The sequence below is a fragment of the Physcomitrium patens genome, chromosome 17 (genome assembly GCF_059467195.1).
Source record: "Physcomitrium patens ecotype Gransden chromosome 17, ASM5946719v1, whole genome shotgun sequence".
In the NCBI taxonomy this organism is placed as follows: domain Eukaryota; kingdom Viridiplantae; phylum Streptophyta; class Bryopsida; order Funariales; family Funariaceae; genus Physcomitrium; species Physcomitrium patens.
In genome coordinates, this window is record NC_143426.1 from 594747 (window position 1) to 666274 (window position 71528).

Sequence of the window (71528 nt, forward strand, 5' to 3'; positions counted from 1 at the left end):
GGAGGCTGGCCATTCAGGGAGCAATGAAGGGAGGACTGATGATCTTGCATCATCAGATGTACAGATAGAAGGAGAAACAGCTGATGACGAGTTTTCTGCTAAAGAGCTGGAAAGAGATGGGATAATTGATTGTCAGGAGGAGCTTATCAGCGGAAATCACAGGAATTCGAGTACTTTGATGACTCGACCTGGTGATTTTATTGCGAGCAGCATCAGCAGCATTTCTAATCTAACAGTTGGAACCTCAGCTGGGCGGATGAATGACGAGAGACTAGTGAGGATTGATGGATGCTCTTCCTCACCAATGGAGTTAAGCCCTGCACGTCTTCAATTCTTTGTTCGAACATATGGTCGTACGATTGTACTGCACGCTCATGCATCTGATCTGGTGGAGTCAGTTCATCAACAAATTTTCGCGAAGACTGGACTTCCTGTCTCAGAACAAAGACTTATTTTTGGTCGGCTGCAGCTCCAGCACGACCAGACATTGGAGTCTTGCCAATTTTACAATGATGCCACACTGACCCTAGTTGCTCGGATGAGGAGTACCGCTCTTCCTGCTTCGTGGCAGCTTATCAATGATCTTGTGGCCACTATTAGGCATATGTGTGATGTTGGTGACCAACAGCTTGGTCTGAAGCTGATGCATTCACAAGATTGTGTGCGAGCAAGCGTGCAGGAATTTTTGAAAATGGCTGTGAAATCTGTGCCTGTCTCTGAGCACATGCAGGTGAGACTTTTCTGTTCTTTAGTGTCTTTTAGTTTCTCTTTCTTTTGCTTTGGTTCTACTGTATTGTTTGCACTGATGATGAACGCAAAAAAATTCGGCAATAGTTTCAAGATGATCTGTGCCGTTGTATGTTAGTTGTACTTGCAGGTTGTTTTATGAAAGGATTGCTTTCTAATGAATGAGCAGCGATTCGTGAAAGACTACATGCTTAAATGTGTTATGTGATCTTTGATAGCAACGGGTAGATCGATTTAAAAATCAGCATGAGTTTTCATCCATTGTTTGCATTAGAAGTGCAGGTGATATCACGTATCAATCTGACACACTAGGATCATTAGCTCTGAACTTCTTTTGGACTTGATAATGACAGGTTTTCGAGCTGGCCGGAGCAACATCTGCCTTAGTCATGTTGCTCCTATCTCCTGTGGAGAGCAATAGAGAATGTGCTGAAGATGCCATTACCCTATTTCTATCTTCAAATGATGAGTATTTGCCCGCCAGCATCCACCGCCATTGCGCACCAGTGCTTCTAGATTTTTGCAAACTTCTAAACAAAAGTGCTCCTAATCATAATCTGTATGCATCCTGCCGACAAACATTGGCTCGACTGCTTGAAACTGTGGGAGTAGCCCATGGAAGTCCATACTTCAATGAAGCTAAAGCAGAAAAAATTGTGGAAGACTTTGCCCCTTTTGTGAACGAGCTCTCTGCTCGGTTGACTCAAAATTTGCGATGTACTGCTAAGGCTTACGCGAGCAAGGAATCACCTGTCAGCTTTTCTTCATATGTGAAGGAAGCTAAAGACTTCACTGCATTTGTGATACCGCTTTGTAAAGCTATTGAGGTTTGTAAGGGAATCGATACTTCTGGATCTGGAAGCATTGCAAAAGAATCTGCAGTTGTCCTTGCTGAGTGCCCTTGTAATACTGATAATGCTGTGGTTTCTGAAGGACTTCTGTCAGGTGAGATATTCCGTATCATTTCGGATAGGATGCTTTTTAAATATTAGCTACAGCCCTCGAAAGGATTAGGTCTGGCTAGGGACAGTGTTATGGACGGGTTATGGAGTCATCTTTACTGTGTTGCTCTTAGAGAGGTTTTAGAATGAATATGGACAATTTAGTCTCCAGTTAGTGATGCCAATGCCTTTTAAGGTCCTGCTGCAACTCTATTTTCAAAACAGATTTAAATTGAGTTGTTTAGTGTTCCTGTGGAAGCTGGTTTCGGAAGTCGCGTAGGTGCTTGTTTCGACCTTAAACTTTGACCTTCTCTTTGCCTCTTATTGATATTTCTGCAGCGTATGATTTTACAAGAAACATAGCAGCTGAAGTGGGAGCTGAAATTGGATCACACGGTTGGCTGCGGCAGTTGTTCAAAGATCTCCTGCTAGAGGTTGACAGCTGCCTGGAAGCTGTTGGGCTTGTCGCAGAACGACAAAATGAGTCGTATGGGCCAGATTCGATTGTATCTGAGGATCGTCCCTTTGGATTGGCTCCATTTCTTGTTGTTCTTAAGGGACTGCACGCCATTGCAAAGCTTTATGAGGGGGCGATGGCAGACCTTATGGAGATGCTACTGGTGCGGCGGGTTTCGCTTAATATTCTAATTAGGCAATCTCGGTGGCAGGTGATTACTCCACAAAAGCCTCAACCGTACTTCGAGAAGCAGTCAGTATTAGCCAGGAATGCAGTTAGGAATTTGTCATGACCTGTTTTATAGCCTTGAATTCCTAAAATGAGGAGATTGACCATGTGTTCCGTAGCAAGACACCAAATTATCCAACAGGTAGATGTTTGTTAATGGAGAGTGTTCTTCATTGGTGGTCGTGTGCCTGTACTAATATATTTCGTACTCTTTATCGTAGTGTCGTGAACTTCATCGGTACTTCACATACTTGGTAAGGACATGAATGTTTTTCTAAATTCATATTCTTTTTTCTGAAAACCCTTGTGGCTGCAGCAGGACGAAGATTTCTGGTTATTGGAACACAAATCATTATTAGATTTTGAATCAAAGAGACGTCTGGTGATGGCTATGCTTCCTGAACCTCAGGATGACCATGATGAGCGACAAGAAGTAGTCGTGAAGCGAGCAACGCTTTTGACGGAGTCTTTTGAGCAACTCGCGTACGTTGAGCCAGAAGTGCTTCAGGGAGGTATCTCTGTGGAGTTCGCGACCGAGGAAGCCACTGGACCAGGGGTATTACGTGAGTGGTTCTCAATGATATGCCGAGAGATTTTCAATCCGCAAAACGCCCTTTTCTTGGCCTGTCCCAACGATAGACGGAGGTTTTTCCCAAATCCTGGTATGTCGAGCTTTTCTCCACTCTTCCCTTAATGTATTTAGCTTCTGAAACCCGTGAAGCAGCTTCTGCTATCATTTGTTATTTCTATGCCAAGAGCTAGGTGACTGTCCAGTGTTCCATTTTATTTACGTAATTTCTGACTTGAATATCTTTGGAACTTTGCAGCATCTGGAGTGAACCCTGGACATCTTACATACTTTAGGTTTTGTGGGCGAGTAATTGCTCTAGCATTGATGCACCGTGTGCAAATGGATGTGGTGTTTGCTCTCTCTTTCTTCAAACAGCTGGCGGGGCTGCCAGTTCTGTGGGAAGATGCAAAGGATGCTGACCCAACACTGTACGAAAGCTGCAAGAAAATTTTGGAGTTGGATGCTGATTTGATTGATACCGATATCTTGGGCCTAACTTTTGTCAGTGAAGTTGAAGAATTGGGTTCCCACAAATCAATGGAACTCTGCCTGGGTGGAAAAGATATGGTGGTGACTAGTGAAAATCGCAGACACTTCGTTGAATTGCTGGTCCAGCGGCGATTAGTGTCTTCTGTTGCGGAACAGGTCAAATCATTTTCACAAGGTTTCTCAGATTTGCTTCTTAACAGCACCACCCATCAACAGTTTATACGAGCGCTGACACCTGAGGATCTTGATCTGATGCTATATGGAAAGGATAGGAATATTTGTCTTGAAGATTGGAAAGCACACACTGAATACCATGACTACTCTGCAACCGACGATTACATAATCTGGTTCTGGCAGGTGAAGATAGCTTGGCATTGATTTGGCATATTTTTAATGATTTCTCAAACTAAACTCTAGGTTTGGTATTGAGAATCGCCTTTCAGCGTAAAATGTTGTCATCTGTACATGTAACAGTACGCCTGGATTTAGAGTCATGTCATTGCTTGTACCTACATCAGGCTTGTTTCTGCTTTATGTTCTAGTTTTCATTAGGTTCCGAGATACTGGAGCACCTTGCTAGAGTTTTTTCTTTCTAATTAAGTTCTTTGTCTGGATGCTTATCCCGGAATTTTTTTTGGTAACGTGTGCGGGCATGTAATATCTAATAAAAGCGTGGATTGACAGATTGTGGAGAAGATGGCCCCAGACCAGCGTAGAAGGCTTCTCTTCTTCTCAACTTCAGTAGTACACTTGCCAGCAGAAGGTTTTGCGGGACTTTCATCAAAGTTCCATATCCATAGGGCTCATACGGATATAAGTTGGTTGCCGACTGCTCATACATGCTTCTATCAACTGGTTCTTCCAGCCTACCCAACTTATGAAATCATGTGTGCACGGTTACTGGCAATTACAGAGCGTCATGTCGCAGAAGGTTTTGGGTTTGCTTAGGCAAAATAACAGGGTAACGATTGTAAAGAGAAATACACATTCCCCTTTTGCTGTGAGTCAGGAGATTTCATTGGGAGAACGAGGTACGTTCATCCTTCGCCAGAAAAGCTACCTTCAATGCTCTGTGTTCAGCTTGGTGATGCACATTGCAGAGGATGGAAATAGATTTTTTGTTGTAAAATATATGAAAGACACATGAAAAGATGCTGCATCAAGGTGAGACAGGACTTCCTAGTTTGTTTGAAATATTCTTTAGTGGACCAGGGTGGAAGGTCTGATTCATCCACATGTGTTCCTTTCAGTCACTTCAAGGAAATAAATGTGTCAGTTCTTGTAGCAAGTATTCTCATTCTGGCAATGAAATAGTGTGTCTGTATGTCAGTCAATTGTTGCCCAAAATTGAGTCCATGTTTGAGACTTTTGTGTTCACATGATCATATGATTAAAAAGGACAAAATGTAAACTTATAAAAACACATGCCGGCATCCATCAATGATACCTCAACAATCGGTACCCTTTGTGCTCTTGAGATGTTCAAGAATTTTTAGTAGAGTATATATTGAGATATGTTAACTTGCTAGAATATGCATTCTTTCTTTTCTGAGACTAGGTCACAGAAATGCTGGAAACCTTCCTTTCTTCAGATTTTTCTTGAATGTTACTTATAATCTGCTGATGTCATGGCCTTGTGTGTGAAGTACATAATAAGCTAGTATATTTATATCTGATCATTCTGAATTAATAAAACAAAAAGGTTGGATATTAAAACTGGTGAAGAATAACTACATTTTGAACATTATAAATTTGAGAAGATCAATAACACATCTAGGATAAACAAAAACAAAAACCTCATTCTTCTATATGATTCCTATGTAATTATAATTACAAGGAAATGTTTAAGTGACCTAAGCTTTTATTAAATCGATCTATTGTCAATACCATCATTACACCTTCTTGACCCATGTCCCTTGTTCCTTGCCTTTGTCCTTATTCCTTGTCTTGATCTCTTTACTCTTTGAACTTGTTCCTCATTCCAAGTGTCCATCCTTCATCCAAAGGCCTCTTGCAAGGCAATCTAAGAAAACTAAATTTGATTCTATCATTTAAGCCTTTGAATCTTGCTCATGGCACCTCATAAGACCATAGATAATATTAGCAATTTATATGTTGGCTTGGAATATGCATCTTGCCGCAAACTTTGAGTTTAGTTTTTGCAAGTTGAATTGGTGCATCAATGGTATTAGGATCAATGCACCTACAACTTGATTGTTTTATGTTGATTTGTTATTGTTAGTAGTGAAAGAATAATAGGAATATGAAATCCCTATGTTTGCAACAGCACTGCCTCCATTTTAATAATCAAGATATCTATGCCTTGTTATTACATGAGCAAAGGTTGACACGATTTCATATTTTGTACATAAAACAACAATCAAACTTGCTATTAGGCAATTCATTTAACAAAGCTTGTATAAGCTTTATAATCATGTTGTTACAATAAGAGGAAATGATGCACCACTATTATGCTTCTCTACTCTTAAGTCTCAAATCAATCTTACATGGATGGAATTTATAGCCACAATCATTGTAATATCTCATAGTTGCTTTCTTCCACTTGTTTAAGAAATTCCAAAGTAAGTGTTTTGTTAATTAAAAAACCACTTGAAAACTATTAACTTAAATCAATTACAAGATGCCAAGACTTGAGAGAGAGTATAATTATAAAGAAATACATCAAGATTGCTTCTAATCTTTGGAGGCATGGATGAAGAGAAAAACATATGTTGGTTGTGGCCTATGACTTGACTTTTGTTTGGTATAGAAGAGCTAATGAGATGAAAGAGTCCAATAAGTCTACTATATGTATTGAATTTGTGGTTGTCTCTACTTTTGAATAGTGTATTTTGATCTTTTTGTTAATGTAATGGATCCTTAATTTTTCATCTGTAATGTCATGAGCAAAAATGCTATAATCTTCATTACCATAGGTAGTACAATGCAAATACCTTGCGGTGCTTTAGAAAAATCTAGCTTTTGAGCACAATTTGATGTCTACATACTAAAGGATTACGAATAAAGTTGCGAAAGGCTATAGCCATTACCATTTCTTCATCTCATTAGAAATATGATACATACTTTTCTATAATGAAAGATGTATCTTGACTCCAAACTAGATTGAAATATTGCAACAACCCTTGTATTCCATAAGGGACTCCTAGAAGGTAATAATCTTATTGATGATTGCCATCTTGGATTGTGGGATGGAGATAAAGATTTTGATGATTGCCATCTTGGATTGTGGGATGGAGATAAAGATTCTTATGCCACACAAATTGTGATCCATAAGAAGAATAAGCTTATAGATGTCTACATTGACTAGCAAATAAAAAAAATATGTATATGCTATTGTATATGTCTTAGAGGTACTTCCAAGTTATCATACTTATTATTTTGAATATTCAAGCTCTGCCCACCAAGTATACTACAATTTTGTGAGTGTCATTATATAGTAGTACAAATAAATTTTTAGATTTTTTACTCACATTTGGCTAAAAATAAGCTACAATGCATTGAATATTATTATAATTTCATGGAACTAAAAACTTAAAGTAGCCATATGCTGTCAAGACTAATATTGTCCATAGCATCTAATAGAGCAATCTCAAATCCTTCTCCTTATACCATACTATCAGTGATTCATATAACTTCATTGCTATAAGACTTTCTTAGAGTATGTTATTTGTAAAAACTAAATTCAAAGTTTGTAGCAAGAAGCATATTTTAATCTAACATACAATTTTTTAGTGTTATCCATGGTATTGCATGGTCTTATTAGCAAGACTTAGAAGCTCAAATGAGAGAATCAAGTTCAATTTTCTTCAGCTGTCCTACAAGAGATGTAGGGATATGAGATGAGCACTAAGAACAAAGACAAGGGGTTGAAAATGGAAAAAAAAGTAATAGGATATGAATAAGATATTTGTATTGTTGACACATAAAAGTAGATAATTAGAGCCACGTTTGAAAAGTTTTTAGAATTGAAGCTAGATTGATGGTTTATGTGGGATCCACCATGGAACATTCTAAAAAATATTTAAGGTGATTATTTAGATGGGACTTATCATTAGGAATATTTTAGAAAATTCTAAAATAATTGGACAAAATATAAATAGGACTAACCAAGGCCATTTGGATATCCAATCACATATGGCTTTGGTCCCTTTTTCTTAGTAAAATTTGGTTTTGTACTTTTGTGTTCAATTCTATTCTATTCTCTTTTGCTTTATTTTACCTTTCATATTCTATTCTATTTAGATTTGTTCAGTTTTGTTTTAATCTACGTTGTCCTACATTGTAATGAGATTTATATTGCTATAGATTGAAAGAGTCTTAGATCTTAGACATAGTCCTGTCCCATTTCATTGATATCAAGGCAAGTTTTAGTTTATTCTTTGATAGTGTATTGATAGCCACCGTCTAGTTGGAGGTCATTTGTTGTAGTCACATCAAATACTCTTTTGAGGCTACTATGAGCTACTTTTAAGATATCAACTAGAAGAAGAGAAGGTGTTACAATAGCAGAGTTGAATAAGAAAATTGTAGCATGGAAGTTATGGCAAAGCAATCTTAGATAGAGACTCAGATATAACACCTTATAGGCTAGATAGCTACTCTGCAAGGGCAAATGGAAGCCTCTAAGACAAGAGACTTGACATTTATTAGGCTAAAATTCAATAAGTTCAATACATACTCTGGGACTTTAAGACAAGAAGATGTATGTCAATGGCTCTTTAGTATGAAATAATACTTCCAGCTATTTGGAACAAATACCACCAAAGAAATTATATATGCCATCAGCTATTTGAAAGGTGTAATAGCCATTTGGTGGCAACATTGAGTTCAAAGTTATGGTACTCAAGGTGGATTTTGTAATTGGGAGGAGTTTGAGATCGAGTTTAAGAGTCAATTTTGGTCCATCAATGTAGACAAGATAATACACAATTAGTCAGCTAACTTTACACAATCCAAGTCAGTACAAGATTATGTCTTCCAATTCAAGTCTTTATATTTCTAAATTGGTAATATTTCAGAGGCAGAGATACTAGATCAGTTTGTTCAAGGATTAAAATTTGTGGTTCAGCAAGAGGTGGAAATAAGAGATTTATAAATATTTGAGGATGCAATAAGAATTACAGAGAAGGTTGATATTATAGATTTCAAAAAATATGGAACACAATCTATAGAACAAAGTCTTATGCTACTATTCAATACTATGGCACAACAACCAATGCCAATAGAGATTGATGCTCTGTAAGAATTACTGACACTACAGAGACAACAAATATTAGCGCAAAAGGGATTATATTTCTACTATTGAAAGCCAAACCATCAAATTGGAAGTTGTTCAAAACATCAAAATTTAGGCACCAACAAATCAAGGTGGATTTATAATCTCAAGATTTATCAAGTCAATAACAAAATGAAGCAGGGAAATAGAGCTTCCTAATAAAGGCACCAAAGGCTAATACTAGTAATAGCTATTGTTTTTTAGAGATAAATGGCATGGCTTCACACAACTATCAAAAAGATTGATTGGTGTATCTAATAGGTCGACTAATAAGTCTAATGGGTCAATCAAGAGGATAACAATGTCGAGTGCTTGTAGATTGCAGCTCCATAGAAAATTATGTCTCGATTAGAATTATCGACCGATTTGGGATTAAAACCAAGGTGATCAAAGAAAGGAGTATATACCTAATAGATGAGTGAGAGAACATATTGAATGAGACATGTAAAGAAGAAACCTTAAGGTTGAATGATATGTATGCTTTAAGAAAGAAGTTCAAAGTAACAAAGTTCAAATATGATGTTATCCTTAGTATGCCATGACTAGAAGTAGAAAATAAGCAAGTTTCTTTCAAAGATAGTAGATGTTGTTGAAGATCAACAAGTTCTTACTTAGTTATCATCGTATAAAGATTAAGCATAGTAAGTTACTAATAGTTGAAAGGGAGCAAAGGATTAAAAGAAGTTACTATGACGGCGGCTAGGATTTTAAGGTGGCAGCTAAATTAAGATGAATCTAGATCTAGATCTAGATTGAAAGGATGAACGTGACTTTGTATGAGATCTATGTACTTGGGATGTAAATTCTACCTATAAGTAAAGAATGTTAGAAGTAAGAGATATCTTTCTCCATATTTCTTTTAGACTACAACCCTTGCTGATGCTAAGTATTTGTAGCTTTTAGACTTCTTTTCTTCAATAGGATGTGGGTCGACTCACATTTACTTGAGTGTTTTTTTTTTAAGTTCTTTGAAGTGGTTTTTGTAAGTATGAAGTAGATCAAGTTGTTGTTGCTGATGTTAGGCTTTAGAAGAACCTAACTATCAGATTTAGATCTAGATCTAGATCTTGATTTGTTCTTACTTGTGGTTAAGAGCATTTTGGTGTTGGTGTTTTGTTTTTCTACCTAAGGATAAAGTTTGCATTGTACTATTGCTGAGATAGATCCTTGGTGATCTAACTTTATGATTTCATGTCCTAAAGTTGTTGATTTTGCTTAAAAGACCTTTTATAGTGTATAGAAGTGATTTGTGAGCATAAGAGAGATATTAGAGTGGCAAATCAGATTTGAGACACTAAGATAGGTCATCAGACTTGTGAGAAGTCTTAGAAGTGAAGTTGAGAGTGTTTTTGAGAGTAAAAATACTAGTTTGTTCACAAAGAAGGATTCTATGATTCTAAAGCAGCAAAACATTCTTCTTGATTTTGAGAGCATTAGGACTTCTTCTTACAATCTTTTTTGATACAACCCTTCCTTAGACATGGCTTCAAGTGAGAGTGAAGGATTGAGAGTTATTGAAAAGTTTAGAGGTGAGAACTTCTAGCATTGGAAGATAAAAATGGAGTTGTTGTTGGCGTCTTTGGATCTTTGGGATATTGTAGATAAAAGTGAAGAGGCTCCAAGCAAAGATGTTGATATGAAGGAGAAGAAGGAGTTTAAACATAGTGAAAAGAAGGCTTTTGGATTGATTGCAACCAATGTGGATGAGGCCAACTTCTCCCACATTATCTCTTGCAAAGGATCAACAGAAGCATGGAAGACTCTTTGCAACATCTATGAGAGTAAAAACTTATCCAACATCATTTATACAAGGACAAAGTTCTTCACTTATAAGATGGAAGAAGATGAAGACCTCATGGCTCATGTCAATAAAGTAAAGGCTCTTGCAAACCAACTAGCAATTGTTGACAAGCCTTAAGAAGAAAGTGATATTGTAATGACCTTGCTAATGAGCCTTCCCGAATCCTACAACTACCTTATTGTGGCATTGGAGTCCATTAAACTAAAAGAGCTTACAATGAAATATGTGACGGCAAAACTTGCCCATGAAGTAACCAAGAAAAAAGAAAAAGAGCCCCAAAGTGAAGATTCAATACTCTACTCATGTCAAGGCAAGGGCAATTATCCAAATCAACAAGGTAATGTCAAATCTTGCTTCATTTGTGGCAAAGTAGGCCATTTTGCGTGAAATTGCTACAAAGGCAAAAAGATGAAGAAGGAGAATGCAAATAATGTGCAAGATGAGTTTAAAGGACAAGATTATGCATTCACAGCAAGAAATGGGACCTCAATGGCTGCCATGTCAAGATAGATTGTGGATTCAGGTTGTTCCAAGCATATGACACCTTATAAGTGTTCATTTGACACTTATGAGGCTATTCCACTATCAAACGTCGTGTTGGCAGATAGTGATACATGTGAAGCCATTGGAATTAGCTCTATTATAGTAGAGATAGTTGTGAATGGACAAACCAATAAGATCAAACTCAAAAATGTCTTTCATGTGCCTAAGATGAAGCAAAACCTACTTTCGGTGAGTAAACTTATAATGAAAGGTTTTAAAGTTCAATTTGACATAAATGGATGTTTTGTAAGAACATTGAATAGAGACAAGGTCTTCAAAGGCTTGAAACAGGGAAATTTGTACTATCTCATTAGTAAAAAGGTGAATAGAGTGGAAGTAGCCGCATTTGCTGAATTTACATCAAACCAAGATAAGTTGAATATATGACATCATCGCCTTGGCCATTTAAATGTGAAGAGTATGAGAGAACTCAAGACTATGGTAAGTGGCTCACATCTTGGCAATATAAGCCAAAATACAAAACAACTTACATGTGAAGGATGCATACAAGGCAAACAACAAAAGGCCTCATTTCCAAGGAGTGTAGTAACACATGCTACCAAGTTGCTGGAGATTGTCCATTCGGATGTATGTGGACCTATGAAAAATACAAATATTGTAGTATCAAGGTATTTTCTCACTTTCATTGATAATTATTTAAGAAAGATTTGGATCTAGATTCTTAAAGCCAAGAGTGAATGCTTTTAGAGGTTTAAGGAGTTTCAAGTACTTGTTGAAAAACAAAGTGAATGCAAGATCAAGGTGCTACATACAGACAATAGAGGTGAGTACATGTCTAAGCAATTTGATGTTTATTTGAAGAATGAAGGAATTGCTAGACAAACCACAACTCCATACACTCTACAACAAAATGGTGTTGCAGAAAGGACAAATCAAACCATTATAGAGATGACAAGGAGCATGCTTAATGCTCAAAACCTTGGCTATGAGTTTTGGGTGGAAGCTGTGGTGAATGCAGTGTATACAAGAAATAGGTGTCCAACAAGTGTTCTTGCATCAATGACACTACAAGAAGCTTGAAGTGGGAGACAACCTTGCATTTCTCATATGAGGACCTTTGATTGCATTGCATATACCAGATTATATGAGGTCCAAACTTGATGCAAAAGGTACAAAGTGTGTGTTTCTTGGTTATTCAGAAGGTACTAAGGCATATAGGCTAATGTGCTTGGAAACCAAGAAGATCATCAAAAGTCATGATGTTGAGTTTTTGGAACACAAGAGTGCTTATGAACACTTGAAAGAGTATCCAAGTAGGAGTAATGGTGTGTTTGTAGACACATCTTTGAATTCAACAAAAAAACAAGAAGATGAAGACAATGAAGATAACAAAGATGAAAATTCGAAGAAGATTGAAAAGTTGAAGGCTCCTACATTTGATAGGACCAGCAATGAAAGAAATGAAGATGTTGAAGATTGGAATGATCATAATGAGGAAGAGTACCAACCATTGAGTGAGAAACAAGAAGGTTTTAGAGTTGAAAAAGAACATGGAGTGCAACAAGGTGAATATTATTCTACAAGTGAAAGGAGATATCTTTTGAGAGAAAAAAGGCAACGTGGCCAATGGTGGAAGGATCACATCTTCTCTCAAGTAAGTGAAGAACATGCAAATATTGCTCTTCTTGTTGATCCATTATCTTTGTGTGATGCTATGGAGTGTGAAGATGCAATCAAGTGGGAGAAGGCTATGGAAGAAGAGTACCAATCTCTTATGGACAATGGTACATAGAAATTGGCACCTCTTCCAGCAAATCAATCTAGTGTTGGTTGTAAGTGGATATTTAGGACTAAAAGAGATGCAATGGATGTGGTGGTGAGGCACAATGCAAGATTAGTTGCCAAAAGATACTCACATATTGTTGGAATTGATTTCAATGAGACTTATGTACTCATTGCCAAATTCACCACCATTAGGACCATTGTAGCAATTGGGTCAACAATGGATTTGAAAATACACCAAATAGATGTGAAGACAGCTTTTTTGAATGGAGAATTGCAAGAAGACATCTACATGGACCAACTTCAAGGATTTATACAACAAGGCAAAGAACATCTTGTGTACAAATTGAATAATTCCTTATATGGATTGAAACAATCACCAAGGGCATAGTACCAATGAATTGACACCTTCTTTGTCAATGAAGAGTTTGTGAGGTATTAGGCTGATCACTCATTGTATGTGATGCAATCTAGAGAGTTCTTGCTGATTGTAATCTTTTAAATTGATGATTTGATGATCTTGGCTAAAAATATGGAAAAGATGGATTGGATGAATGCCAAATTATAGAAGAAATATGAGATGAGTGATTTGAGAGAGTTGCACTATTGCTTGGGAGTGGAATTTGTAAGAGATTGTGGTAACAAGACCATTACAATGAGCCGAATCAAGTATATTAAAAAAGTGTTGAAATGATTTAACATGGAGGAATATAAGTCTATTGATATTGAAGAACAAGCACTTTGAAGACACAACACTTAGCATCAGCAAGGTTGCACACAAAGAGAGTATGGAATAAGATGTCTTTCACTTCCAATACCCATTACTTAAAGGTAGTGGTTGCTGCCCTAAAAGACAACTTCCATTCTTTGATTTTTACACATGTGGCCCTAAGATCCTTTTGGCATCTCACGAGCCTTGAGGGTATCCTATGACATATACTAATGACTCATACCTAGTCTTTGGATATTCTCTTGTTAATACTTTATTCTTTTGACTTTGACTCTTGGTCCATGACTTTGTCCTATATCCATTGGATGCCTTTACCATATACGAAGAGTCAAACCTTTGACCATTAGCAACTTACCTAAGTTAATATCCTCTATGAAGTAACTTATTTTACTTTTATTTTAAGAATTGGAACACCGTTAGAGGCAAATTTGAAGTTGATGAAGCTCACGGCTGAGGAGTTTGTACAAGTTGAAGGTGAGATGCAAAGTTTTCCATACAAGGCACCAGTAGGCTCATTTATGTATGCAATGGTGGCCACAAGAGTCGATCTTGCATATGCGATAAGTGTTATAAGCCAACACATGTCTAAGGCTGGACCAATACATTGAAAAATAGTAAAGAGAATATTAAGAAACTTAAAAGGTACTAAGGACTTCAAATTGTACCTTGGTGGTAAGAACATTGATTTGCAAGGTTATTGTTATGCGGATTGGACTAGAGATGCAAATGATAGAAGATCCACAATGGGATATGTATTCTTTTTTGGAATGGGAGCCATTTTATGGAATTGCAAGAGACAACCTATCATTGCAAGATCAACAATGGGGGCAGAGTACTTGGCAGTAAGTCATTGTGTAATAGAGGTGTGTTGGATAAAGCAACTCTTAGAAGATATTGGTCTAGTACAATTAAAAGCAACTCTAATTATATGTGACAATCAAGGATATCTTGCATTTGCGAAGAATCCAAAACACCATTCAAGGACCAAGCACATTGATGTTCAACATTATTTCATACGAGAGAAGATTGAAGATAGAATAATAAGTATGAAATATTATGCTACAAATGACATGCTTGCTGATGTGCTTACAAAGACGTTAGTGAAGGATAGACATCATGACTTGATTCAAAGAATAGGTTTAAAAGCCTTTTAAAAATTAGCAAAATGAGAGTGTTGAAGATCAACAAGTTCTTACTTAGTTACCACCATATAAAGATTAAGCATGGTAAGTTGCTAATAGTCAAAAGGCAGCAAAGGATTAAAAGAAGTTACTATGGAGGCGGCTAGGATTTTAAGGTGGCGGCTAAGTTAAGATGAATCTAGATCTAGATCTAGATTGAAAGGATGAATGTGACTCTGCATGAGATCTATGTACTTGGGATGTAAACTCCACCTATAAGTAAAGAGTGTTAGAAATAAGAGATATCTTTTGCCACACTTCTCTTAGACTACAATCCTTGCTGATGCTAAGTGTTTGTAGCTTTCAGACTTCTTTTCTTCGATAGATGTAAAGTGATTCTTTGTACCTTTGCATGAAGTGAAGTAGAAAAATAATCTATAGCTAAAGTTTTACTTATAAAGATGATCTCTATAAAGAAGCAAATATAGTGTAAGAAATCAATATATGAGGTGGTTTCAAATCTTGCCTCAATGGTAGGAAAGACAATCAAAAGAATAGAATAAGTAGAGCAATTTATACGTAAATTTTGACATGTCTTTCTAATCAACTTATCTAGTAGTATACTACTTGACTAAGGTGCCTCTTTTCAAATAAAATTATTGCATAAAATCAAATGAGCAAGTTAGCCAAATGAACTTAAAGAGCTACAGAAGATATTAGAAAAATTCTTGAAAATAGTCTTCATTCAAGAAAACATGTTATAATAGGAAGTACTTATACTCTTTGAATCTAAAAAGAATGGTGGACTTTAGTTTTGAATTAAGTATTGAGGCCATAAAAAATAAACTATTAAAAATGCATATCCCCTTTTTATACGCGATGATATTCTTGACCAATTTCAAGATAAAATCATCTTTAGCAAATTGGACCTTTGAAGTGGATTAATAGACATCTATTGCAAAAGAAGATATAAAAAAGATGGCATTTTGTATATGCTATAGATACTTTGAATGACTTGTTTTAGCTTTTGGTCTCATCAATGCTTTAGCTTCCTTCATGGATCACAAGAATAGATTATTTTTGGACCTTTTGAATAAGTATGTAATTGTCTTTATTAATGATATCTTAGTCTAAAGTAAAATTCCACAAAAGCATAAACAATATCTATAAGAAGTATTGTGCCAACTACAAAATAGTTGCTTCTATTGCAAGCAATCAAAGTGTGAACTTTAGAAGTTGGAGGTCATCTTTTTGAGGCATGTTATATCTTCTAAAGGCATATGCATGGAGCAAGATATAGTGAAAGTGATGGAAGATTGGCCAATTTCCAAGGATGCTTCTGAAGTCCACTCATTGATAGGCCTTGTTGGATATTATTGCCATTTTTTTTAGTAATTTGCACGCATTGATACCTCACTAATAAGCCTATTAGAGAAGGGTGCCGCATTTGAATGAAAACTGAAGCAAAAAAAGGTCTTTGATAAGTTAAAAGAGGTATTCATTACTGCTTCAATATTGTAATTGTATGATTCCATATTTTCCTATATACTTAACATTGATGCTTCTAACTTTACTATTGCCATAGTCCTTCAAGTAGATTTTGATAGGAGCCTTCAACTTGTAGCATATGAATCACGCAAACTTTGTGTGAATGTAAAATTCTCTCTTCAATCCAATTATAAAATAGCCTCAATTAAGATTTGCTTGTAATGGGTGGTATAATGTAGAAGTAGCAAGAACAAGAACAAAAGAAGTAAAACAGAAAATAAGTGAAACAAGTGCAATCAAGCAATTGTATACTACAAAACTAGTCATAGTCTGTTTACTAAGTTTTTATCCAATAAAAAGTAAAAAATAAAAGTAAAAATATATATTTTTAGAAATTTAATTTTTTTATCTTTCTAATGGTATAAAAAAAATATAAATCTAAGTTACTATAAGTAAGTTATGAAGGTTTGAAAAAAAACTAGTAAATAAATGAAAAAATTAAGTAAATAATTTTTATTTCAAGGATAACTTGCTTAAGAGATCAGGAGTTTGAGCCTCACCAAAGCTCACAAGTACTATACATGGATTTTTTAGATAGGCCACAAGGCCTTAGTCTTATCTTCCTAACTACCTTGAAGGTGCTACAACCCATATGGAACTTGTGTACTTCTCTTTTTACAAGGACTATACTAGCTACTAGTCTTCTTACTTTCTATTAGTAAAACCAATAATTTTGTATTTTTGACTCTTTAATGGTGTTTAAAAATATCCAATTAACCTAATAATTTAATGTGGTCTTCACATCTTATTCCATTTTTTCATAATGGCTTCTAAAATAGTAAAATTTATTTTTATCAAAGTCTTAGAAATTGCTCTACAAATTTTTTTAAATAAATTTTAAAATTCCTATAATGGTTCTATAATACTAATATCAGTTTAAGGCTATAATTTCCTATCTTTATGATTTTTATAGTAATAAAATCAATTTAAATCTACCATAAATCCTACTTTCTATATAACTAATTAAAAAGACATGAGGTTTCTTTCTCATGCTTCTTCTAATTACTAATTAAATTTTATTGTTTTTCTTATAAATAATATGTATAGATAGAAGGCCAATATAAATATTGACTTTAGTAAATATTCCTTAATATTCAATAATAAATAAAAAAATATTAAATCAACTAAGAAGATTGCCTCTAAGACTTATTAAGACTCCATTTTTTCTCTATTAATACTATTCTCCTTTATTTAACATCTTCTAAGGACATCTTTACCTAAAAATTGTAATTTTGGTACTTTACATACATTCTTTTGTCTTAAAATAATTAGTGAGTTAATTTGATGACTCACACTTTGAAAGGCAGAGCTCAATTACTTAACACATGATCAAGAACGACTAACAATTACTTAGCACATGATCAAGAACGACTAGCAATTGTACATGCCATAAAGGTGTGGCAATACTATTTGTTGAGGAAGTTAGTGATTGTTTGAACTAACCATTGTCTTTGCTACATAATTTACATCTAAAAAATATGGAATCATAATATTATTGTTGAAAAGAATAATTGCAGCATTTTGATATTTAACTTGAATATAAGCAAGGAGGATAATACATTGTGCTTAACATTTTATCATGCAAATCAAACTTGAAGCCTAAATCAAAAGACAAGGTAGAAGTTGCTACCATTAAATATATCATTTCAAACCTAACTAGACGAGCAAAATAAAAAGAAGCTATATATTGAAATACTTATTTTAAGATGATTATTGATTGGTTGAAGGTGGGTGATGTGCAATATCAAAATTACCATCTTAGTGATTTTTTTTTTATATCTAATAATGTTATATTTCAAATGCACATACTTCAAGAATGATATGACATTCCAATATCTAGACATCTAGGGCATGAAAAGATTGTAGAACAAATCTTAAGGGCATGGTTTTGAATAAGTTTGGATTGTGATATTCAAGCTTTTGTTTGCTTTTACAAATCATGCCAATATAACAAAGCATGCAATACAACATCTTCTAAATTATTACAATCAATTCCTCTATTTATGGCACATTGAGAGCAAGTGACTATAGATTTCATTATGCCTTTGTTGTGGATGCCTCCCAATCACATTGTGGTTGCTATCTTTATTCATTGATTCTGAAAGCAACTTCACTTGGTTGTGATATGCTCTAATATTAATATATCAGCACTTGCATGGATCTTCTTTAATACTGTCTTTTGTCACCATAGATTACCTTATATCATCATTTCAGATTAAAATCCATGCTTCATAATAAGCTTTTGGTAGGCTTTATTCAAGCTATTAGGCATATGACTTAACATATCTATAGCCTTCTATTGTTCAACAAATGGACAAATAGAGTTTGTAAATTAGACCTTGGAAGATATACTATGAGTATTTGTGGTGGTTTATCATAATGATTGGATGTTACAAACATACATATTTATTCTAATATTTATTTACATGATGAAATAAAAATAAATAAAAGCATATTTATAATATTTTCTACACAAACTTTCTAGAAGCTTCATGGACTCTATTTTTATTTTACATGTATTTGTAGTTGATTTGTAGATTAAAAACTTGATCAATAAGTTAATCATGACTTGATAGCTTATGAAACAAGTTAATTATATGGCACGTATATAGAAAACTTACCTTGCAAATTAAAATACGAGTCTTACAAAGTCAATATGTTTTGGAGGTCATATAGAATCTACCACATAACTCATAGTTAAGAATATATATGGAGGCAAGAGTGAAGCCTTCTTCACTCTTCTCAATATCTTCCTAGTCCATAGTCTTATTTTAAGACTTTTTAATCTTCTTGTCTTTGATAATAGCCATTCTAATATAATACTATATCATCTTTAAGTGATTTTCTAGTCTTTTTGAGTGACACAAGAGTATATTAAGATTTTCTTTCTTTGAGATTTATGTCCTTGACAATTTGATAAGAGTATTAACTCATTGTTTTTTTTTGTTTTAGAAGTGAGTGGATTATTTCACTTCTATTGTTGTATTTTGGAGGTTACAGATTAGCCACCTTTAAATAAAAAATTTAGTTTTTTAATACTAATATCTTATTTGAATAGAGCAGATTATTCTTTTTTGTCAAAATTTTTATTTGATATTAGAGATTGTGGATTATCTTCTTCTAATATGACTTGTGGATTTATTAAGTTATTTGAAAAAAAAGAAAATATTATAGATGCTACACTTGGCATAAGTAAGAATAGATTTGCAACTATTATTGATCTTCAAGAACTTATAAATATTCTTAGAATAGAAATTTCATACATTATGAGTGTCAACCATAGAAATACTAATCCTATGTTTATGAAAAAAGTTCAAAGTTTATATCAAGAAATTATATAATTGAATAAAAAAAGTAAATCAACCTCAAAACTAAATCTATGAAATTTTATTTTTATAAGTACGACACAGATAAGGATTAGTATGCTTAAGAAGTTTGATAGAACAAGATCAAAATTTTGAAAATTTTTGCAATAAATCAAGCTCTATTTAAGATTGCATTTCTTCCAATACCTTAATGGATTTTTTCAAGTTGGATTCATAGGTATATTTATATTTGAAAGTACTCTTTTTTGGTTTGTATCTTTGATAGAAAAGAATTCACAACTCTTTTATGATTTGAATTCATTCTAAAAAGTGTTTATGACCACATTTAAAGAAAATAATTAAAAAAAAATAACAAAGATCAAGCTCTTATCTTTATAATAACAATCACAATCACCCACCATATATGTTGCTGAATACCAAAACCTTGCTTGCTATATAGATTGGAATGACAAAACTCTCATTAATCAATTTTGATATGGATTGAAGGATAATGTCAAAGATTTCTTATCAACAATACCAAAAGTAAAATTTTTAGAACAATTTATTCCTCAAGCTATTGCATGTAATAATTAATTATTTGAAAGGTGTCAAGAATAAAAACTTGGTTGAAGAGGAACAAGCCAAGTAATGACAGCAACTCTCAAGTTTTTAAAAACTTATTTATCAAGGCTATAATCAATACAAATTGATATAATATATTTTAAATCTCTCATTGAGCAAAAAAGGACTTAATATTGTTAAGTGGATTTATGCTTATATTATGGAAAAGCTAAGTACATTGCTCAACATTGTCTAAACAAGCAATGCAATCACAAAATGAAGAGGATGATTGCCAAAGAAGATAATATATCAAAAAATAAGTTTTTCTAGCTACAATAGAGATTGTGGAACTAGAATCATGTGCAATATCTAATAAAGGTCTTATTCTCTCTTTAGATCATTCACCTTATTTTATAATAGATATGTATTTAGGAACTAAAAATTACAAAGTCTTTACATTATTAGATTTAAGAGCCTTAGCCTAATTTATAAACAAAGAATTTTTCAAAAAATAAGAAATATCTTTAGTCAAAAAAACTAAATCCATACATATAGAAGTCATAGATGGTTGTTTTTTTTATCTTTTGGAAATATTACTCATGAGACTATTTCTTTAGATGTAGCAATTAGAGATCATAATAGTGTAGTAATATTTAATGTAATAAGATCTTCTTCTAATCCAATTATTTTAGAATTACCATGATTAAAAAAATATAATCTTTTAATAAATTATATTTTTTATAATCTTAACTTTTTTTATAATTTAATCCAAAATTTTGATAGTAAAATAAAAATTAATAAGCCTAATACATCCAAATCCTTATTTGTAGGTGCAAGAGCTTTTATGCATATAGCAAAAGAAGGGCCATCTTTTTCTATATATGCTACACCCATTTTTGATGATAAAAAGATGTCAAATGGTATTTTTAGCTAATATCAAGATTTTCATGACGTTTTTAAAAAAAAAAAAAAAAACACAAATATTATTTTAGAACATTGATCTTATTATTATTCAATTGATATACAAGAAAGATCTCAACCACCATTCAAATCAATCTATAATTTATCATAAAATGAGTTGGTTGCACTAAAAGAGTACATTGATAAGAACTTGACTAAAAACTTCATATATCACTTGAAATCTTTGACAAGAGCTCCTATCTTCTTTGTAAAGAAAAAAGATAGATCTTTTTAGATGTGCATAAATTATTGATGACTTAATAAGATCATTTAATAAAATCTTTACCAATTCAATCAAGCAAAGACCTACACAAAAATAGATCTATGAGGAACATACAAATTGATTTGCATTAAAGAAAGAAATGAATAAAATATTACTTTTTGAGCTAGATATGGACATTTTAAATATGATATTATGCCTTTTGGACTCACAAATATATTAGTTGTATTTTAACATTTCATAAATAATGTCTTTTATGAATTTCTTGATGATTTTATTTTTTATTATTTAAATGATATTCTGATCTACCATAAGAACAAAAAAGAATATGAACTTTGTGTTGGTTGTGTGTTATAAAAACTTAAAGATGTAGGATTATATACAAATATGAAAAAGTATTTATTCCATATTACTGAAGTTGATTTTTTAGGATACATCATTTCCAACAAAGGATTAATGATGGATCCTAAGAAGGTCAAAACTATCATGGATTAAAAGGCCTCAAAAATAATAAAAAAATATGAAATATTTTTTGAGATTTGACAATCATTATCAAATTTTTATTAACAATTTTTCTCAAGTTACAGCTCATTTTACTTATTTGATATATAAAGACAAACTAGAGTGGAGTAAAGAAGAAAAAACATCTTTTGAAGCTTTGAAGTTAGCATTTATTTTTGTATTAATTTTGCATCACGTCAATTTTTTTAGGACATTCTTCATGGAAATAGATACATCAAACTTTACCATAGGTGATGTTTTATCACAAATAGAAGCAAATGATAAGCTCCATATGATTGCTTTTATTTCAAGAAATTTTCAATAATTGAGATTAACTATGAGATCTAGTATAAAAAGCTTCTTACAATTGTAGATTCATTTTAAAGAATGGTGTCATTATCTAGAAGATGCTTCTATTTGAGTTATTGTATATACAAATCATAAGAACCTCAAGTATTTTATATTGGCACATATTTTGAATCATTCTCAAGTCCATTGAAATATTTCTTTATTAAGATTTGATTTCAAGACCACCTATAGACTTGAAAAACAACAAGATTTATTAAATACTTTTTCTAAAAATTTTCATCTTCTACCAAAAGAAGAAGATGTAGCTTTCAATCAATAAAAAATGATTTTCTTAAAGTCAAAGCATTCTCATCTTTAAGTAATAAAATCAACATTGACTATTGATTCAACCTTTGTTAAGCAAATTCAATCAAGTGTGTCTTCTAATCGTCTTGTTCATCATATCAAAAATAATTCTTTTAAGTTTCATGATACTTCTAAGTTCAAATTTAAGAATAATCTACTCTACTTTGAAGAACAATTATATATTCTAAAAGATGAAGCACAATTACATATTCTTCAAGTTCATCATGACTTTTCAAAATTAGACATTTTGGATATAAAAAGACTTTCAAGCTAGTATCTACAAATTTTTGATGGCCTCAAATATAGATGGCAATTAAAGACTTTACAAAATCATTTGATATTTGTTCAAGTTCCAAAACTCCTTGTTATTGACCTTACAGACTTTTTCAGCCATTACCTATTTTAAAACTATGGATTTTATCATGGATCTTTCAATTTTAGATTCATATGATTTTATATTTGTAATAGTAGATTTTTTTACCAAAATAGCATATTTTGTATCATATATAAAATCTATCATAAGTGAAGAAATAACTAAGCTTTTTCTTGACAATATCTATTATTATTATGAATTACCTAAGGATATTATATTTGATAGGAGGATTCAATTTATATTAAAATTTTAGATAATCTTTTTTAAGATATTAAAGGTGGATATAAAACTCGCTTTGATTTTTCATCTTCATATTAATAAGCAAATAAAATAAGTGAATCAAATTTTGAAACAATATTTGAGGTTTATCATCAATTATTATGAAGATGATTGAATAATTCTTTTGCCATTGACAGAGTGTGTGTATAATAATTTGATATATTCTTCTACTCAACAAATATTTTTGTTTATCAATTATGGTTATCATCTCTAATTTGATACTTTTAATTTTTTAAAAGTTAATAATCCTACGAAAGAAGATTTGATAAATTATTTGTTAGAACTACATGCAATAATGAAGGCATAGTTAAAAAAGCTTAAGAATGACAAAAGATTAATATAGGTGTTTATTACAAGGAATAGCCATAATTCAATGTGGATGACAAGATATGATTATTTTGTTACAATATCAAGATTATTCATCCTTGTAACAAGTTGAACTATCATAGGCTTAGATATTTTTCTATTATTGAATAAGTCAATCCTATTACTTATAAATTAAATCTAACAAAGCCTGTGAAGATCCATTTTGTATTCCATATATCTTTTTTTGAGCCATATAAGACAATGAATATCTTGGGAAGAAGACAAAGGCCACCTCATCTTATAGAAGTGGATAATAATAAAAAATTTGAGATAGAAAAAGTCTTTAAAGAGAACAAAAATCAAAATATGTGGCAAATATAATTTGCCACGTCTTGGATTTCTCTAACATATGATGATTGCTCCTTGTGAAACTTGTCTCTAAAAAAGGAGGTAATATCATGGACATACATATTTATTCTAATATTTATTTATATGATTAAATAAAAGTAAGCAAATGTACATTTATAATATTTTCTATACAATCTTTTCAAAAACTTCATAGATGCTACTTTGACTTTACATGTATTTATAATTAATTAATAAATTAGAAACTTGGTTAATAATTTAATCACATATTGGTAGCTTACAAAACAAGCTAATTATGTGGTATATATATAAAAAAAACTTACTTTGCAAGTTAAGATATGTGTCTTACAAAGTCAACATATTTTAGAGGTAAGAATAAAGCCTTCTTTACTCTTGTCAATGCCTTTCTAGTCTTTAGTCTTGTTTTAAGACTTTTTAGTCTTCTTATCTTTAACAGTAGCTATTCTTGTTTAATATTATACCATCTTTGAGTGATTTTTTAGTTTTTTTCAGTGACATAAGAATATATTGAGATTTTCTTTCTTCAAGATTCATGTCATTAATACTAGAATGAATATTTGATGCCATTGGAGTTTGCTTACAATGATAGTATTCAAGTAAGTACTAGTCATTCACCATTCTTCTTTAACACTAATCAACATCTAAGTATATCAACAACTCTCTATCATCTTACTGACACCAATAACCCAATAAGGGAGAAGTTTATATAACGACTTAGAATGGCCTTGTAAGAGGCATGATACTTCTTTCTTTCTGCATAAAATTGATAGAAGCAATATATAGATAACCATTGACAACATAAGATCTTTTAAGAGGGTGATTAAGTATTACTCTCCAATGCCAACTTTCCACTTACTACATCAACTCAAGTCCATAAGTTGGCAACTTAGTGGCTTGGACCTTTTTGCATTTCTATAGTGATTTTGGATGTTGTATATTGCCTTGAGCTTTTGCCACATCTTTAGATCCATCCTGTCTTCTATATTTTACAATTCAAGAAGTTTTATATTAAGCTAAGGCACTTTTTGGACCGATACCAACTACTACGATTACCACTAGTTGTAATTGATGACCAACAAGAGTATGAAGTGGACAATATTTTGAAGCATCGTTACTTTTATTATGGCAATGGACGTCCACAATTTTAGTACAAAATCCTTTAGAAAGAATATTCTATTTATGATATAACATGAAAACTTATATAAAACTTCACTCATTATTAAGAAACAATTTGAAGATACCATTGAAAACAAAACAAATATATTTTATTTTAGTAGAAGGAGATTAATCATAATAGGGTATAGATAAGATATTTTTATTGTTAATATATAGAAATAGGTAATTAGAACTATATTTGAGAAGTTTCTAAAAGTTTCTAAAATTAAAGCTATGTTGGTGGTCTATATAGGATCCACCATAGAACATTCTAAATAGAACTCAAGATATTTATTTAAGTAGGATCCACCATTAGATACATTCTAGAAAATTCTAGGATGGTTGGACAAAGTATAAATAGGAGTAGCTAAGCCATTTAGATATCCAGTTAAGTATTGCTTTGCTCTCTTTTTCTTAATAAAGTTTGGTTTTGTATTTTTTAAGTTCAATTCTATTTTATTCTATTTTACTCTATTCTATCTTTCATCTTCTATTCTGTTTACATCAATTCAATTTTGTTATAATTTATGCTATCCTATATTATGACAAGATTTATATTGCTATGGATTGGAAGGATTTTAGTTCTTAGAGATAATCTAGTCTCGTTTCACAAAGGCTGAGAATAAAGAAAATAGAGATATGAAATAGGAGATGGAAAGATATAACGATGGTATTGACAATGGATCAATTTAGTAAAATCTTCAGTTACTTTTACATTTCTTATAATTATAATATATGTCACTTTTCAATATAACTTATAAATCAATCCACTAACAATTCTTTAGAGTTTAATATTTGATTTTTTTAATTAAAAAATATTAAAAATATAATATCTATTTAATTATTTTGATAGTCTATATATATAAATAAAATTATTATATATTTAAAGTATTATTTTTAATGGTGGTTGTTGAAATACCTTTTTAAACCAACTCAATTTGAACCAATAGTTAAAATTCAAATCTTTATATGACAAATTAAAACTAATAATAAAATTTTATACTTATATCAATAATTTTTATTTTTTAATTATTTTTTTATAAATGATATATTTTCTAAAATAATAATAAATAAGCTAAAATTAATAATATCTAAAAGATAAATAAATAATTATATTATTTAATTCATATAAATATGTTTTTAGATTTTAATAAATATACTAAATCTTCTTCCCTCTTATTAGTTTCTTAGAAAACATGATTTATAAAATTTATGGTTATATTTTGAACATATATGTCTTTATGAAAGGTGGGAGAGAAGAGAGAGGTTTTATATATATATATATATATATATATATATATATAATCTACAAGAGGTGAGATTAAAAGTTAATATGAAATTTTCAAGATATGAATTTTGATTGATTCATATCTTTTGTTAGCCAAGCATTGTATATATGTATATATACACACACATTTTATGAAACAATAAGAAATATTATATCATTTGACTTCTCAATCTAATTTTTCTTTAGAAAAATATAATTTTAAGGTCAGTAAAAATAAAGATTTTTAATAACTTGAGAAGAAAGATATTTAACAATAACATATTAAATATTACTAAATTATGAATCCAAAACTATTCTTAATTCAACAAAAGATGTCTTTCTATTATTCTAAAATATTTATTTAAAAAGATATATTATTGTTTTCAAAGCATTATTATTTATTTGTATCTTCAACCAATAAAAATTCATAACCTTAAAATTTCATGTTAACTTTTATTCTTATGTCTAAAGTTCCATTTAAGTTACAAAACAAATCTGCCATTACCAAAGGTTGTAATTTGAACCTACTATATTATTAAGAATAATAAAGTTTAAAATCATATAACTAGACATTTACTCTTTCATCTAAGAAATATTTATAAATTAATAAATATTATAAAAAATAATATTTAACTTTAATATTAAAAAACTATATTTTTAAAAAATACATAAAAAAGAATAATAATCAACATATATCCAAAGTAATACATAATTATAAGTTCAATAGAGGTCTAAATGCCCTAAACTATAATACAATTTAAAAGATTGAAACCTCTAATAATAAAATAAAACCTATTAATAATATATTGATAATAAATAATTTAATCAATTAAATATAACAATAAAATTAAATACTGAAAAAAATTATTTAAATTATAATTCATCCAAATCAAGTGATGTGACAATAAATTATAATTGTAACAACTTGATTAGAATTTGATCAATTGTCGAGTTATTTAAATACTTTTGAACCTATTTGTAAGTAGTAGAAACATTTTCATGCCACCAATTAATTAAGAATTATTGATAAAAAAAAAAAAAAAAAAAAAAAAAACAAATTATCCTTGCAAATCATCATAGAATAAAAATATTTGAACACTTTTGCAATACTTAGCAATAATGTGGAAGAACAATGGTATTTGTTGTAATACTTGAGTAAAAACAAATTTGAAATGTTCTATCATCTAAGTACATTTGCATTCTTTCATGGACTTCTATTTCTATTTCTTTAAGAGTATGTAGAAAATCACCCACTAAAACTTTAAAGTTTTTACAAACTTTTACAAAAGCCACAATTTTATTTGACCTTGCAATATTTTGTATGACACATGAATAGTTGTGTTTAGTGTTATGATACAAAGTAGACTAACAAAGAGGTGTCAAAGCCATGATTTCTTTGATCTTGCATTGTTTCATATGACACATGATAGTTGTATTTAGTGTTTTGATGCAAAGTAGACTAACAAAGAGGTGTGAAAGTAGGCATGCTACTACTACAACAAACAAAACAAAAAATAAATAAATAAATAAAATAAAAACATTTGGATTGAAAAAGAAAAAAATAACAAAATTGTGGTAAGTAACTTGAGTAGTATAGTGAGAACTTGGGTTGAAGGAAGGAAGGGTACGGGAGTTGAATGGTACAAATTGAATTAGGAAGATTAAAGTGTGGGAAAGGATGGATGAGAGTGAATGTGTGGAGGTGCTGGTGTGAGTGAGGGAGAGGGAGGGAGCATTGCATTGCAGCAGGTGGAATCAGTGCAGTGAAAACCAAGATGGGGCTGGTGCTTCTCCCGCCATGGGTTGAAGGATGAAGCATACAGAAGAGAAAGAGAGTATGATTGAAAGCAGCACGGAGACGGAGACAAAGTAAGAAACACGAAGAAGACGAGAGAGAGAGAGGCAAGAGAGAGCGAGAGGGGGGAGTGGGGCGGCCCCACGTTGGTTATGATGTCAACCGATGCCCCTCGTCGTCGACGACCAGCGACCCCCCCTTCCCCTTTCCTTCCCTTCGTTCCTTCCTTCGTGCCTGCCTGCCTGCCTGCCTTGGCCCCGTCCTTGTCTTTTGTTGTTACAGCCCCTCCCCTCCCACCGTTGGGGATTTCTTCCCCTCTCCTCCCTCCCACTCCGTCCCCTTCCTGTCTCCCCTACTCGCCCCCCTGCATCTCCATTGCCGCCAACTCCGCGCTGGATTGTCCGATTAGCCTGCTGGCGGCGTGCGACCCTGCTGCTCGTTTCCCCCTCCCTCCCGCGCTGTTTCGGCCGGCAGATGCGTATTTGTGGCGCAGTTTGTAGGGTTTCCGAGTGCGACGTCGGTGCTTTTTGGAGTGCAGAATTGAGGTGTAGCACCACGGGGGTCCGGATTATTTTGAGTCGGGGCCATTGAGAGGATGGTGGAAGAGAGAGGGGACGTTGAGGGACGGGACGGGCGTAATTTAGGGTGCCCCTGCGGGGTGGGTGCAAGGCGAGAGGTTTGAGAGCGAGTGGTTCGTGCACGTCGGGTTGCAAGGCAGCGAGAGGGAATAGAGTCACAGCCTGCTTGAGTGCGGGCGCGATGGCATGCCATTCGAGAGGAGAGTCGTTGGGAGGGAGCGTGCCGTCTGCCGATGCAGCCGCGTCGAAGCTGCATCCGATGATGGATCTACCTCCGGAATGGCGCTCGCGGGAGCAGCTGGAGCCCTCACCACCCTCGACATCGCCTGCCTATTGGGATACTGATGAGGATGACGATTCCAATTCGTCGTGCATGACTGGTACCCACCGAGCCGCCTCATTTTTTGGATACTGTGTGTTGTCGATGAAGGAGTTCTGTCATTTGGAATTGCGGCCGCGGTTCGTGACCGCGCATGGCCCAAGCATCGAGATGGCATATTAGGTCTAGGTTTCCACGCAGCAGAGCCCGCGTGCTCCTTGTAGGGTTTGGCGAATGTGCGGGTCGTTACAGCAGACGTTAGGGCAGGTGGCACGGTGTTCTCTTAAGGGAGGCGTGGTGAGAAGTGCCGTCGATGTTTTGACGGAAGGAATGTATGAATAAGCACTAATCCTCTTCTAGCAGGCATGTTCATGCTTGCTTCGACCACTCCGTTGCATCTGGACATGACATTGTCATGCTGAGGTGATTTTCACCTGCACCACCGTGACGAGTGCTGGCACTGGGCATCGGGCGGGCTATGTTGCAAAATTTTACGTGTCGCTCTCTCTTCTTGCAACTCTCAATGTGCCCGTGAACGATTTTGGCAATGAATGCACGGTCTGTGGCCTCTATGCACAAGAACGAGATTTTACTTGCAAGCACGGTCGTAATTAGAAACAGGACGAAGCTTTCTTTGCGATCTGCTTTGCCAGTGACACTGGTTGCCACTGTTCTCGATGGCTTTTTCAGCGTTTTTCTATGCCCTTTGGAGGGTCATTCGTTGAGTGAATCGGTGCACAGTCTTATCAGGGCACGAAATTGATCGAGGCCGTGGAATGTTTTGCAATGTGAAAGGTCGCGTGCTGCTAATTCCGATGTCTTTGTTTTTTGTGTGTGCTCTGATGACACGTTGCTGTGACGTTTACTGTTTCTTGGTGTAGTTGTCTCAGTTGCAGCAATTACGGTTTTCAGTTTCGAGTTCGTGGTTTGTGTATTGTGGGCGCTTTGAGTTTTAGTTGGGAGCAATTGGTTGCATGTGGGCGTCGACTTCATGGACCTGCCCACTGTGTCGATTAGTGTCATGTTGTGTCCGGTGCAGGAGCATTCCAGTCGAGCGATAAAATGCTCTGTCCGTCGTTGAAATTGCTTTGTTTTCGATGTTCAACGAGATAGAATTAGATTAGGTCCTTGATTGTGCCCTCGGTAGCTGGGGCCCAATCTGGTCGTGTCATTATTTGTCCATGTACACGTTGAGTGCGAATGTTCATATGTGTATTTATGGTAAAAAACATCTAGACCCCTCGTTGTTGGGGATGCTTCCGTGGAGGGAATACTCCGCCCCCCAGGTTGAGCATACAAATTTGGCCATCGTTATTACCTTCCAATCGTGATGATTCTGATGATTGTTTTCTGACGTTATTAGCTTTGCAAATTCAGGACCCAAGCCCACAGACCTGTATGGCAAGTTCACCTGGAAAATAGAAAATTTTTCAGAGATCAGCAAGCGAGAGCTGCGCAGCAATGTCTTCGAAGTTGGTGGCTACAAGTGGTGAGGTTCTTGTTGTTTTGCCTCGACTTTGTCGCAAAGATTTGAGGACTTACTGCAGCAACGCAATGGTAGGGGCTGTGAGAGATGTTGTGAGTGGGTGTGCACCTTAAGTGTTGGCCCTGCTTCGTTTGGTCCTTCTGCAACGTAAGTTGGAATGGTAGCTTTTAGACGCTGACGGTGTCATCCCAGGCATGCTCTCCTGAGTTTTTTCAATTCGGGGTGATCGTTTTTCCCTCTCTGGAACTTGAGCACAGGGACTTTAGGGGGTGGGTTTACACGTAGTTTTAAGCGGTGAGTGGGTGCCTGTACGTGAGAATGGTGGAAACTGTGCTCTTGGCACGATAGCCTCAGCTTCACAGATTGAAAGCAGGCTTCTGTGTCTTCAGCCTGGTTATACTGTTGTCAGGGTCAACTAACTCCGAGTGCTACATTGTAGATTATACTACTCTAGTTTGAGTTATTTCTCGTTTTTATTTGCAGGATAAGTGTTCAGTAGCTCCACATCATGTGCCAAGTTTATTTGATTTTACACAATTAGAGTGGTTAGAGAGGTTGAAGCTCCTCCTAGAGTGACTGGAGTCAATTTGTAAAGAGGTTCAGTTGGCGCATTTTCACAGGTACATTCTGGTGTATCCTCAAGGATGCGATGTTTGCAATCATCTGTCCCTATTTCTGTGTGTTGCAGACTACGACAAGCTATTGCCTGGTATAGTTCAGATTCGTAAACTTCGCATTTGGGTATTCCTAGAAGTCTGTTTTCTTTCATCCAGTTTCTCATGTCAGTGCTGTCTTGCATCGCATTTCTACGTGAAATTGTAGCAGGGTTAGAACTATGCATTTGTTTCTACATAGGCTGGGGCACAATGTTTTGTGGTACAGTAACTTCGTGGCGGACTCGTCACTAAATGCAGGCTGGAGTCACTTTGCGCAATTTACCATCGCTGTTGTCAACAAGGATCCCAAGAAATCAAAATACTCGGGTAATGTTCGAGTCTTCAAGGCGTATGTTGAAAATTGGAAATCTGTTGTCGTTTTATGTTAAGTTTTTTTGTTTTTTTGTTTTGGGGGAGGGGGACTCATTGTAGGGCATCGACTTCATTGAGTCGGTAACTCTAGATTCAGATCTCTGCATGTCCTACTTGCAGCATTACAGATTCTCGAAATGGGCTGTCATGTGGAGTTGCCATAGTTAAGTTTGTGATTTTCGTCTTGTTTGTTGGAGTAATGGAGCTAGCGTGTTGTGTCATGGTGTTTATGCCGAGTCTCTGCTTAAAATATTGTAATCATTGCATGGTGTGGAGGATTTCAGACACTTTACACCGGTTCTGTAAGAAAGAACACGACTGGGGTTGGAAGAAGTTCATGGAGCTCTCCAAAGTTTTAGATGGTTTTACAGTTGCTGATACTCTCGTCATAAAGGCCCAAGTACAGGTTATCAGGTATGCTATTCATCTTGCTTCTGGTGGTAGGCTATCTTGGGTATGAATTTTATACGATGGACATGGTTGACAGTCAATACAGGATTTGAGCATCGACCATCTGTTAGATTTAACTGCTCTTTGTTGAAAGTCAAATCAAAGTCTTTTTTTACTGGAATGAATACGTGCAATTCTTACACGACAGTGAATCGCTGTTCTTTTCGGCCTTTTATTTATGACTTTTGAGGATGTGCCATGCACTTGTGAGGCGTGACATCCCTTACAATCTTGTTTCCGTTTATCTGCAGAGAAAACCCCCACCGCCCATTTCGCTGCCTAGATTGTCAGTATCGGAGGGAGCTTGTTCGAGTGTATCTAACGAACGTTGAAGGAATCTGCCGACGCTTCGTTGAAGAAAAAAGAGAAAAACTTGGGAAGCTTATGGAAGACACAGCTCGATGGAACAGGTAATCCTGACAACCTCGTAAGGCATTGCGTGATGGGTTTTTCTGTGTGTGAATGAATGGTTTTTTTGGTTAAGTTTCTGAGAAAAGGAATTGAAGCTTAGGATTTCTCAGTGCTTAGTCCTGTTTTCGGCTATCGGGAACCGTTGAAGACTTGGTTGATGATCAAAGCTGAAACCTGCATGTTGGTGCAGTTTTCAAGCGTTTTGGTCAGCTGTTGAAGAAGGCACTCGTCGGCGCCTCGCACGAGAGAAGACAGATGTGATTTTGAAAGCTGTGGTGAAGCGTTTTTTCAACGAGAAGGAGGTGACATCAACATTAGTTATGGACGCACTTTATAGTGGATGCAAATCACTGGACTATAGGAGCCGGAGCAAGAATGGTAAAGTTAGCGGCGTGGACGTGGAGGAAGCCATTAACCCCATAGTATGGGTGGAGAAGGATGTTTTTGTTCTTGCTGGTGACGTGCTGCTCCTACTTGAGCGGGTGGTCTCTGAAACTTTGCCCCATTACAAGGATGACAAGGGACCGCAAAACCGAACCAAGGTTTGTACTTTGCTTTGCTCAGCTCATTCATGCTAGCCTGGGTTAAATAGATTGCTTTTGTTTGAAGTTTTGGTGCTGTTTCAGGAACGGCTCTCTGTCTTGTAATCGGAGTCGAGGTCTTATTGCTTTCGACAGTTGCAGGATGGGAGCTCCGGTGATGATTTTGGTAAAGACTCAGTGGAGCGTGACGAACGGCGATTAACTGAACTCGGTAGACGAACTGTTGAAATGTTTGTTCTGGCTCATCTATACACGTATGTGGTTCCATCATTTTTACTTCCACTAGGCAATATGTTCCTGCTTCTTTTTCTTTTTCTTTTTTCCCTTCTTTTTGTTACTTTCTCGAACAAGTATGTCATTTTGATTGTCTGACGCCAAATCACGGAGCTTATGACTTGTAGTTCGGGCCCTGAAGGGTTGTCGTGTATCTCGGCAGAGAGCAGTTTGAAGCAATTGAGAGTGTCTGTAGCTCTGGAATAATACGTGCGACAACGAACGCTTTATTTTAAAGTAAACAAATAAACAAATGACATTTTACGACACAGATGATTCGCTAAGGCGAGGTTTATTTTGAATGACCAAACATTAGCGCCCGTCAATGGGCTAGTAGAGCGTTCAGTAAGCGCACGCATGGAGTAAGGTCTTGTATAACTTTTTCACTTCGAAGCGCTTTTGTACCCTCGATGTGACACTCTCGTACTGATTCTGGCGATGCTTTCAAGCAATTTTGAGGTATCAATGGGATTGTGTTTGTGAGTTGAGAGGTGAAGTGTCAGGTGCATGGTAACACGGCACACCACACATATCACAGCGTGGATGGTCAATAAGCGGATATGCTACATCTGTTTTTAAAATTTATGTATTTTGAGGGGCTCTTTGGCTTTAATTGCTGTTTGGTGTGATACAGCAATCGTGTAGAGGTCGCTTACAGAGAAGCAGTTGCATTGAAGAGGCAAGAAGAGCTTATTCGTGAGGAGGAGGCTGCTGGGCTAGCCGAAACTGAACTTCGAGCTAAACGGGAGGCAGCTGAGAAAGAGAAGCGGTCAAAGAAAAAACAGGTCGGATCTGTCGAAGCACTTTTTCAATCGTAGCAGTATTAGGAGATTGCCTGGTTTTTATCTGTGGTCTCTTGGCCTATCTGCAACAGCTGGCAACCCTAATGTTCATTTAGTTTCTTCAGGGGTTTCACCCTTTTCCAGTTTTTATTTTCTGGTTACGATTTTACTTTGGGTAGTTTGCATTGTCGTTTGTATTCTAGATTCATTGATGAGGCCGCGTTTCATCACCATTATTTTCTATAAATGAAACTGATCAAGCTTCTTCCCTTCAGGCAAAGCAAAGGAGGAAGGATCGCAAGGACAAAGACAAAGAAGCTGAAGAAAAACGTGCGCGGGTAGAACAAGAAAATCGTCAACGTCAATCTGAGTCTTCTAGACCCAAGGAACGAATGTCAAAGGGGAGAGGAATTATTTCACTCGTTCCGGCAGATGCTGGGGAAGTAGATCACCTCAGTGGATTAGATGCAACGGATGACGTTGTTGGTACCCTGGGACTTGCGGGCGAGGATTGCGATGTGGATCACACTACCTGGGAAAGAGATGCATCATACGGTCATAGCGGCATGGAGGCTGCTGGATTCAGCGGGGCACATGAAGAAAGTTCGGCACGTAATGGTAGAGCGGCACGAAAGAATCAGGCATCTGCATTAGACGATAGTTCCTCTACATGCTCGTCTGACTCTCTTCCTTCAGTGAGACCCTCTATGAATGGTGGAACATATAGCATGCGACCAGGCTTGTCCGATCAGAATCACGCCGTTCTCACGAGGTGAGCTTTTCTCTTGGATTCCTCGAGGGATTGATTTACGTCTGCAGATTGTTTGGCATCTTGTCAGCGAGGGGTTTATCTAGTAGTCGCGGCTAGAGCATGTACGATGTCGAAAAGCAGATTTCAACAGGTTTAGGGTCTGTTAAAACGTTGCTTAGTACCCATCATTCTCGTGCTTATGATTGTGTGTGCTCACTGCTTGCTATTGCTCGTATTGTACAGAGCCAGGAGTAGAGGAGATAGCGATGGATATGAACAGGATGGGAGGTTTTTAGAAGCTGATGGTACCATCATGCGTGCGACTGCTCTGGATCCCAGTGGTCCTGGTGAAGCTAGCAGCAGTTGCAGTTCTGCAGGGGTGGATAATGAGACTGTGATTCTTTCACTTAGGGAGCGTGTACGGTGGCTTGAGCAACGTCTTTGTGAAAAGGTATATGGGCGAATAAGTTTCCCTAGCAAATGTACTGCTCTTGTTCAATTCTTTTGTGTCGGACGTCCTCTACTCGTCATGTTTGGTTCAGAGTGAAGGGAGGATCCTCTAGTTCGGGTCTCCTTACACAGGTCAGAGGCGGCACTCTTCTTGTTTTGTTTTGTTTTGTTTTTAAATTAAAATTAAAACTAATTAGATAATTTTTTAATAGCTTCCTTCATATGGTTTCATATGCAGGATGAGGAGGTTGTAATGCTACAGGAGCAGGTTAGCCTGTTCCAACATCAAATGAGACTAGACAGACCCTCTTCTCATATTAGTCTGCCAGAAGAAGCTTCTGTAGGATCTAGACCTAGTGGTGCGTCGAGTGCCCCAAGTTCCTCACCAGCCGATGAAAGTAGCAGCGGCTTTTCCTCTGCAACCCCTGATGTGGAAAAGTTAACTGGCCAACAGATTAGATCAAGCAAAACAACGGCAAGTACGAATAACGCAAATGATCATTCACCAATATTCAGTGGCAACGGAACAGCTGCAGGTGGTGCAGTTTATAACGGAGACAACAATAGCAAGTGGTTTCTACCTTTTGCAGGGAACAATGTTGACAGTAGTAGCAGGCATGGTCTGAATTCAGCTGAAGTGGAAGTTGGCACGCCCAGACCATCTGCCTCAGCAAAAACCCGCTGCATTGAAGTGTCCAGGCCGCCTCGTGTAGGCATGCCTCCATCATCATCAGGAGCTAGTTTGGCCGCTGGGGTAGAAGAAACAAGTTCAAGCTATTCCGCCACCTTTTCTGCAACTTTACCTGTGATTTCACGTCCTGCAAGTGCACCTGGTTTGGTACCTCCTCAGAGACCAGGCAGTCTAGGCCCTATTTTGCAAGCTCAACCTCCGCTATCGCGATCTGTGAGTGCAGCAGGCCGATTGGTCTTGGGTGCAGGATCTTCTGTAGGAGCCCATTGTAATGGAAATACGCATATTAGCCCTCCAGTGTCTCCTTCATACAGAAATGCTGCTGCCGGGAGAATAAAAAGTTTAGGAGGTTTAGCTTTACATCCTGTTGCAAGTTCTGGAGGTGTGCACGGTGGAGTTTCACCTTCCGTGTCAGGAGCAGCAACTTCAGCTGTGCTTTTTAACACTCCCGCAACGCCAAGCGCATCCCACGCAAGTGCTCCATCAGTATGTTCAGCTGCACCTACAGCTTCAGCGTCCTCTCCTCCTCTGACACCTTCCAAGATGCGGATAGGATCCATGCAGGGTACCCAAAGTGGACGGACAGAGGCAGCTGCCTCCCCGTCGGCCGCACCAGTGGCTCTGCAATCTCCCGTGATTTCGCAGGGTTTACCAGAGTCCTTGTCAAACGATTTGCTCCTACAAGAGTACAGCTGTAGCCAGAGCGTTGCAAGTGGGAGGCGATCACCAGCCGGCATCACTTTTGGGACTGTGACTCCGGAGGTGCTGCATCAGCAGCAGGAGGAAGAAGGGGATGAGGGGGAACAAGAGCGTGCGCAACCACGGCAGAAGGATGAGAGGGCACATCCACAATTTCAGACATTGCCACTTCTCAAACAAGAATCCATGGAACTTCACAAGCAAGAGAACCTAATTTTTCAGGAGGGCCTTTCAAGACATCACTCTTATGGGCAACAAGCCCATCAAAGGCCTGTCCATTCAAGCCTGTTACATGAAAATGGGGTTTTAAGTGGGGAGAGGCATAGCATGATATCCTTAATGGAATCCGTTAATAATGGAGGAGTTATGGCAGAAGAATTCCCACACCTTGACATTATTAATGATTTGTTAGAGGACGATCAAGGATGCTTTGGGTTGGCACTAAGTGCGATGCTCCATCAACCAGGGTCTACTCCGTTCTCCAACCGTCATCTTGGTGTGCCAAGTCACCCTGGTATGCTCAAGCACAACCAATATGGCCAGCTTCCTTCAGACAGCAATGCTGTGAATAGTGATGGAAGTGACAGAGGGAGGACATCAGATGATGAGCGAATGCACATGCACGAAGGGAACACTGCCAACATAAGGGAAAACAGGCGTATGTCTGTTGCTTTTTGTCACCAACCTTTGGGGAGACTGCAGAGTCAACACAGTGGCCACCTTGATAGTATGGCACCTCATTATTGGCCAATTACAAGTGCAGGAATATCGGCAGGAAACAACGTGAGAAATGGTCTAGATAGCCGCATGAGCTATTCTCTTGTGCAAAGCCATCATGTATCTGTTCAGGATTGCTCGGGATTCGCTTTGGGGCATAATGGTTATTCTGTGTATGCTCCTGGTCAGCAGCCTTAGATGATAGCCTGCCGTCCCTGTCATTCGAACTGCTCCTTTTTCACCCTAAGAAAACTTGATTACTCTTGGATCTTTTGAGATGCATTTTTCATTTTAACTGGGCATTTATCATTGTCTATCGTCGTGCTATCAGGCTAATTTCAATCGTAGCCTGCTGCCATTCTTTGATGTTGCTCTCATGTTCTGAACTTTGTGAATGTTGTAGTGTACTTGTGGCTATGATTCGAAGATGTTTAATGCAGGTTACGAAAACCAACAAACGTTTTAATTGAGATAATTACAGACTTAAGGGGGAGTTGTGTCATTGGACATGCTTCTGGAACATCCAGAATCGAAAACTTCGAACATGAAAACTTGTAGGATATGGAGCAACTCATAAAACGATGGAGACTAGGTACAATTCAAAATACTACAAAATCGCGCAGACATGTTCTTGAAATCGAGTATACTCGAGGACTTGGACTTGTGCTTGGACTTGGAATTCCGATACGCAGTCAACTGCTACAGTCACGGTAATGTGAAGCGTCTCTTTATCGTGCAAACTCAATTACACAGGTACTGCGCTTCAATTTTATCGTCTTGATAGACTGGACGTATTAAACAAACAAGTCCAAGGTACCATTGTTGAACGTTGTTGGATGCACACGCCTGAACACAACATTCTTCTTCTACTTCAAGAACTAAGAAGACATTAGAATAATTATGGACACATTAGAATAACTATGGACCCTTAAACATGTGTGTGGCTTCTTTGTTCATATGAACATAACATTCTTCTACATTTTCAAGAGCAAAGCAGACACATTAGAATATCTATAAGTCCTTAAACATGTATGTAGCATTTTTGTTTATAGTAGTTGGCAATTGTTGTTGATGTTAATTGTTGATGTTAATGCATCACTAGCTAATGATGTTGTGTCTTTTCAAAGTCTCATCACTTGCTTTGCTTGCACTACATTTGAAAGAATGTGTTTTTAGTTGCAACAATTATGTAAACATAGACAAATAATCCAAGCTCTTCAAAGCATAAACAAGTGTTTCTTGTGTAGATATAATCAAATAATTCCATCTTTTGTAGACTAAGCAAATAGTATGTTTCAAATGTTTTGCATCAATAGCTAGTGATTTTTCATACAATTATGGAGAATTATTATTATTATTATTATTTTTGTAAAAGATAGATGTACTATTAAATAGAGATCATGTTATAACACAAATTGATTATGGTGGAGTATTGCTATAAATAAGCCAACCAAATTCAAATACTACTTAATCAAAACAGGGTTTGGACAAAAAAGTGTCTATTTAATATCCTCTTCTTATAAGGTAGTCGTGTGGTAATTCAACTAAGAGTGGACACAAAAAAGACATATGTTTAAATTAGATTAGACTATGTGCACAAATTATGTTAACCATTATAGGCTCAATAGTGAATATAACTATAGAGTAAAAACATGTACTAGGGACAATAAGATATATAAGAGGCTATAAGATATAATTAATTGTTTCAAAAATGGTGAGTTTATATGTAATATTGGGATGAAGCATGGAATATTAGAGAGCTTTCTATGCAACATGAGAAGTAGACACTAACATCTACCTTCTCCAAAATTGATCATGTAGCACTTTATTATGTTGGTGTATTTTCAGCCATATTATTAGTATTCTTGTACATTGTTGATTTTGATCTATTGATTTGGATATGAAACAAATGCAAATAGTCCAAGTCCAAGTCCAAGCACAAGTCCAAGTCCTCGAGTATACTCGATTTCAAGAACATGTCTGCGCGATTTTGTAGTATTTTGAATTGTACCTAGTCTCCATCGTTTTATGAGTTGCTCCATATCCTACAAGTTTTCATGTTCGAAGTTTTCGATTCTGGATGTTCCAGAAGCATGTCCAATGACACAACTCCCCCTTAAGTCTGTAATTATCTCAATTAAAACGTTTGTTGGTTTTCGTAACCTGCATTAAACATCTTCGAATCATAGCCACAAGTACACTACAACATTCACAAAGTTCAGAACATGAGAGCAACATCAAAGAATGGCAGCAGGCTACGATTGAAATTAGCCTGATAGCACGACGATAGACAATGATAAATGCCCAGTTAAAATGAAAAATGCATCTCAAAAGATCCAAGAGTAATCAAGTTTTCTTAGGGTGAAAAAGGAGCAGTTCGAATGACAGGGACGGCAGGCTATCATCTAAGGCTGCTGACCAGGAGCATACACAGAATAACCATTATGCCCCAAAGCGAATCCCGAGCAATCCTGAACAGATACATGATGGCTTTGCACAAGAGAATAGCTCATGCGGCTATCTAGACCATTTCTCACGTTGTTTCCTGCCGATATTCCTGCACTTGTAATTGGCCAATAATGAGGTGCCATACTATCAAGGTGGCCACTGTGTTGACTCTGCAGTCTCCCCAAAGGTTGGTGACAAAAAGCAACAGACATACGCCTGTTTTCCCTTATGTTGGCAGTGTTCCCTTCGTGCATGTGCATTCGCTCATCATCTGATGTCCTCCCTCTGTCACTTCCATCACTATTCACAGCATTGCTGTCTGAAGGAAGCTGGCCATATTGGTTGTGCTTGAGCATACCAGGGTGACTTGGCACACCAAGATGACGGTTGGAGAACGGAGTAGACCCTGGTTGATGGAGCATCGCACTTAGTGCCAACCCAAAGCATCCTTGATCGTCCTCTAACAAATCATTAATAATGTCAAGGTGTGGGAATTCTTCTGCCATAACTCCTCCATTATTAACGGATTCCATTAAGGATATCATGCTATGCCTCTCCCCACTTAAAACCCCATTTTCATGTAACAGGCTTGAATGGACAGGCCTTTGATGGGCTTGTTGCCCATAAGAGTGATGTCTTGAAAGGCCCTCCTGAAAAATTAGGTTCTCTTGCTTGTGAAGTTCCATGGATTCTTGTTTGAGAAGTGGCAATGTCTGAAATTGTGGATGTGCCCTCTCATCCTTCTGCCGTGGTTGCGCACGCTCTTGTTCCCCCTCATCCCCTTCTTCCTCCTGCTGCTGATGCAGCACCTCCGGAGTCACAGTCCCAAAAGTGATGCCGGCTGGTGATCGCCTCCCACTTGCAACGCTCTGGCTACAGCTGTACTCTTGTAGGAGCAAATCGTTTGACAAGGACTCTGGTAAACCCTGCGAAATCACGGGAGATTGCAGAGCCACTGGTGCGGCCGACGGGGAGGCAGCTGCCTCTGTCCGTCCACTTTGGGTACCCTGCATGGATCCTATCCGCATCTTGGAAGGTGTCAGAGGAGGAGAGGACGCTGAAGCTGTAGGTGCAGCTGAACATACTGATGGAGCACTTGCGTGGGATGCGCTTGGCGTTGCGGGAGTGTTAAAAAGCACAGCTGAAGTTGCTGCTCCTGACACGGAAGGTGAAACTCCACCGTGCACACCTCCAGAACTTGCAACAGGATGTAAAGCTAAACCTCCTAAACTTTTTATTCTCCCGGCAGCAGCATTTCTGTATGAAGGAGACACTGGAGGGCTAATATGCGTATTTCCATTACAATGGGCTCCTACAGAAGATCCTGCACCCAAGACCAATCGGCCTGCTGCACTCACAGATCGCGATAGCGGAGGTTGAGCTTGCAAAATAGGGCCTAGACTGCCTGGTCTCTGAGGAGGTACCAAACCAGGTGCACTTGCAGGACGTGAAATCACAGGTAAAGTTGCAGAAAAGGTGGCGGAATAGCTTGAACTTGTTTCTTCTACCCCAGCGGCCAAACTAGCTCCTGATGATGATGGAGGCATGCCTACACGAGGCGGCCTGGACACTTCAATGCAGCGGGTTTTTGCTGAGGCAGATGGTCTGGGCGTGCCAACTTCCACTTCAGCTGAATTCAGACCATGCCTGCTACTACTGTCAACATTGTTCCCTGCAAAAGGTAGAAACCACTTGCTATTGTTGTCTCCGTTATAAACTGCACCACCTGCAGCTGTTCCGTTGCCACTGAATATTGGTGAATGATCATTTGCGTTATTCGTACTTGCCGTTGTTTTGCTTGATCTAATCTGTTGGCCAGTTAACTTTTCCACATCAGGGGTTGCAGAGGAAAAGCCGCTGCTACTTTCATCGGCTGGTGAGGAACTTGGGGCACTCGACGCACCACTAGGTCTAGATCCTACAGAAGCTTCTTCTGGCAGACTAATATGAGAAGAGGGTCTGTCTAGTCTCATTTGATGTTGGAACAGGCTAACCTGCTCCTGTAGCATTACAACCTCCTCATCCTGCATATGAAACCATATGAAGGAAGCTATTAAAAAATTATCTAATTAGTTTTAATTTTAATTTAAAAACAAAACAAAACAAAACAAGAAGAGTGCCGCCTCTGACCTGTGTAAGGAGACCCGAACTAGAGGATCCTCCCTTCACTCTGAACCAAACATGACGAGTAGAGGACGTCCGACACAAAAGAATTGAACAAGAGCAGTACATTTGCTAGGGAAACTTATTCGCCCATATACCTTTTCACAAAGACGTTGCTCAAGCCACCGTACACGCTCCCTAAGTGAAAGAATCACAGTCTCATTATCCACCCCTGCAGAACTGCAACTGCTGCTAGCTTCACCAGGACCACTGGGATCCAGAGCAGTCGCACGCATGATGGTACCATCAGCTTCTAAAAACCTCCCATCCTGTTCATATCCATCGCTATCTCCTCTACTCCTGGCTCTGTACAATACGAGCAATAGCAAGCAGTGAGCACACACAATCATAAGCACGAGAATGATGGGTACTAAGCAACGTTTTAACAGACCCTAAACCTGTTGAAATCTGCTTTTCGACATCGTACATGCTCTAGCCGCGACTACTAGATAAACCCCTCGCTGACAAGATGCCAAACAATCTGCAGACGTAAATCAATCCCTCGAGGAATCCAAGAGAAAAGCTCACCTCGTGAGAACGGCGTGATTCTGATCGGACAAGCCTGGTCGCATGCTATATGTTCCACCATTCATAGAGGGTCTCACTGAAGGAAGAGAGTCAGACGAGCATGTAGAGGAACTATCGTCTAATGCAGATGCCTGATTCTTTCGTGCCGCTCTACCATTACGTGCCGAACTTTCTTCATGTGCCCCGCTGAATCCAGCAGCCTCCATGCCGCTATGACCGTATGATGCATCTCTTTCCCAGGTAGTGTGATCCACATCGCAATCCTCGCCCGCAAGTCCCAGGGTACCAACAACGTCATCCGTTGCATCTAATCCACTGAGGTGATCTACTTCCCCAGCATCTGCCGGAACGAGTGAAATAATTCCTCTCCCCTTTGACATTCGTTCCTTGGGTCTAGAAGACTCAGATTGACGTTGACGATTTTCTTGTTCTACCCGCGCACGTTTTTCTTCAGCTTCTTTGTCTTTGTCCTTGCGATCCTTCCTCCTTTGCTTTGCCTGAAGGGAAGAAGCTTGATCAGTTTCATTTATAGAAAATAATGGTGATGAAACGCGGCCTCATCAATGAATCTAGAATACAAACGACAATGCAAACTACCCAAAGTAAAATCGTAACCAGAAAATAAAAACTGGAAAAGGGTGAAACCCCTGAAGAAACTAAATGAACATTAGGGTTGCCAGCTGTTGCAGATAGGCCAAGAGACCACAGATAAAAACCAGGCAATCTCCTAATACTGCTACGATTGAAAAAGTGCTTCGACAGATCCGACCTGTTTTTTCTTTGACCGCTTCTCTTTCTCAGCTGCCTCCCGTTTAGCTCGAAGTTCAGTTTCGGCTAGCCCAGCAGCCTCCTCCTCACGAATAAGCTCTTCTTGCCTCTTCAATGCAACTGCTTCTCTGTAAGCGACCTCTACACGATTGCTGTATCACACCAAACAGCAATTAAAGCCAAAGAGCCCCTCAAAATACATAAATTTTAAAAACAGATGTAGCATATCCGCTTATTGACCATCCACGCTGTGATATGTGTGGTGTGCCGTGTTACCATGCACCTGACACTTCACCTCTCAACTCACAAACACAATCCCATTGATACCTCAAAATTGCTTGAAAGCATCGCCAGAATCAGTACGAGAGTGTCACATCGAGGGTACAAAAGCGCTTCGAAGTGAAAAAGTTATACAAGACCTTACTCCATGCGTGCGCTTACTGAACGCTCTACTAGCCCATTGACGGGCGCTAATGTTTGGTCATTCAAAATAAACCTCGCCTTAGCGAATCATCTGTGTCGTAAAATGTCATTTGTTTATTTGTTTACTTTAAAATAAAGCGTTCGTTGTCGCACGTATTATTCCAGAGCTACAGACACTCTCAATTGCTTCAAACTGCTCTCTGCCGAGATACACGACAACCCTTCAGGGCCCGAACTACAAGTCATAAGCTCCGTGATTTGGCGTCAGACAATCAAAATGACATACTTGTTCGAGAAAGTAACAAAAAGAAGGGAAAAAAGAAAAAGAAAAAGAAGCAGGAACATATTGCCTAGTGGAAGTAAAAATGATGGAACCACATACGTGTATAGATGAGCCAGAACAAACATTTCAACAGTTCGTCTACCGAGTTCAGTTAATCGCCGTTCGTCACGCTCCACTGAGTCTTTACCAAAATCATCACCGGAGCTCCCATCCTGCAACTGTCGAAAGCAATAAGACCTCGACTCCGATTACAAGACAGAGAGCCGTTCCTGAAACAGCACCAAAACTTCAAACAAAAGCAATCTATTTAACCCAGGCTAGCATGAATGAGCTGAGCAAAGCAAAGTACAAACCTTGGTTCGGTTTTGCGGTCCCTTGTCATCCTTGTAATGGGGCAAAGTTTCAGAGACCACCCGCTCAAGTAGGAGCAGCACGTCACCAGCAAGAACAAAAACATCCTTCTCCACCCATACTATGGGGTTAATGGCTTCCTCCACGTCCACGCCGCTAACTTTACCATTCTTGCTCCGGCTCCTATAGTCCAGTGATTTGCATCCACTATAAAGTGCGTCCATAACTAATGTTGATGTCACCTCCTTCTCGTTGAAAAAACGCTTCACCACAGCTTTCAAAATCACATCTGTCTTCTCTCGTGCGAGGCGCCGACGAGTGCCTTCTTCAACAGCTGACCAAAACGCTTGAAAACTGCACCAACATGCAGGTTTCAGCTTTGATCATCAACCAAGTCTTCAACGGTTCCCGATAGCCGAAAACAGGACTAAGCACTGAGAAATCCTAAGCTTCAATTCCTTTTCTCAGAAACTTAACCAAAAAAACCATTCATTCACACACAGAAAAACCCATCACGCAATGCCTTACGAGGTTGTCAGGATTACCTGTTCCATCGAGCTGTGTCTTCCATAAGCTTCCCAAGTTTTTCTCTTTTTTCTTCAACGAAGCGTCGGCAGATTCCTTCAACGTTCGTTAGATACACTCGAACAAGCTCCCTCCGATACTGACAATCTAGGCAGCGAAATGGGCGGTGGGGGTTTTCTCTGCAGATAAACGGAAACAAGATTGTAAGGGATGTCACGCCTCACAAGTGCATGGCACATCCTCAAAAGTCATAAATAAAAGGCCGAAAAGAACAGCGATTCACTGTCGTGTAAGAATTGCACGTATTCATTCCAGTAAAAAAAGACTTTGATTTGACTTTCAACAAAGAGCAGTTAAATCTAACAGATGGTCGATGCTCAAATCCTGTATTGACTGTCAACCATGTCCATCGTATAAAATTCATACCCAAGATAGCCTACCACCAGAAGCAAGATGAATAGCATACCTGATAACCTGTACTTGGGCCTTTATGACGAGAGTATCAGCAACTGTAAAACCATCTAAAACTTTGGAGAGCTCCATGAACTTCTTCCAACCCCAGTCGTGTTCTTTCTTACAGAACCGGTGTAAAGTGTCTGAAATCCTCCACACCATGCAATGATTACAATATTTTAAGCAGAGACTCGGCATAAACACCATGACACAACACGCTAGCTCCATTACTCCAACAAACAAGACGAAAATCACAAACTTAACTATGGCAACTCCACATGACAGCCCATTTCGAGAATCTGTAATGCTGCAAGTAGGACATGCAGAGATCTGAATCTAGAGTTACCGACTCAATGAAGTCGATGCCCTACAATGAGTCCCCCTCCCCCAAAACAAAAAAACAAAAAAACTTAACATAAAACGACAACAGATTTCCAATTTTCAACATACGCCTTGAAGACTCGAACATTACCCGAGTATTTTGATTTCTTGGGATCCTTGTTGACAACAGCGATGGTAAATTGCGCAAAGTGACTCCAGCCTGCATTTAGTGACGAGTCCGCCACGAAGTTACTGTACCACAAAACATTGTGCCCCAGCCTATGTAGAAACAAATGCATAGTTCTAACCCTGCTACAATTTCACGTAGAAATGCGATGCAAGACAGCACTGACATGAGAAACTGGATGAAAGAAAACAGACTTCTAGGAATACCCAAATGCGAAGTTTACGAATCTGAACTATACCAGGCAATAGCTTGTCGTAGTCTGCAACACACAGAAATAGGGACAGATGATTGCAAACATCGCATCCTTGAGGATACACCAGAATGTACCTGTGAAAATGCGCCAACTGAACCTCTTTACAAATTGACTCCAGTCACTCTAGGAGGAGCTTCAACCTCTCTAACCACTCTAATTGTGTAAAATCAAATAAACTTGGCACATGATGTGGAGCTACTGAACACTTATCCTGCAAATAAAAACGAGAAATAACTCAAACTAGAGTAGTATAATCTACAATGTAGCACTCGGAGTTAGTTGACCCTGACAACAGTATAACCAGGCTGAAGACACAGAAGCCTGCTTTCAATCTGTGAAGCTGAGGCTATCGTGCCAAGAGCACAGTTTCCACCATTCTCACGTACAGGCACCCACTCACCGCTTAAAACTACGTGTAAACCCACCCCCTAAAGTCCCTGTGCTCAAGTTCCAGAGAGGGAAAAACGATCACCCCGAATTGAAAAAACTCAGGAGAGCATGCCTGGGATGACACCGTCAGCGTCTAAAAGCTACCATTCCAACTTACGTTGCAGAAGGACCAAACGAAGCAGGGCCAACACTTAAGGTGCACACCCACTCACAACATCTCTCACAGCCCCTACCATTGCGTTGCTGCAGTAAGTCCTCAAATCTTTGCGACAAAGTCGAGGCAAAACAACAAGAACCTCACCACTTGTAGCCACCAACTTCGAAGACATTGCTGCGCAGCTCTCGCTTGCTGATCTCTGAAAAATTTTCTATTTTCCAGGTGAACTTGCCATACAGGTCTGTGGGCTTGGGTCCTGAATTTGCAAAGCTAATAACGTCAGAAAACAATCATCAGAATCATCACGATTGGAAGGTAATAACGATGGCCAAATTTGTATGCTCAACCTGGGGGGCGGAGTATTCCCTCCACGGAAGCATCCCCAACAACGAGGGGTCTAGATGTTTTTTACCATAAATACACATATGAACATTCGCACTCAACGTGTACATGGACAAATAATGACACGACCAGATTGGGCCCCAGCTACCGAGGGCACAATCAAGGACCTAATCTAATTCTATCTCGTTGAACATCGAAAACAAAGCAATTTCAACGACGGACAGAGCATTTTATCGCTCGACTGGAATGCTCCTGCACCGGACACAACATGACACTAATCGACACAGTGGGCAGGTCCATGAAGTCGACGCCCACATGCAACCAATTGCTCCCAACTAAAACTCAAAGCGCCCACAATACACAAACCACGAACTCGAAACTGAAAACCGTAATTGCTGCAACTGAGACAACTACACCAAGAAACAGTAAACGTCACAGCAACGTGTCATCAGAGCACACACAAAAAACAAAGACATCGGAATTAGCAGCACGCGACCTTTCACATTGCAAAACATTCCACGGCCTCGATCAATTTCGTGCCCTGATAAGACTGTGCACCGATTCACTCAACGAATGACCCTCCAAAGGGCATAGAAAAACGCTGAAAAAGCCATCGAGAACAGTGGCAACCAGTGTCACTGGCAAAGCAGATCGCAAAGAAAGCTTCGTCCTGTTTCTAATTACGACCGTGCTTGCAAGTAAAATCTCGTTCTTGTGCATAGAGGCCACAGACCGTGCATTCATTGCCAAAATCGTTCACGGGCACATTGAGAGTTGCAAGAAGAGAGAGCGACACGTAAAATTTTGCAACATAGCCCGCCCGATGCCCAGTGCCAGCACTCGTCACGGTGGTGCAGGTGAAAATCACCTCAGCATGACAATGTCATGTCCAGATGCAACGGAGTGGTCGAAGCAAGCATGAACATGCCTGCTAGAAGAGGATTAGTGCTTATTCATACATTCCTTCCGTCAAAACATCGACGGCACTTCTCACCACGCCTCCCTTAAGAGAACACCGTGCCACCTGCCCTAACGTCTGCTGTAACGACCCGCACATTCGCCAAACCCTACAAGGAGCACGCGGGCTCTGCTGCGTGGAAACCTAGACCTAATATGCCATCTCGATGCTTGGGCCATGCGCGGTCACGAACCGCGGCCGCAATTCCAAATGACAGAACTCCTTCATCGACAACACACAGTATCCAAAAAATGAGGCGGCTCGGTGGGTACCAGTCATGCACGACGAATTGGAATCGTCATCCTCATCAGTATCCCAATAGGCAGGCGATGTCGAGGGTGGTGAGGGCTCCAGCTGCTCCCGCGAGCGCCATTCCGGAGGTAGATCCATCATCGGATGCAGCTTCGACGCGGCTGCATCGGCAGACGGCACGCTCCCTCCCAACGACTCTCCTCTCGAATGGCATGCCATCGCGCCCGCACTCAAGCAGGCTGTGACTCTATTCCCTCTCGCTGCCTTGCAACCCGACGTGCACGAACCACTCGCTCTCAAACCTCTCGCCTTGCACCCACCCCGCAGGGGCACCCTAAATTACGCCCGTCCCGTCCCTCAACGTCCCCTCTCTCTTCCACCATCCTCTCAATGGCCCCGACTCAAAATAATCCGGACCCCCGTGGTGCTACACCTCAATTCTGCACTCCAAAAAGCACCGACGTCGCACTCGGAAACCCTACAAACTGCGCCACAAATACGCATCTGCCGGCCGAAACAGCGCGGGAGGGAGGGGGAAACGAGCAGCAGGGTCGCACGCCGCCAGCAGGCTAATCGGACAATCCAGCGCGGAGTTGGCGGCAATGGAGATGCAGGGGGGCGAGTAGGGGAGACAGGAAGGGGACGGAGTGGGAGGGAGGAGAGGGGAAGAAATCCCCAACGGTGGGAGGGGAGGGGCTGTAACAACAAAAGACAAGGACGGGGCCAAGGCAGGCAGGCAGGCAGGCACGAAGGAAGGAACGAAGGGAAGGAAAGGGGAAGGGGGGGTCGCTGGTCGTCGACGACGAGGGGCATCGGTTGACATCATAACCAACGTGGGGCCGCCCCACTCCCCCCTCTCGCTCTCTCTTGCCTCTCTCTCTCTCGTCTTCTTCGTGTTTCTTACTTTGTCTCCGTCTCCGTGCTGCTTTCAATCATACTCTCTTTCTCTTCTGTATGCTTCATCCTTCAACCCATGGCGGGAGAAGCACCAGCCCCATCTTGGTTTTCACTGCACTGATTCCACCTGCTGCAATGCAATGCTCCCTCCCTCTCCCTCACTCACACCAGCACCTCCACACATTCACTCTCATCCATCCTTTCCCACACTTTAATCTTCCTAATTCAATTTGTACCATTCAACTCCCGTACCCTTCCTTCCTTCAACCCAAGTTCTCACTATACTACTCAAGTTACTTACCACAATTTTGTTATTTTTTTCTTTTTCAATCCAAATGTTTTTATTTTATTTATTTATTTATTTTTTGTTTTGTTTGTTGTAGTAGTAGCATGCCTACTTTCACACCTCTTTGTTAGTCTACTTTGCATCAAAACACTAAATACAACTATCATGTGTCATATGAAACAATGCAAGATCAAAGAAATCATGGCTTTGACACCTCTTTGTTAGTCTACTTTGTATCATAACACTAAACACAACTATTCATGTGTCATACAAAATATTGCAAGGTCAAATAAAATTGTGGCTTTTGTAAAAGTTTGTAAAAACTTTAAAGTTTTAGTGGGTGATTTTCTACATACTCTTAAAGAAATAGAAATAGAAGTCCATGAAAGAATGCAAATGTACTTAGATGATAGAACATTTCAAATTTGTTTTTACTCAAGTATTACAACAAATACCATTGTTCTTCCACATTATTGCTAAGTATTGCAAAAGTGTTCAAATATTTTTATTCTATGATGATTTGCAAGGATAATTTGTTTTTTTTTTTTTTATTATTTTTTTTATCAATAATTCTTAATTAATTGGTGGCATGAAAATGTTTCTACTACTTACAAATAGGTTCAAAAGTATTTAAATAACTCGACAATTGATCAAATTCTAATCAAGTTGTTACAACCTCAATTTCATGTATATATTTTTAGGTGTATTTTTTGGAATCTTTGGAGTACATTTATCCATTGAATGGGTGTAAAATTTGTGAGTGTTTTAACATAATATTGTATTTTTTGATTTGTTTCAGTATTCATATGTGTTTGTTATTGATTGTTAATATTCATTATGATTTGGTAGTTTTTTTTTAAGTGTTTTATGAATTTTGTTAAAAATAGCATTGTCTTATTTTAAATATTCATAAAAAACTAATTTATGATAACACTGTTTTTTTGGGTCATACTGGTTAATTTTTGATGTGAAATATTAATCCCAAAATGGCACTTTCGTTGTTATCTCAGGTTGGCTGTGAAGGATTGTGTTGTTTTTTTATTTTCTTGGATGTATGACAAAGATTCTTATGGATTATCAATATTCAAATGTATGTTGTTTATGTTTATTTTCTTAATTTTACACTCTTTTTCCCCAGCATGATATGTTATTGGTTATCCATAACTTTTTAATTTAGTTTAATCCTTTACTCAGTAAGCTGTATGAATTAAATCGTTTGTCAAAATTTGAAGATCATCTTTCCAATTTTAATATGCTGTACTAACAGTGTAATACCATTTGTCAAATATTATTTAAAGGTCTAGTGCTTGGAATCACTTTTAAATTTCTGGATTTTTATTTTATTGTTTCAAATTTAGAATATTTTTCTAAATACATTTTGACAAATCAAATATATAGATAAGTAATATGTTGTTCTTTTCTTGATCTCGAGTGTCAACATATATACTCTAAGTTTTTGTAAACAGGTGGTTTAATGAACAGTATAGATAGAAACATATATCATAATTACAGATTTGTTTCACTTTTTTTTAATATCAGAATTCAGCGAGGTTTTTATTTTTATTTATCCTAAATGTGTATTTGACTTCCCTTAAATTATAATGTTCAATATGTGAATAGTTCTTCAACAGTTATACTAATTAACCTCTTCGTTGTTATTTACCTGGAATGACAGGCTATAGATATACGAGTTAACCACGTACTTGAAACAACATGACGTGAAATTAGCACATGATAGGCAACACTCAAGAAGAACCTTTAGTGATGAAGGTATCCAACATTTCTTCAACATATTTTCAGAAAAGAAAAAAATGCATGTTCGGAATGAAGATTATGAAAATTGACTTCTATATGTATGCTCAACAAGACCCAACGTATGTTTATGATTTCAAGGAGAGTCGGATGTACACACTGTGATAAGTAATGATTTAGGGAACACCGGTTCTTTAAAACTACCTTTAAGAGATTAGTAATAAATTTTAAATGATTGAATAAAAACTAAAAAAATTCATTCATATGCCAGTTACCCGCTCTCAGGGCACATTAGGCGTAAGAGTGAAGGTCTTCAAAATTTTGCAATGTAATAACCTATTAAGCGCCAAGTGCAGATGCGCCCAGGTCAACAGATGATTACCCCCTCTAAAAATAATTCAGATAACTTCATTGTGCTGTAACTCAAACGTAATATAAATTTAAGAAGCAATTGAAATCCAGCAGTGCCACTGAACTAATGAACTGATATTATCATATACCTAATGCCTGCAGTAATGTAAGATCCTTAAAACTGAAATGCTTAGACGACTATACTCATGGCAACTGATGCCAAGAGATTTCTCGGGCTAACAAGAATATGCAATTTGTGACATATGAACATCCACAAACAGATGTATCAAAAATAGTGTGTACAGTTCACCAGCTGATTACTGGTAGATTGAAGTATAAGATCCTTTGCAACATGATCTCCATTCCTTTTGACGTCATTTGACCAAAAAAATTAATGTAAGGTATTCTAGAAGGAAATGAAAGTACTGTTGTACATCAATTCAACAGATGCACGTCGTTAATGTTCACTTAGCTTCACCATCTTGTTTGATTTGACCAGCAGGACCAGCAGGTTGCATAAGCGTGGAGAGCCCTTGACCAAAAGATCTCCATAATCGGGACTGAAAGGAAGTACCTTCTGTAATGGTTGGAGTGGCACCCTCTGGTGTCAGCTCCACTGAAACAGCAGCTGCAAGGTCCAATTTTTTAAGTCTTATAGTGCCCAAAATTTGCTCTGGGAGCTCACTCTCCATCTGTCCTTCCAGAAGGAAAGCCAGGTCGACGGTGAGGGTAGTAATGTACCCAATGGCAAGATGCACAATTGCGTTCGCAACAATAGATGATCCAATATCCACGTCAACCTCTATGAAATTGGATCCTTGCAAGTATCTGCAATGAGGCACAACAAAGAACCCAACTCTTCCTTAATCTCAGACCTCGAAAGATCCAAAACAATTTTATAAAAATCACATTTCCACCTATGTGACAAATCAACTGGAACGGACTGCAAACACAGATATCCTCACCAAGTTGTTCAAACTTACAACCCTCGAGGTAACAACCCCGTAGAAAGGGATGCCTAGTTGGAAAACCTAAACTAGCCATCAAAGTTTACAACGCCATCAGCGTTTACAATATTATTGAACAATTCTACCAAAACCTGACTAGGCCAGTTTGCAAACAAAAGAAAGTCTAAATAACTGAAGAACATCAAAAGAAAACCCCAGTACATCAATCCGGAACCAAGGTAACTTGCAATAGGATTCCACTCTGAACGAATCCAAACAGAACCAAATGAAATGAGTGACCATCCATGAACAACAACAGTGTACAGGCAACCACAATAACGGATAGAAACCGTTGGAAATCTTGGTGTATATGAATGTGACCTGCAAGTGAGGGATCTGCCAAGAATGCAAATAGCCTGCTCTCCAACTGCTGTTTTAACAATCCACGGCCCTTCAGATATATTTGCTATAAGCTTCAAGCGGTTGTTCTTAAATACATCGTCTCCCTTCAAGAAGCGGTCCCACACAGATCCCTCCTCAAACTCATTGAATGTTACAAAGTATGAAACTACACTGTAGTGCTCCTTGCTTGGGATCTGAAATAACAGCAGTTGGCTTAAAACTCGCTCTCTGACTGATATAATATCACTATCCGACCAAGATCTCAACCAGAAACATCAAGGATACTTGAATAAACGTTCTTGAAGAAACTTCTCAAACGATCATGAAGGGCAATTTAAGCCGTAGAAGGTCTTACAGACGCTAACATATAACGTGTTCTTAGGACCATCGTATGGTTCAAATATTTGGATCTTCAATACACACAATTGGAGTAAGGTTAATCTCTTTTGAAATCTCTTATAACAAGGGAACTCCTAAACACCAGCACTTGCTTCCGAATAGGAAATACGCTAATGATTGCAGCATGACATAAAATCTACTATGATCTCTGAATGCTCCGGAGGAAAAAGAACGCCTTAGTTCCCAGGAAAATCAAATGAAGTTAGAAGAAGATTCCAAATTGTCTGACAACAGATCATTAGAATAAATTCGCCTTCGAAATTTACTTATTCGACTGCCATCCAAAAACGAAGTAGGAACCACTGACCTGGAGATTAAAGGCCCACACAAAAGGCTTCTGGGCACAAGCCTTCTGTGCTCGATCTAAAGCCAATCTGACCCTGTTGGTGGATTGTTGCATAACACAATCGATTCTGGAACTGCTCTTCAACCAGTCCAATGCCAGGGGCCGAAGTAAACACTCACCTCCAGGAATTTTTACTCTGTCTGCCAAGTACTGAGGGCCCCGTACAGTGAAAAATCCTCCTGGAATAGAAGTCCATCCTGTGCTACCATCACTAATATCAACGTAAGACAATGAGCCCCCTTCCTGGAGCTGTGCCGTCCATTCTAAGCTCTGTGTCTTTTCTTCAGCTTGAGCATTGTTTTCACTTTGCTCCATAATTGAATTCCTTGCTGTGACCAGGAGTTCTTATCAACAAATTACTTGCAGATCTCTCGGTATTAGCGAAGGATTGTAGCTCCACCCAAAGTAGGAGTAAGTCTTCAAAAACGCATGGAGCGACTTTCACGGCAACCTTCCAGGAGAAACCACCTTCAAACGTACGATCGGAAAAATATGGAACCTGACACAACTAGTTCACCCGCAATACACTCAACCTCTGGCCTTGGTCCTCAACAATCCTGCAAAGCCCTTTCACGCCTTTTCAATCCATGACTTTCCCCGCGTCATGATCCAACAGCAAACCTCGACCAGCGTTGGTAAAATCAAACAAATCGCCAAACACCTCACGAACTAAAAATCATTCTCAAGCTCCACCAACTCCAGATCATCAAATGACGCGTCAATCAACCCTACGTGCTTAAATTCCACGCTCCTCCAAATAAGCTCCAACTCAACACCCTCGAATCCCCTAATGGAACAAACCACCTGACATCGAATCGAAGCCAGAAGACTCCAAAGCCTCTCTCTCTCTCACTCTCTCTCACTCTCTATCTCGGACTATCTCGCTACTAATCAACTCCCTGATCAGATTGCCAAAGCGTCATCCTCAACCCTAAACTAATCCTTAGAATACACACAATGAAATCCAAGGGAAAAGAATGGCCACGTGGGGCAGGACCCCGCCAGCAGAAGCTCTGACAATGAGGAGATCTCACTCAGAACAGATCAGCGAGGCTGCGATGCGATGGCCGCAATGGCTGCAAGACAAGCGCATTCGTCGAAACGGGGGCAGGCATCCCAGATATCCATCCCACGCCCCTACGCAACACCTCCACCTCGTTGGAGGTGCGAGACGGTCGAAACGCCGGGTCCTACCCGGGGTTTGGCCCCTCCCGCCCTCTCTCGTTCCCAATTGGGCTGCAACTTACCCTCCGGGTTCCATCCCGGCCTTCCGTTTCCTTCGGTGGAGATCAAAGCCTAAATCGCTCTCAGCAACGCTTCAAAAAATCACTTGCAACCCTCCTGAAGTAAATAATTTGAGCTTGTAATCGTATATATCCTTGTTTTGAAAGTGTTGAAAAATAGGAAAGACGCTAAGAAAAACATGTGACGACATAAGAATTACAACGATGACAACAACGATAACAATAATATTAGTTGATTGAGAAACATTTTTGTGATCTATTTGAAATATACATATATAAATAAATAAATAAATAATTTCTTGTTATTTTTGTAACAGAATTCCATTATTGCATGCAGCAATGAAAAAATATATAAAAATGATATGATTGCTTAATAATTACTTTTAGGAATTAAATTGGATTAAAATATTTTAACTAGTATTTACCATTTTTCAGTTAATCTGATATTCTAATAGTAACTCTATTTTTTAAAGATGATAAAGTTCTTTTCATCCATCAAATTCCAAATACAATAGGTTTTGATACATTTAAAATATATAAATTATTCAATAACTAAACATTAATTAAACATACAATTTTCTATTTTTATTGTAAAATTTTACATCTTTTAGAAAAATAAAAACAATATATGTTTTGAGACATATATATATATATATATATATGTGTGTGTGTCTCAAAACATATCTATATATATATATATATATATATATATGTCTTTTTTCTTTTTTCTTTTTTCTTTTTTTAAATACATATAAATAAATTAATTTTATAATTTTATAATTTATCAAAATCTTTTATGTTTAGAACTTCTATTTTTCTAAAATAATATTAGTTTTCAAAAAGAATTTACATTATAACAATTTGATGGGCTTATTATATATTATAAATATTATACAAAAGTTGCTATAAGTACACTTCAAATTGCTATACACACACCTAAGGCTTCTTCAAATTAGCTGCTTTGTAACCTATTCTTTTGAATTCTATTGTGAATTACAAACCTACTTTTGTACTTTCTAGTCCTAGCATAAGTTCCAGATTTCCTTCATTTCTTCCTTGTCTTGGTGCAAGTCTTTACACCATTTCCAAACCCCCCCCCCCCCTCTCCCCCCCAATTCTCAATCTTAACATTGTCCCATGACCATGTCCCTAATCCCAACGTTGTTCCTAGTGCTCTCCCTAATCTAAGCACAAGTCCTAATTCAAGCATTGTTCTAAAGCCTTGTCCAAGTCTTACTCCTTAATTCTGCAATATCAATTTTTTGAGTTTTAAATTTTTTAAATTTTTCTTAGTTATAATTAGATCTAACATGTGTATGGTTTGAAATAAAAATATTATTGCCAAATAAGATAAAACAAAATGTAGATTAAAAGACAAAAGAAAAAGAAGAAGAAAAAAATCAAACCAAACTGAAATAATCTTGTATGTTTTTTACAATCTATTATTTAAAAAATCTTTTATTTTATTATACTTTGTGGTGACATGAATTGATAGAAATAAATTCACTCTTAATTTGTGATAATTTACAATCTTTATGGAAAAAATTCAATTTTTTAAAAATAACACAATTGAGTATTAATTAAATAATTTGAATTTAACTTAAAATAGACTTAAGGTTGTAGTTTTGCAAGATGCATAATATTTTTAAATTCTATAAATAAAACACTTATTGTGTAGATGTGGTTGTTAATTAGAATAAAAATATATTATATGTTCATGATAATCATCTTTAATTCAGATCATAGAGGTAGATAAGAATATCAAACTACAAAAATAATATCTTAGGAAAGTAATTTAGTTATAATATTTGCACATATTGTTCATTATTGGTATTCAATTACTACTAGCTAAATTGTAAAATTATTCATGGTCTTAATGTGAGACATTATAATTGGACTATTAATATACAAAGATTTATAACAATTTAATTTGTTTTATTTTAAATATAATTAAAATTTTACAAACATATATATATATATATATATATACACACACTTATATATTTATATCTAAAATTAGGGTGTCAATTTTACAATAGTTCAACCTATTAATAGACTTAAATAAATGAAAAATGTTTAAATTAATAGATATCAAATGTTTTAGATTAAATGTATTTATATTTTTGTGATTAAAATTTGATCTGTATTAAGTTTGGTGAACAAAAAGAACACATGAATCAAGGTCTATTTCAAACTATAATAATTCTCATAGAACATCCATTAATCATGCAGAAAATCACACAAGAATACCCTTAAATTTTTAAAACGATTCTTGATCCTACTTTCTAAACTTAATTGACAAGGTTACATTGATACAATTTTTTCAACTAAAGTCTTTGCATATCTATTCTAAAAAAGTGCATAATTTATATTTTGAATCTAAACCGTTTTCTGAAAAATCCCTATATGTTTCCAATACATATTTTGTTTATTCTTTCAAAGGCAATAATAAAGGGTGACATTAAAGATTGGTTTTAGAGGGTATTGAACTTTGCTTCATTTACATTTAAGAATCGAAATTGATTACAAGTTTCACATTTCACGTGTCGCATATTTGTTCCATTTTTTCGACCCACCAACCTCTATTGCTGATTATTGTTTCGATTTGTAATTTTTGTAATTCTTGTTATTTTGTTGTGTTTGCAGATCCCTATACCAAAATGTAAATACAATTTCAAAGGTAGATTCGCCACAAGAAGAAAAGTGTTGGCTAATCAAGCTCAGTATTCTTCCTCGTCGTCGTCTTCTTCGCCGTCACCAGCTTCGTCGCCCACGCCTTCTTCTTCATCTTGAGGTGGTGGTGGGTCTGGTTTGGGAGGAAGATCAGTGGCCTCGACCATTTGTTTGCGGTACTCTTTCTGCACCGGAGGCGGCATGGATGGCTTGAACGGCTCATTCTTAACTCCATAGCCTACATACACGTTGCTGAAGCTCGTAGGGGTGGCAACGCAGTAAGCGCCTGGCCATAGATGTGATCGAAGGCATACCACCTGGTGTTTCAGGCCTTTGATGCTTGAGCTCTTGCATATCGACCAAGCTTTGACACCTTCCATGCCGAGGAGATCTTTGTCTTCGGAGATTGGCCTCAGTGGACCAGGCTGTTCTTCCTCCTGTGGCACCTCCTCCTGCTCCGCCTCCTCCTCCTCTTCCTCATCTTGCGCTTCTTCATCATCCTCACCTTCCTCGCCCTCGACTGCTTCCTCTCCGTCGGCCTCTAGCTGATCCTCACCTTCGGATTCCGGCTCCTCGTACTTGGTGGATCTTCCTTGCTTTGAAATCATGGCGTTCTTGTGCACCCACTCCTCCAGAGCCACCAATTGTTCCGTAGGCGGCATGGTAAAATCTTCAGCTGGTGTGACAGTTTGTTCGCCCCCGTCATCCTCCGAAGCCTGCGCCCTTCAACTAATTACGAGGGTTTTTTCCAAAAGAAACTATAGGATTAAAATAGCAAAGTGTTGCCTGTGACGCTGTGCATGCTGGAGATGATGGTGCTCGGGGCATAACTCTCACCGAGTAAAACCCAGCAGGAGCGATTTGCGTTGCATGTGCGATCCTTGCGATTTGGGCTCGTAGATAGTTCAGTTCGATTCCAGGAAAGGGCGGATATCCTGACACTTCTGCCTGCATCAATGAGGGGGTATCTGAGCTATGTTCAAAGTCAGGTTGGATTCATGTCTATAAATAAGTGTTGACGAAGGTTGCTTCAAGTGAGCAGAGTAACTGGTTTTGTCATGGTGTGTTGTACCTCCGGGTCGCCAGTCAGATATTTCTTTAATTGTCTCGCTGTTTTGACCTGTAATGGTGTCACTGGAGGCAGCTTCTGACATGCATCCCCTGGTCTGTGGCAATACCAGTATACCATTGCGTTAGTACCTACTCCTTCCTCCAGTGGGATGCCATCTACGGGACGGCCCCAATTTTTGGACTTCTTTGGCTTCTCTTCCCCTTCTTGTCCTTCTTCACCTTCCTCGACATCTTCCTCCTCTACATCACCATTTGCTCCCTCTTTCAGAGTGCTCTCAAACACATAGTAGTTGCTGCCATCCCAGTCACCAAGTTATCGTTCATGGAAATCCATTTACAGGGGAGTTTTGCATGTAAACCAGCGCAAAATGTTTGCATATCATTGGAGAACAGGGAAACAACGTAGACTTGTCTTGATTGTTGGTTTTACTTGGAGATGCCAAGAAATTTGCCGAAAAAGCGGACTGTTTCAATGCCGAATGTTGGATCATCTCCCAGTTGCTTCAAAGCCAGAATGACGAGGTATGTGTCTAATCGCCCAATTCCGCAGCCACAGGCGTCGAAGAAAACACTGTCCATCAGCATGTTTTGTGCTTCAAACTCGTTTACTGGTGGTTCTTCGGGTTCCTCCGGAGGATCATCCTCCTCTTCTCCTTCGTCCTCATTCTTCGGTTCTTCCTTCACTGCAGGTTCCGGCTCTTTCTGACTTTTGTTGACATTTTCAGTAAAATGAAACAAACAACTTTGTTCAATTGTATGGATGTAGTTTTCCTTCGAAAATATTTGACCATAGGATAGACTTAATCTGACGCCCTAATAACCACTATGTCGATTGACGAAAATGGATTCCAACTGAATACCAGAAGAGGGAAAAAAATTGCTTGACAGGTTTCACGTCCGAGGGATCTCGTCCCCTTTTGACCGGCTTGTCCCCTTCATGCGACACGAATCGCGTTTTTTTAAGAAGGAAGCTTGATTCGAGGATGTCCACAGCGTTCTTCGCCTTCGCTTGTAAAACCTGCACACACCCAAACTCTAAATTAAGCATCACGACACAAAAATCTTGGCTTCCGTGATGCATGATCTGATAATTGACAGAAAACCTCTGCAGACACGTAAAATTCCGACAGAAAAAAAAACTACTCAGAATGTTTCGCAAGTCTGCATCGTTTGGAGTAGCGTAGAATGTCGCGAATGTGCTTACAGTGCGCACAATCTCAGAGATGTGCGTGAATGCGTCATCTCCGGTGCTGGTGCTGATGGTTTTCAAGTAAGCCAAGGCGTCTTCCACTGTCATGCCCGCCATTGTACTATTCCACACTTAGATCGTTTTCACTCCAGCATTGTGTCCTCACGCGCCGTTGTCGGCAAAAATTACTCGCAAGCGAAACCTCCGCATCGTACAACCATCGCTCATGTATCTCAAGGGTGGACAGATAATTGGAAATGGTGGTGCCGTAACAAGGGCGAAGCTGACGACGCTGGAAGACAGCGAAATTAGGGCTTGCTCCGTTGGGCAAGGAGTAAGGGGGCCCTTAGTAGTTGTAAAATTAGGTCCAATTCCTGGATTTCAGTTGACTACCCACTACACCAATATTTGGGGACAAACATATTCTCAAACGAATTTCTATTATAGTTCAACACAAGTCACTACAACCAACAATGAGTCCTCATGGATTAGAAGGGGACTTGCAAAGAAAAAGTGATGGCGATAATAATGTATTCTCATCCATGAATTGACGTAATAGGATGTCATTCATATATGTGAGTGCTTTTCCAAAAAACCAAAAGTATGCAAAGTAACAATAATCATCTTCATCATTTCTTGATTGTTTCATTAAATTTCGAATGTTTGAATATTATATATTTGTATTTAATTATTCTGATATTTTTTAAAAATCTAATAAAGGTCATAATATGTAGATAGTAATTTTGATTGTATGAGCTTTTGACATATATTTGTTAAAAATTTAGTGTCTACTCTTAAAATCCATTGATTGGTTGAAGTGTAGGCAATGTCAAATTTTAGCCAATTATAAAATTATATTGATTGAATTGATGTTTTAGAAATAAAATTCAAGGGCATTTTAAAATGATTATTATGATTATCATCATTAATAAGGATTATGACACATAGAATTACATTTAAGATGGTTATTTGTTATAAAAATGAAGTGACATGCCTTGCTATAGAGATCAAAGACCATGGTAATCTCTTCCTTTCAATGTTGCATATTTGCATGGTGGAAACATAGCAGGAATTTTTATTGCATTAACTGCTTCATGAGCCTTCTTATGCTTAATTGTCCATAAATTGCTCTTGTTTTTAGAATTTGTAGCTCTTATTTAAATCCTAATGAAATCACTCCTTATTCTTCTTAAATCACCAAAGTAATCAAGCCCAACCTCTACCATTAACTCACACTTACAATAGTAAATCACTCACAAAATGCATGCCCAAAGAAATTTCTTTTCTTGATTTTTAATTTAATTTATTTTTTTGTTTGGTAATTGTTCCCCTTCATAGTCACATCTATCACATCTACAAATTAAGGCACTGAACTCTACTATTAAGATTTGAAACACCAGCAAGCTCGCGCCTGCCTACCAGTTGCAGCACATCGATTGATATCAAGCAGTTCAGTAGCACTCGCCACCTCTACCTAATCACCCACTTGCAAAAAAAAATTAGTGAGGGTTGGCCCAACACACTGCACCCCCAGCTGCAAACCTTATTGTGGCAAAGTTCTCCGCCTCCGTTCCCTTCTACAGCAGAACCTCGACACGATCTTATGTCGGTAGGACCAGAACACAAGCAGTTGATCCCAACAATAAGGGAGTGAAGAAAAAAACAATGAACCACCTCTAGCTCCACAGTGCAGCACTGCACTATTGACAACAAAAAATAAAAACTCCCAACTCGAAAATCGCACATTAAAGCAAGAGAGAATTTGACGATACTTGCCGAGTATCTCAATGAACCACGAGACCGCCATCGACCTATCACTCCATGCTACAAACTCAAGTCTTGGTGCATCACCATTGACGGTGACCGCTAGCTCGATCAGCTTAGACCCACGAGAATCTTGAATTCAGTTGCAATGATGATCCAAAACAAAACAAAAAGAAACCTGGCAACGACTGCACCGCAACTTCAAGCGTCGCTGCCACCTAGAGAAGATACCCACTCAATGACGCAACAACCCACATCGTAGGGACCAGGCTGGATAAAGGAAAAAGAAAACGAAGGAGGAATCTAACCAATCTGTCGCAATGCTACCAACGAGCGATAACAATCCCGACCACTAGGACACCATGCGGATACCACCAACCGTAGAATCAGGAAGAACCAAGTGCTAAATCCAGGACCGCTTATTGCCGCGTAATAATGTGAGCAAGGAGATTAAGGCAATAACAGCAATACTCTCAAGTTGCTGCTTCCCCTAAGTCGGAACTTGCTCCAACTAGCACCGCAACTCCACTTGAAAGAGCTTCACGACTTGAAGCAGTCGCCAGAGACACAGCAACCAAGTTGCAACCAGAGAACTGCCATAGCACCTCATCGAGGCATAGAAAAAACCCAAAGAGAAGAGCTTCGTCGTTGGAGAAAAAACGAGCTCCGGAACTACCAACGCCTCTTGATTAAAGCAGCTCCACATACAAAATTTTCAACGGGGCCCAGAAGATACTCCGCAGCCACACACGTGGAAAATAAAAACACACATAGGAAGAAATCCGCAGGGATCAGAGTCCGAGACTTATCTCAAACAAAAAACAAGAAAAGAAGGTAGAAGGATCCGGGGTAGCTTAGACTCCTATTGACAAAGAGGCAGCCTCTTGCCTTTCCCTTCATCTTCTCTTTTTTCTTTTTCTTTTCATCTTATCCTTATACCTTCTCATCTTCTCATTTTTTCTTCTTTTCTCTTTTTGATTCTACAATATTTTTTCTTTGTCTACTCCTTTGATTTGCTTCTGATTTGTTTTTATATATATATATATATATATATATATCTATATTTTAAGAACTATTAATAAATAAAGTTTTTCTTTTCTTTTCTTTTGAATTGGTTTGAATCAACAATTCTGTCTTAGCTTCCTATCTTAATTAAGAATCCAGGACAACAAAGGTTATTCCTATTGGACCATCATTTGGTATTAGCTAACTTAAAGAAAAACATATTCAACTTAGAAATTTGTCTTAATAAAATTTATCCTAGGTTGCATATCTACTATTAAAAGTATTTTTTTTTTATTTATCTAAGAATTCTACTACTAACTTACAAAACTTGTGATTTTAAGCTTAAAAATTATATTTTTGTATTAAATATGTAAGTGAATCGATTTGATGAGTCACACAATAGAATGTGCCATTGAAATTGTGTATTAGTCTAAAAGAATATAACAAGAAAAGATATTGTGTGCTAATAATAAAGTTAGTGGTAATGCAAAGATAGCAACAATAGATTGAGCTTATTATTAATTGTGATCCTTTGACATGTTGGCATTAGTGGACTTTTAAAAATGTTGCCTTCTTCAATATTTGGTGTGGACTTTATGTTTATTTAAAGGCATTTGTATAAGCAGTTTTTATGATAAAAACAATAGAAGGAACAAACTAAAATTGAGATGTAAATATACAATTAGAAAAAACATGTGCAATTAATAATAGGAGATGCAAATTGTAACAAGTGCAATATTTTGCTATAAAACAATTATGATTGTAGCATAGAAAGATGAGCGGCTAAAATGCAAATCAAAGATAAAAGAAAAAATAAGGAAGAAATGAGATTAAAAAGGAAAAGAAGGCAATATCATAGTAAATAATTTAGAAATAAGATTAATAATATCAATTCCAATTCAGGTGGAAAAAAATTGTAGGAAAAAAACCTGTCTTGTATTAATAACATATGAGTGTATTACTTTTAAAATTTTGCTTAGATTTATATCCTTGACACTTTGCTAAGAAAAAATAACTTAATATATATTTATTAATTTAAAAGAATAGTTGAAGAACCATCTCAATTATGTGAATTATTTTTACAAGATTTTCAAGCACTTACAAGAACAACTTAATGTAGGAAGTTTTCAATGTAATAAAATTTTAAAAAAGAAATGAATTTTTTAGTAGAAAATTTTATTGACATAATTGAAAAAATTAAGACTTTATAATTAGAAAAGTAAATAGAAGGTACAATTCAACAAGAAAAAAATAATTATAAGCAATAAAAATATCTAAGAATTAAATTTAAATTTTTTGAATAATAAAGATTCATATAAAAATTATATAATTTCTTTGAAGTGGTGATTAAGAAGAATAATGAGAAATATTGTTGAAAATCCAAGAATGATGGTTGGAGTTGCAAAAAAAACTATAAAAAACACATTGGATAAGTATAGTGGTGAAATTGTAAAAAAATGGCTTGATAAAAAATCTAATAATGCATACATGAACTACATTAGATAAATACTATTAGAACTAAGTACTTGGTTAAAAATTTGAAATATTTGGGAGAACAATACAAAGAAGCACTTAGCAAATTAAAAACTTGAAAGAAAATATAAATACTAAAAGTTTTTTAAGCCAACTTTGAAGGATTGTTTAATAAATTTGTTTAGATTGTCTCATATGATTAATTTTTTATAAAAAATATTCATATAAAATTCTATATATATATATATATATATTAAATTTTTTATTAGTATTACAAGTATTAACTATTTATATAAGGTTGTGTACAAAGGCCTTGAATAAGATGCAATTATATCAAGGATATAATTATGAAAAAACTATAAAAAAATAATACACTTTTGTATTGCTAAAAGGGAGAAAAAGAAAAGAAAAAGAAACATATATAAGGAGAGAGAAGAAAAATAAAAATAAATAAATAAAAAACAAATTAGAATGACGCATGCCTACGAAAAGAATCTAGAGAGACTTGAATCAAGATTGGAGTATAAGAAAGGTCTTAATTAGATTAAAAATGATGTCAATCTTACCTTCATATATACAAGCTACTAAAAAGGTCTTAAAAATGCTTCTTTAGAATTCCAAGGCTTGTAGTTAAAGCATCAAATTTTAGGTTGCTTCCAACACAACTTTTGTAGAGAAAGAAACTTATAGGACAAATTTCAACACCTATATGGGATGTCAATAAAAGCCTAAATATCTAATATGTATCTATAAATCTTCTATAGAGTTTTTTAAAGAAGATGTTATCTACCTAACATATTTCTACCTATTTCTAATTAATCTTATTTACCATTTTTATTTTGATTAAACTGCCACGGGCATATATATTTACCTCAATAGTTACTTATATAATTAAGTAGAAGTAGATAAAATAAAATAATTTCATAAAGTCTTCTAGAAAAGCTTCCTAGAAGCTTCATAGACATGGTTTTGACTTTAGATGTGTTTGTAGGTTAGAAACTTGGTCAAAAAGCTAACCATGTATTGGTAGCTTGTGAAACAAGTTATCTCCGTGTAGTAACTTGTGGAATAAGTCAACTACGTGGCGCATACATAGATAACTTTCCTTGCAAGATAAGACATGTGGCTAGTAAAGTCAACACATGTTGGGGGTCCTATAGGATATCGCCACGTAGTTCTTAGTTAGATAGTATATATGGAGGCAAGAGTGAAGCCTTCTTCACTCTTGTTAACACATTCCTAGTTATTAGTCTTATACTAAGACTTTCTAATCTTCTTGTCTTTAGCAATAGCCATTCTAATTCAATAATATATCATTTTTGACATACTTTCTAGTTCTCTTTAGTGATAGAAGAGTGTATTGAAGATTTTATTTTTTTGAGATTTATGTCTTTGAAAGTTTGACAAGAGTGCTAACATATTATTTGTGTCTTGTTTTAGAAGTGAGTGGATTATCCTACTTCTATTGCTATATTTTGAAGGTTGTCAACTACCCATCTTTAAAAAAAAAGTCTTGTTTTCTAACATTGATTTTTTTCCTAAAGAAAGTGGATTACTCCTCTTTGTAGGATTTGTTTTTAGAGGTTGCAGATTACCCTCATCTAATTTAATTTTTGAATTTGTTTGAGTTGTCTATGGAAGGAAAGATTATGGATGCTACTTTAAATGAAAGTGAGAACAGATTTGCAACTATTGCAAATCTTCATGAGCTTGTCAACACTCTAAGAGTGGAAATCTCACATATTTCTAATATGAATCATGGAAGTACTATGCCTACACCTATAGAAGAAGTTTAGAATCTACGGCAAGAAGTTATGCAATTAAAAGAAGCAAGTAGATCAACATCACAACCAAATCCAAGGAGTTTTGCTTCTACAAGTATGACATAGATAAGGATTAGTATGCTTGAGAAGTTTGATGGAACAAAATCAAAATTTTGAGGATTTTTTCAACAAGTGAAGCTCTATCTAAGGCTGCATCCTTTCCAATATCCTCATGGATTTACTCAAGTCGGATTTATAGGTGCACTACTATGAAAAAGTGCTCTCTCATAGTTTGCACCTTTAATGGAAAAAGATTCACGACTCCTTTATGATTTGAATTCATTCTTGGAAGTATTTACGATCACATTCGGAGAAAGTGATTAAGAATGAGTAGCACAGACCAAGCTTTTATCTTTATGGCAAGAATCACGATCAGCCACTACATATGCTACCAAATTATAAAATCTTGCTTGCGACGTGGATTAGAATGACAAAGCACTTATCAACGAATTTTGATATGAATTGAAGGATAGCATCAAAGATTTTTTATTAAAAATGTCGAAAGTAGAATCTTTGAAACAATTTATTACTCAAGCCATTGCATGCGACAATCATTTATTTAGAATGCGTCAAGAATAAAGATTTGGTTAGAGAAGAGCAAGTTAAGTAATGGCAGCAGCTCTCAAGTTTTTTGAAACGTATTCGTCAAAGCTGGAACCAATGCAAATTAATATGATACATTTTAAACCTCTCACAAAGCAGGAAAAGACTCGATGTCACCAAGAGGGGTTGTGTTTATATTATGAAGAAGCTAAGTACACTACTCAATATTGTCCAAAGAAGCAACACAATTACAAAATGAGGAGCACAATTACCAAAGAAGATAATGTGTCAGAAAATGAGTTTCTCTAACTATAATAGGGGTTGCGCGACTAAAATCATATGCAGCACCTAGTAAAGGTCCTATCCTCTCTTCAGATCCCTCACCTTATTTTATAATAGAAGTATATTTAAGACCTAATAATTACAAAGTCTTTGCCTTGTTAGATTCACGAGCCTCAGCATATTTTATAGACAAAGATTTTGCCAAAAATCAAAAAATACCTTCAGTGAAGAAAGTTAAATCCATACATGTAGAAGTTATAGATGGTCGTTCGTTGTTTTCTAGAAATGTTATCCATGAAACTATTCTTTTAGATATAGCAATTAAAGATCATAATAACGTAGTAGTATTTAATGTAATAAAATCTCCTTCTAATCCAGTTATTTTAGGATTATCATGGCTAGAAAAATATAATCCTCAAATAGATTGGATTTCTCGTAACCTTAACTTTCTTGATAGTATAATCTAAGATTGCATTAGCAAAATAGAAGTACGTAAGTCCAATAAGTCCAAACTTTTACTAGTAGATGCAAAAGCCTTCATGTACGCTGCAAAAGAAGGATCGTCATTTGTTATATATGCTACATCCATTTCTAATGGTGAAACAATGCCAAGTAGTATTCCTAAGAAATATCAAGAATTCCAAGATGTTTTTGAAAAAAAGAATACAGATATTCTCCTCAAGCATTGATCTTATGATTATTCAATTGATCTACAAGAAAGAGCTCAACCACCATTTAGACCAATCTACAGCTTATTGCCAAATGAGTTGGCTATATTAAAAGAATATATTGATGAGAATTTGGCAAAGAACTTCATATGCCATTTTAAATGTCTAACTGGGACTCCTATCTTATTTGTGAAGAAGAAAGATGGATCTCTACGAATGTGTGTAGATTATCGAGGACTCAACAAGATCACCATCAAAAATAGGTATCCTTTGAATTTCATTTCAAGGCTTCTTGACCAACTCAATCAAGCAAAGATCTATACCAAAATAGATCTATGAAGAGCATACAACTTAGTTCGTATCAAAGAAAGAGATAAATGGAAGACTGCTTTTTGAACAAGATATGGATATTTTGAATATAATGTCATGCCTTTTGGACTCATGAATGCACCAGCTACTTTTCAACATCTTATAAATGATATTTTTTGTGATTTTTTAGATGATTTTATCATTTGCTATTTAGATAACATTCTAATCTTCTCTAAGAATACAAAAGAACATGAACTTCATCTTCATTGCATGTTATAGAAACTTAGAGATACAGGATTATATGCCAAGTTGGAAAAGTTTGTATTCCACACTACTCAAGTTGACTTTTTAGGATACATCATTTCCAATGAAGGCCTTATGATCTTTCCCAAGAAGGTTCAAACTATCATAGATTAGAAGATTCCAAGAACAATATGAGATGTGCAATGCCTTTTGAGCTTTGCTAATTACTATCAAATCTTCATCAAGAATTTTTTTCAAGTTGCAACTTTACTTATTCGTTTGACTTGTAAAGACAAACTTGAGTGGAATGAAGAAGCAAAAGCATCATATGATGCTATAAAGAAAGAATTTATTTTTGTACCAATCTTATATTGCATTGACTCCTCGAAGGTATTTTTTATGAAAACAGATGCGTCAAATTTTGCTATACGTGCCATGTTGTCACAAATGGAAACAGATGACAAACTCCATCCAATAGCTTTTTATTCGAGAATTTTTTTAGCAACTGAGATCAATTATGAGATCCATCACAAAGAGATTTTTGCAATCATGGATTCATTTTATGAATGGCATCATTATCTAGAAGGCACCTCAAGTCCAGTTACTATGTATATTGTGATTGCTCGTTTTACTTATTTCGAAAGAAACTCCTAGAATAAATCCGTATAGGGAGATTCGAACATGAGGAATGACTAGTTGCTTAAGCGTTCACGTTAGGGTCACACAATCAATTACCTTCTGAATGTATCATCTCTATTTCCAATATCTGAACACACAAGGAAACTATAATCTCATCCTTCACCTTATCGATCTCTTCCTTACAACAATTCAGTCATACCAATAACTGCTATTTCTACCAATATATTCACCTTCACAATCTCCAACCGTAATACTACGCCCTCATAGCTTTCAACACACAATTACCCTCATTCCAATCATTGGAATTCTTCACACAGAACTGCCATTCACATTATAGTATTTCACACAAACACAGACTCATTCTCTCTGCTGAACTACAATAAGATTTCAGCATTCAATCTTTCTTCTTCTCAAATAATACCAATCACATTTCCATTCCATAATTTACTTCACAATATTCAGAAACTTTCAATCCTCTTATTCAAAGAAAATAACAAACAAAAGAAAAGAAGTAGCACCAAGCTTACCCCAGCTCATTCTATCACAATCTAGCCCTCGGCTTACGACTCTCACAGTCTGACCCTCGGGTTACGACTCTCACACTCTGGCACCTTAATTAACTTCTAAAACTCCTATATACTTTTCCCTGATTTCTTCAGATTCTAACCGTAATTCTGTAATTAACCGCTTTTAATAACTAAATCACTCATCCATCCTCTTGAATTTCTTATTATATGGACTATTAATATATTTTATTAATATCTTTAAAAAATGAATTAATATCTATTCTACATAGCCCCACTCCTATCTGTGCAGCGTCCTCGCAAACACTCAATTGATACCTATCTAAAAATTATCTAACAAATCTCTACAAAAATTGCAATCCCTCTAGCTTATCTAATTAATCAATTGCCGGAGTATCTATTATTGGTTCTACCGATTCCGGTTCCAACTGCAAATCTTCTTCTTCTTCCTCCAATCTTTCCATCGGCTTCTACCTCAATTGAGTTGAAAGGTCTTTATTGTACTCACTGAGTACATGGACTTGAGCCTCTAGTTTCAAGATCTGGACATCCTGAAGTTCCAATTGTTGCTGCTGACTCATCCATTCTGGAATATCTTCAATCGACACTTGTGACCGGTTCCTCACTATTATTTCTTAACTAGAACTACTACTCTCGAAAATACAAGAAATACAAGAAAATGGCACTCCAGCCAATCCAAAACAACACCACAGAATGACTTTAACTGGTGCCCCACTCCTATTCTTTTACTACTTAGTGATAATAACAACATGTTACCCATACTGTCCGTGAAAGGTAATGGAAAGTAATATTTTTTGGTGGCCGTATTTAACTTTTGAAAATCTTGACATATCCTGATTTTTTCATTCTTCTTCGGTACCATCACGATTGGCGACACCCATACACTATGCGAAACAGGATAAATAAAACCCATGTCGAGAAGTTTATCCAATTCTTCTTTCACTAAAAAGGAATATTTTGGATTAAGCCGATATTGTCTTTGATGAACTGGCATAACACCCTCCTCCAAAATAATCTGGTGCTCACACACGTCAACTGGAATTCCTTTCAAATCCGCATACGACCACGCAAAGGCAGATTTGTGACAGATGAAAAACTATTTTCAAGCATTCAATTCTGTACCTATAATACCGACATATATTTTAATTAGTTGTGGCATTTCGTTGGTGCTCAGGTTAATAGATTGACACACAGGGTCTTCAACAACCTCTGATTTAATTGTCTTCTCCTGATCTGAATATCTTGTATTATCTGACATATGAGAACCATCCAAATCTGGTTCCAATGTGCTGATTCTATTGACTGCGGAATTATTCATCTATTTGGTAATAGCATGATCTGAGTTAGTCGCATCCTCCTAATACAGTAAATATTTGTCGGGACTTTCACATTGGTAGATCCCTACCTTTGTTGTTGAAGTATTTTGTCCTACCTCAAATTACGGTGAACCTATAGCATCGTCATCTACCTCAATCGATTGACTCTCATTTTTTGATGTAAATTCTGATTCTGGTAATTGAGATTCTCCATGATATTGTATCGAATACATCTGTAGAACAATCTGGTCTCGATCTTTTTCAATTTTCAATGTGCCTCGAGCACAATTGTTCTTAGCTTTGGCTTGATAAAGCCAAGGTCTGTCCAATAAAATGAGATACAATAATGTAGAACTCTGTAATCAGAATACAATATAATCAATTTTGTATGTCAATTCCATGATTACAGTGGCACTATTGCATAAGATTCTCATTGACTTTACCCAACTATAATCTGCCATTTGCAAGACCAATGTTGTAGGTAGCAATTGCTTTAGATCTAAGTCCTCTATTGTATCTGCATTCATTAGATTCACACTGGAGCCACCATCGACTTATACCTCTGGAATTAAAACGCCATCAATTGATACATCGATTGTTGGTGCTTTCAGATCTGGGTTTAAGCTAACTTCATGAATTTCTTTAGTATGGGATCTTTGTCGTATTAGCACTGAATTCAATGTAGATTGACATTCTGGTGCTATAGCCAAAAGTTGCTTCATTTTAATTGAAGGTTGAATAACATCTAAATCCTTCAAAATGTCGTAGGATTCCATATTGAAAGTAATTCTCAATGCTCTTTTGCATTTCATTGGTTTTGATTTTACTCCATGAGGTAAGATAGTCTTCCACCCTAGCCTCGAAATTGGAACAGCAGCCAGGGCTTCTTTGGAATTCTCACCCCCGAGATGATCTTTCAACCGGTAGGACATTTCTCGAAACTACGTAGAGATCGAAACTGCTTGTAACGGAACCGAAGCCTCCGTAAATGGGACCTCATTGGATTCTGCCACCGATTCACATTTCATACTGGGTACAGAGCACGTAATAGGACCTAGATTGGATGGTCCCCTAATTGGATCAAATTAGTCTTTTGCATCAGGATTATCCAAATATTGAATTGGTCCTTTTCTCTTTTGTTGATTCCAGGTAAGAACGGCTTGGACACATTCCACCCGATTTACCGAAGAATCTTGAGGACCTCGATTTATCTCCTCAAATTTTTCTTGGCTTTGGATTTGCTAATCCTAATTATTGACATTAAATGGAGCATTACATTGCTGATATGTATGCCCCGACTGCTTGTAATTTCCACAAATTGGCGCATAATCGTTAGTGGCTCTGGGATTGGGACATTCATTAGTATAATGACCAATATATCTGCAACAAAAATAATGAAGTGGT

The 71528-nt window shown here is 37.0% G+C and overlaps 5 protein-coding genes across 8 annotated transcripts in view; 2 read left to right on the forward strand and 3 right to left on the reverse strand.

Annotated features, from left to right (window-relative positions):
• Positions 1–4717, forward strand: part of LOC112294416 (E3 ubiquitin-protein ligase UPL5) — a 7116-nt gene extending 2399 nt beyond the window's left edge. The window contains exons 2-7 of one of the 2 annotated variants that reach the window (XM_024544785.3): positions 1–730; positions 1101–1692; positions 2028–2356; positions 2690–3035; positions 3201–3790; positions 4118–4717. The exon at positions 1–730 is cut by the window's left edge and continues 470 nt beyond it. In XM_024544785.3, coding sequence (XP_024400553.1) covers positions 1–730; positions 1101–1692; positions 2028–2356; positions 2690–3035; positions 3201–3790; positions 4118–4381 — 2851 coding nt within the window. In that variant the 3' untranslated portion in view covers positions 4382–4717. The remainder of the gene's footprint in view (positions 731–1100; positions 1693–2027; positions 2357–2689; positions 3036–3200; positions 3791–4117) is intronic. The other variant, XM_024544786.3, reaches the window with a different exon arrangement.
• A 23532-nt stretch (positions 4718–28249) lies between these two features.
• On the forward strand, positions 28250–37469 carry LOC112294704 (uncharacterized). 2 transcript variants are annotated; one of them, XM_090243966.1, is made up of 12 exons: positions 28250–28936; positions 30253–30364; positions 30982–31070; positions 31276–31344; positions 31674–31803; positions 32091–32249; positions 32441–32792; positions 32934–33046; positions 33700–33850; positions 34123–34619; positions 34842–35049; positions 35287–37469. In XM_090243966.1, the coding sequence occupies exons 1-12, from the start codon at positions 28738–28740 to the stop codon at positions 37351–37353; spliced, it is 4146 nt and encodes a 1381-aa protein (XP_090100092.1). In that variant the 5' UTR covers positions 28250–28737; the 3' UTR covers positions 37354–37469. The 2 variants fall into 2 exon arrangements, with proteins under 2 accessions (XP_090100092.1, XP_090100091.1); XM_090243965.1 differs by having other exon boundaries at positions 28271–28936; positions 32928–33046.
• Positions 37470–39444: 1975 nt separating this feature from the next.
• On the reverse strand, positions 39445–48638 carry LOC112294588 (uncharacterized). 2 transcript variants are annotated; one of them, XM_024545216.3, is made up of 12 exons: positions 47978–48638; positions 46550–46661; positions 45844–45932; positions 45570–45638; positions 45111–45240; positions 44665–44823; positions 44122–44473; positions 43868–43980; positions 43064–43214; positions 42295–42791; positions 41865–42072; positions 39445–41627 (listed from the first exon to the last, which is right to left on the reverse strand). In XM_024545216.3, the coding sequence occupies exons 1-12, from the start codon at positions 48174–48176 to the stop codon at positions 39561–39563; spliced, it is 4146 nt and encodes a 1381-aa protein (XP_024400984.1). In that variant the 5' UTR covers positions 48177–48638; the 3' UTR covers positions 39445–39560. The 2 variants fall into 2 exon arrangements, with proteins under 2 accessions (XP_024400984.1, XP_024400983.1); XM_024545215.3 differs by having other exon boundaries at positions 43868–43986.
• Positions 48639–51280: 2642 nt separating this feature from the next.
• On the reverse strand, positions 51281–54529 carry LOC112294589 (protein ENHANCED DISEASE RESISTANCE 2-like). Its single transcript, XM_024545219.3, has 3 exons — positions 53299–54529; positions 52572–52786; positions 51281–52071 (listed from the first exon to the last, which is right to left on the reverse strand). The coding sequence occupies exons 1-3, from the start codon at positions 53650–53652 to the stop codon at positions 51708–51710; spliced, it is 933 nt and encodes a 310-aa protein (XP_024400987.1). The 5' UTR covers positions 53653–54529; the 3' UTR covers positions 51281–51707.
• Positions 54530–57053: 2524 nt separating this feature from the next.
• LOC112294066 (flagellar radial spoke protein 4) lies at positions 57054–60091 on the reverse strand. Its single transcript, XM_024544196.3, has 6 exons — positions 59530–60091; positions 59186–59343; positions 58756–59031; positions 58327–58618; positions 58092–58202; positions 57054–57970 (listed from the first exon to the last, which is right to left on the reverse strand). Exons 1-6 carry the CDS (start codon positions 59629–59631, stop codon positions 57302–57304), a joined length of 1608 nt encoding a protein of 535 aa, XP_024399964.1. The 5' UTR covers positions 59632–60091; the 3' UTR covers positions 57054–57301.
• Positions 60092–71528: the final 11437 nt, after the last annotated feature.

What these genes read in the sequence shown, in the direction of transcription:
- LOC112294704 (XM_090243965.1), top strand. Translation starts at nt 28,738, where the DNA reads ATGGCATGCCATTCGAGAGGAGAGTCGTTGGGAGGGAGCGTGCCGTCT. An exon ending in CAATTCGTCGTGCATGACTG is followed by an intron (nt 28,937 to 30,252) that starts GTACCCACCGAG and finishes TTGCAAATTCAG; the next exon opens with GACCCAAGCCCACAGACCTG. An exon ending in GACCGCAAAACCGAACCAAG is followed by an intron (nt 32,793 to 32,927) that starts GTTTGTACTTTG and finishes TGCTTTCGACAG; the next exon opens with TTGCAGGATGGGAGCTCCGG.
- LOC112294588 (XM_024545215.3), bottom strand. Translation starts at nt 48,176, where the DNA reads ATGGCATGCCATTCGAGAGGAGAGTCGTTGGGAGGGAGCGTGCCGTCT. An exon ending in CTACGACAAGCTATTGCCTG is followed by an intron (nt 45,639 to 45,843) that starts GTATAGTTCAGA and finishes CACTAAATGCAG; the next exon opens with GCTGGAGTCACTTTGCGCAA. An exon ending in CAAGAAATCAAAATACTCGG is followed by an intron (nt 45,241 to 45,569) that starts GTAATGTTCGAG and finishes GGAGGATTTCAG; the next exon opens with ACACTTTACACCGGTTCTGT.
- LOC112294589 (XM_024545219.3), bottom strand. Translation starts at nt 53,652, where the DNA reads ATGGAGCAAAGTGAAAACAATGCTCAAGCTGAAGAAAAGACACAGAGC. An exon ending in TGTGGGCCTTTAATCTCCAG is followed by an intron (nt 52,787 to 53,298) that starts GTCAGTGGTTCC and finishes CTGTTATTTCAG; the next exon opens with ATCCCAAGCAAGGAGCACTA. An exon ending in GGCAGATCCCTCACTTGCAG is followed by an intron (nt 52,072 to 52,571) that starts GTCACATTCATA and finishes GCCTCATTGCAG; the next exon opens with ATACTTGCAAGGATCCAATT.
- LOC112294066 (XM_024544196.3), bottom strand. Translation starts at nt 59,631, where the DNA reads ATGGCGGGCATGACAGTGGAAGACGCCTTGGCTTACTTGAAAACCATC. An exon ending in AAATTTCTTGGCATCTCCAA is followed by an intron (nt 58,619 to 58,755) that starts GTAAAACCAACA and finishes CTGGGATGGCAG; the next exon opens with CAACTACTATGTGTTTGAGA. An exon ending in ATCTGACTGGCGACCCGGAG is followed by an intron (nt 58,203 to 58,326) that starts GTACAACACACC and finishes TCATTGATGCAG; the next exon opens with GCAGAAGTGTCAGGATATCC.